Raw genomic sequence first — 72,089 nt, 5'->3', positions numbered from 1 at the left:
GGGGATCCCCCATTGAGGGCTCTACCCAGCCTGGTGAGTAGACAGTGGATGGGGTGGGGAGCAGGTAGGAGGTTGGGGGGAGAGCTGGGGAGATAGGGGAGGGAGAGGGAGGAGAGATTGATATGTGAAGCAAGCTTGTTCCTAATTAGAACTAATAAAAAAAATTACAAAAAAGATGAAAGAACAAAAACAAGCAAAGAAAAATTACAACATTAATGGCAAAATATATATCTAAACACAATAAAAACCAAAATATATTTTGAGTGATTTATCTCAGCAGTTACAAAGCAGATATTTTTCAATTTGAATATTTAAAATATTAATTATATAGCTTCCAAAAATATTTTTAATTCTTTGGGAATTCCATAGAATGTATCTTTAGCATATTCACCCCTTACCCTAATTCTTCCCACTCAAAAATCTTTATTTTTATACATTAATCTATCATCCTTCTATATGTTATCCATAGATACACAGATACATATGCCAATATTATATATACTACATGCAGTATACATATCTTACATATGTATATGATATATAAATACAACTAAAGAATAGAAAGAGAAGGCAAAAATCCATTCTTTGTAATATCTCATACGGTTCTTCATTTAAATAGGAACACATGATAGTTTCAAACTTGTAAGACTTTAACAATGCAGTCTCAAACAATGTAAAGCAAAATTGAAGAGAATGATAATAAAATAAACAAATGTATTATAATAAGGTTTAAACTATTTTTTCAATAAGTCATAACTCATCAAAAGAGAGTGAACTGCAGCACATATGAACAACACACAAAGTTGAACCTATAAAGAAGCTAACATTGCTTACACATATAGAATGCTACGAGAATGAAAATACACTAGAAATCAAATGTCAAGTAATATTATAGTTATTGTGATTCTCAAGAAAAGTTAATTGGGTTAGAAATCAGTAACAAAGGTAACTTAGAAGGAAAACCTGGAAGATTATGTTTAAAAACTTCCTAAAATAATTAACTGAATGCATACAGATTAGAAAATACTTTTACAGAAACATAGCAAAAAAATAAGCATTAAAAATTATGGGTAGAAAGTGTTACCTCCTTAGGGGTGATACAGAGCCTTAAATGTATGCCTAGTTTTTATTAAAAGACGGAGGAAACACAAATTGTAAAAGAAATGATCTCAGAATCTATAACAACATGAGTACAATGCTAAAGAATAGTTAAAGAAAAACAAAGAATAGGTGCTAATACAATAAATAAATAAATAAATTTAAAATTGAAGCATTCTAGTCAGATTGTTTGAAGAGAATAATATAAAAAATAAAATTTAGGTGAAAATAATCAAGAAAGGAATAGAGCAGAGTTCTTTCTTAGCAAGTACATTACTTGAATATAGAAATGTTACTTTTTTGTATGTTGATTTTGTAACCTGATATTTTGATGAAAGTATTTCTCAGATCTAATACTTTTCTGGTAAACTATGAGGTCTTATGCATAGGATTATACCATGGGCAAATGGGGCAATTTAACTTCTTTTTCTATTTTAACTCCTCTTATTTTTTTTTCTCTTCTCATACTGCTGTAAGAACAGCAATTGGAAAGAACAGAGAGTTGAAAACCCTTCTCTTGTGACTGACTTGAGAGAAAACACTTTTTATTTTCCCACATTTACTATGATGTCAGCTGTAAGCTTGTCTTACACGGCGTGTATTATGTCAAGGTTGGCTCCTTCTATACCTAGTTTCTTTGGGACTTTTATATGAAGTAAGGCTGAACTTTGTCAAAGGCCTTTTTGGCCTTATTTAAGATCATCAAAAGACATCTATCCTCAAGTCTATTTGCATGTAGTAACACATTTATAGCTTCTATACTGACCTATCCTTGAAACTCTGTGATGAAAACAGCAAGCCATAGTATGAGATCTCTTTGATGTGTCCTTGAATTTAGCTTGAAGATATTTTGTTTGTAAAATGATGTTCATCGGGCGATTAGGTACCTTTCCCCTTTGGTCCAGGTAAATACTTCCCTGACTCTGAGGAAGTTACTGTTGAGCATCCAGCACCCCTCTGGCACTCTGGGAAACAGAGGTACCCCACAGCCATAGTCTTTAAGGCTATGGCTGGCCCTCTTTGCCTGGCCCTATTCCTCAAACCTTAGAGCTTCAATCCTTCAGTTTCTTTAGGCTCAACCAGGCTATTTTGCCCTTTCCTGCCCTCTTCTCCCATCTTCCCCAGAGATGCCCATATTCCCACAGCTCATCTAGGCCCTCATGGGTTTTTGTGACCCTGTTCCCAACCCTTTCCAGTGGATGAGACCTTCCTAAAGCTTGGTTTTCGTCCTTGCCTTCTGACCTCCATGAAAGGCCTAGTACCAGGCCCCAAGACTCTCCTCATGCTTAGCCAGGCTAAGTCCCTCATCCCATGCACACTGAGTGCAGTGACAACACACTCAACAACTTGTGTCTTCCTCTAGTCCTCCCTGAGTCCTGGAGATGCCCTCAACTATAGGCTGCAGTAGCATTTTTCCTGCCTAGCCCCCTCTCTCATCCAGGGGAAGTGTCTTCCATGCCTTCTCATTCCCTTTTGGGATGCCTTTTACAAAACTTCCAGTCCCTCCACGTGGCACCTAATCTCAAGGGCCCTAAATTTTTTCACGTTTGCTATCAAATCTGCCCTCAATATCTCTTAGATAACATATCAAAATGGCCATCTAATAGCATCCTAGATCCCAATATTATTCAGGACCTTAACAAATATTGGGAGTGATCAGGGAAGAGATTCCCCATTCCCTGTGTTCAAACTTTCCTTTTTCTATGCTTGAAACCCTGTTTGTTTTTGTCTGTACTCGCCTCCACACTGTGTAAACTGTCTTTTAAGTTACTGTTAATGGATATGTAATTTGTTGCCAAGTGGGAGCTTGAAGCCAGTCCTATCAGGAGAGGGAGAAAGCACAGGAGTACGCCAGCTGCAGTGTGCATACACCCCTCACTGGCGGGTGCATCTTTTTGCTCCTTCCTGCAGCATGCTTTGTCTACATCCAGGGCTGAGAAATTTTCTGTCTTAAAGCCATCTTTGCTCTCAGGTTATTGGATTCAGTTTTACTGGGATCCAGGTGTCTTTTTGGTATCTTTCAGATATGAATAGCATTAATTTGTTGTTTTATGCTGTTCCACTTTAATAAAAGAGCTGCCTCCGGGATTGGGGTATGGCTTCCCCTCCTCTAGACCAAAGCATACTTGGTGGGAGGTTTCCTTCAAAATCTCTGTCCCATGTCAAAAAAGTCACCTAACTATATGACAGAAAGGAAAATAAAAGAAAGGGTCAGACTCAATAGGGACTATTGTTATTCATCTCATCCTTTTTTAGTTTGGGTTTGACTCTAAAACTTTTGCTAAGGTATAAATATTACCTCAAAATTTGTAAGACTATATGCTAATATCCAGTTAGAATAGCTCCATTTGTTGAAGATGCTTTCTTTTTTCCATTGTGTATTTCTGGCTTCTTCATCAAAATCAGGTATCCATAGGTGTATGGATTTACATATGGATCTTTGATTCAATTTCATTGATCAACCTTTCTATTTTTATGTCAATACTATGCAGTTTTTATTACTGTAGCTCTATAATGCAGCTTAAACTCAGGGGTGGTGATATTTCTGGAAATTCTATTAGCTATCCTGAGTTTTTTGTTTTTCCATATAAAATTGAGTATTGTCCTTTCAAGGTCTGTAAAGAATCGTGTTGGGATTTTGATGGCAATTGCACCAATCTGTAGATTGCTTTCGGTAAGACAGTCATTTTTACTGTGTTCATCTTACTGATACATGAGCAAGGTAGGTCTTTCCATCTTCTGATATTGTCTTCAATTTCTTTCTTTAAAGACAAAGTTTTTGCCATACAAGTTTTTCACTTGCTTTGTTAGTTATCCCAAGATAGTTCATATTATTTGTGGATATTGTGAAAGATGTTGTTTCCCTGAATTCTTTCTCAGCCCATTTGTCATTTGTATATAGGAGGGCTATTGGTGTGGTTTTATTTTTTTGAGTTAATCTTTTATCCAGCCACTTCACTAAAGGTATTTATTAGCTGTAAGAGTTACTGGTAGAATTTTGGGGGTTGCTTATATATACTATCATATAATCTGCAAATAATTATACTTTGACTTCTTATTTTCTAAGTTGTATCTATTTGTTCACCTCCTTCAGTTGTCTTATTGCTCTAGCTATAACTTCAAGTACTATGTTTAATAGATGTGCAGAAAATGGACAGCCTTGTCTTGCTCATGATTTTAGTGAGATTGCTTTAAGTTTCTCTCCATTTAATTTGATATTTTCTGTCAGCTTGCTGTAAATTGCCTTTATTATGTTTAGATATTATCTTTTTTATCCTTAATCTCCCCAAGGGTTTTATTATTATGGGGTTCTAGATTTTGTTAAAGGTTTTTTTGACATCTAATGAAATGATACTGTGTTTTTCTTTCAATTTGTTTATATGGTGAATTACATTGACTGATTTTTGTATGTTGAATCATCCCTACATCTCTGGAATGAAGCCTACTTTATCATGGTGGATGATCTTTTTGATGTATTCTTGGATTCAGTTTGTGTGTATTTTATTTCATATTTTTGAATCTATGTTCATGAGGGATGTTCGTTTGTAATTCTCTTTCTCTGTTGAATCTTTGTATGGTTTGGGTATCAGGGTAACTGTGGCCTCATAAAATGAATTTGGCAATGCTCCCTCTGTTCTATTATTTTGGAATAATTTGAGATGTATTAGCATTGGCTCTTCCATGAAAGTCTGGTAAAATTCTGTACTAAAACCATCTGGCCCTGAGCTTTTTTTTTTTTTTTTTTTTGGTTGGGAGAGTTTTAATGACTACTTCTATTTCCTTAGGGCTTAGAGGTCTATGTAAATTGTTTATCTGACCTTTGACCTTGATTTAACTTTGGCTAGTACTATCTGTCATGAAAATTCTCCATTTCTTTTAGATTTTCCAATTTTGTGGACTACAGGCTTTTAAAGCATGACCTAAAGATTCCTTGAATTTCCTCTGGTATGTGTTGTTATGTATGTCCTTTTGTTACTGTTTTGTTAATTTGGATATTCTAACTCTGTCTTTTAGTTAGTATGGATAAGGGTTTGCCTATCTTGTTGATTTTCTCCAAGAACAAAGCCTTGGTTTCACTGATTCTTTCTATTGTTCTCTTCCTTTCTATTTTATTGACTTTAGTCCTCAGTTTGATTATTTCCTTCTGTCTACACCTCTTGGGTGAGCTTGCCTCTTTTTGTTCTAGAGCTTTTAGATGTGCTATTAAGTTACTAGTATGAGATCTCTCCTATTTATGTGAGCATTTAGTGGTGTGAATTTTCATCTTAGCACCGTTTTAATTGTGACTCATAAGTTTTGGTGTGTTGTGCATTCATTTTCATTGAATTCTAGGAAGTCTTTAATTTCTTTCTTTATTTTTGCCTTGATCCAGTAGTCATTCAGTACAGAGTCATTCAGTTTTCAAGAGTTTGCAGGCTTCGTGTTGTTTCTGTTGTTGGAATCCAGCTTTAATCAGTGGTGGTCTAATAGGATGCAGGGGTTTATTTCAATTTTGTTGTATTTGTTGAGACTTGCTTTGTGACCAAGTATGTGGCCCATTTTGGAGAATGTTCTGTAAGATGCTGAGATGTATTCTTTAGTGTGAATACAGTATTCTGTATTTAGTGAATGAAGTATTCTGTAAATATCTTTGAGGCTCATTTGGTTCATAACACCTGCACAAAAATCAAGTCCAGGTGGATCAAAGACATCAACAAAACCAGACACACTGAACCTAATAGATGAGAAAATGGGGAATAGCCTTGAACCCATTGGTACAGGATACAACTTTCTGAACAGAGCAGTAACAGCACAGACACCAAGATCAGCAATCAATAAACAGGACCTCATGAAAATGAAAAGTTTCCATAAGGGAAAGGATGCCACCACTAGGACAAAAGGACAGCTTACAGAAAGAAAAAAGATTTTCACCAACTCCACCAGAGGGATAATGTCCAAAATATATAAAGAACTCAAGAAACTGGACATCACCAAACCAAACAATTCCATTAAAAAAGCGGGGTAAAGATCTAAACAGAGAATTCTCTATAGACAAAATTCAAATAGCTGAGAAACATTTAAAGAAATGTTCAACATCCTTAGCCATAAGGGAACTACAAATCAAACCTTCTTTGAGATTCTGTCTTATATCTGTCATAATGGCTAAGTTCAATAAGACAAGTAACAGCTCATGGCAGTGGGGATGTGGAGCAATGGTGTTGGGGAAGCTTTAGCCACACCTACTTAGGGGCTGGCTACAGGTGTGCCTGACCATGCTTGCGAGGGCATGGTCATGGTGACTGTAGAGTGGCTGCGTTTTCTCTTTCGGTTTCACTTTGGTACTTGCTGGACAGACTGCTGCCATGCCGGCTGGCTAGGTCGCTCTGTAAGTAAGGCTTTTCCCTATTAAATACCCTTGTATTTCTATCTGACTCCATATTGGTAATTTCCCACTATACAAGGGCAATGAATTCTCATCCATTTCTGGTGGGAATGCAAGCGTGTATCACCACTATGGGAACCAATATGGTGGTTTCTCAGAAAATAGGGAATTAATCTACCTCAAGACCTAGCTATACAACTTCTGAGCATGAACCCAAAGGATGCTCCATCCTACTACAAGGACACTTGCTCAACTATGCTCATAGCAACTTTATTCACAGTAGTCAGAAGCTGGAAACAATCTAGATGTTCCTCAGTTGAAGAATGGATAAAGAAAATGTGGTATATTTGCACAATGAAATATTACTTGGATGTTAAAAAGGTTGACATAATGAATTTTGCAGGTAAATGGGTGGAACGAGAAAAAGAAATCATCCTGAGTGAAGTAACCCAGACCCAAAAAGACAAACATGGCATGTATTCACTTATAAGTGGACATTAGCTCTTATATATAGAATAACCATGTTATAATCCACAGACCCATAGAGGCTAAGTAACAAGATGGGCTCAAAGAAGGACACATTGATCTCCTTGGGAAGGTGAAATAGAATAGATTTTGCACGTGGACTGGGGGTAGGTATAGATGGGAACAGGAAGGATAATGTTTGTGGGGGGCGGCGGTTAGAGAATAATTCAAGAGATGACTTTAATTGGGGCACTTTTGGGGAATGATAGGGAAACCTAGTGCAGTGGAAGCTCCCTGGAATCTACAAGAGTGACCTGAGCGAATATTCCTAGTAATGGGAATCTCTTATAACCAGACAAAGCTTCCAGCAGGGAGACTGGGACACCAACCCAGTCATAAAACCTTCAACCTACAATATATCCTACATGCAAGATGTGTGTTCTCTATTTTTTCTAAAGTATTCATTCAAAAGATGAAAATATACATAAACATTAGTGAAAAATCTCTAAAGTTGTTATTAACTCTTTGTTAAATAAAAAAACTTAACTGTGGAACCTAGAAGCAAGCCCAGTGATACCATTTAGTATCCCATGTACTGCCTCTGAAAAAAAACCAAAACTTTTGTTTTTGCACAGTGCTCAAGAACTACTTTAATCAGAACTTTAGAGATGTAAGAGGTGCTGATGTTTGGATACCAGATTGTGCTTCATCTTATAAAAGGGCTAAGACAAACAGACTGGTTATATTTTATCCATGTGTATGTATCATCAGAAATGTTTGATTAAATATATTTTTGCATGTGTAAAATATCTTATGAGATATCTGGTGGCACTGGAATATATTATTTCATCTAAGCATAAGTACTTGCTACCATAAACAGTGTCTGCCTATCAAACAAAATCTTCACACCTTTGGCTATAGAATATTATTAACATAAAATGAATAAGCTACTAATGTACTGCACCAATCTATAGGGAAAAGTCTTGGCTCAGCAACCCATTCAGTGATCCCTGGGAATATGAAGAAGGCATTTAACTCCAACGTGTGTCTATAGAGTTTAATTGGTTTTTTATTTTTATTATTATTCAGATTTACAATAGAGTGTTTTTAAATGATGGGACTCATCTACAATTACTCATTCCACAAACAAACAAACACAAAGCCTTGGTTTTGTAATACCAAAACACTAATGTTTAGAAATTAGGCTGTCAATCAATTCTATCTCCTCCTTTCAAATAAAGGATGAAAGACTCAGATATGAGATCTGTGTATAATGAAGTTATTCTGGCTTCTTTTCTATGAACAAATAGGCACAGAGAACTCATCAAATTAAGTATTGTCCTATGACGGTTTCAACCCTTACTGTAGAATATTGGAATTTAATAGAACATAGCAATTATGTGCTTTTCTTCTGTACCTTAAATTCTATGTGTGCAGATACTGAAACATATAAATAGATTCCCCTTGTGCGTTTAGAAGCAGAAGCTTCATTATACAATATTATGAAGTCTTTTGTTTCTTTATCTCATGAGTTTTTAAAAGAGGTGTTAAGGAGTTGCCAAGTGGGCAAGGCTACTAGGTGGTACAGGAACCTCGATTTCATGCATGGACCAGAAAAGACCTAAAGGGAAGCATCTTAGCTACAGTTCTGTAGCTGTGAAGAGACACCAAGATCAAGGAAACTTTAAAATAATGCTTTTAATTGGGGGTGTCTTGCTTACAGGTTTGAAGGGTTGGTTCACAATTATCATGCTGTGGGAGCATGGCAGCAAGCAGGTAGGCCTGTGCTGGACCAGTAGCTGAGATCCTACATCCTGATCTGCAGTCAGATAGCAGACAGAGGCTGGGGCTGGCATAGGCTTTTGAAACCTCAAATCCCACCCCAAGTAACACACCTCCTTCAACAAGGCTACACTTCCTAACCCTTTTTAATACTTATTTTTATTTTATTTTATGTGCACAGGTGTTTTGCCTAAGTGTGTATATGTATGAAAATGTTGGAACTCCTGGAGCTTGAGTTCCAGACAGTGGTGAGCTGCCTTATGGGTGCAGGGAATTGAACCCTGGTCCTCTGGAAGCACAGCCAATGCTCTTAACCACTAAGCCATCTCTCTAGCTCACTTCCTAATGGTTTTTAAAGAGTGTATCAGCCGGGAATCAAACATTCAAAGATATGAACCTATGGGGGTCATTCTCATTCAAACCACTACAGGAAGAGAAGGGAAAGAAGCCAGATTGATATGACAAACACACAGCATGTGGCATTGTGATGGGTGACTTAGAAAAACATGCTTACATGCTTAGCTTTAGGATGTCCTTATCCTGTTGCTTCAAGTGAAATGGCTTTCTTTTCTTCCCACCTCAACTATAAAAGTAGAGGATCCTTGCCCAGTTTCTGTTCACAAGTCAGCACCCAGCATGACAACACTCATCACTTGCCCTGCTCACTTCTTCACCCAGAATATGACTCTTGTAGACTTCTTTATGAGGAAAATAGGTCCTGTTTCCCTCTTTTTGTTGTATTTTCTTGTCTCATTTTGTCTAGGAAATTGTATTAATTTTGGTAAAAAGTTGGTTTTCTCCTGTGGTTATTCTATGGATTAAATAACATTATTTACAAAGGTATAGCACTATTAAGCTATAATGGATTGCATAAAAGCTAGTTAGCACTGGAGGGTACTCCCAGATGACGTCAGTCATTTCTTGTGCTGGGATAAAAATCTGAAACCTATTTCTTAAGTGGAAAAGGACTATTTCCTTTGGCTCCAGACTAGTGCCATTTGAACCTCATATGGAGTCTTTGTGTCATTGTGTATCTTCACATTGTGTCCATCTCTTCACAGCTCACATTCACCAGCTCCCAACTTTAACTGCATGCTCGTGGATTTTAGTACAGGTTGTTTGCTGAGGTGGATTCACACACAATGCATTCTGACTCCTGCCTTGTTAGTGCTTCACTGTGGCCTCTCAAAAAAAAAAACACAAGGAAAGGCCATTTTGGTTAGTTTATTAAATGGGACACTCTTTAAACAAATTTACTATAATTAGGTTGGGAAGATCACTGGCCTAAAATGAAAGCAACCTGAGATCCTTCATTTGCTTCTGACCCTGAACCAGAAAGGAACTGAAAAATTGACTGGTTAAACTCCCTGAAACAAATGACGCTTGAGTGGTTTCATGCATAATAACGGCCTTTGATGTAAATGGGGCCATCCGTCAGCAGCCACACATGTTGTGATCTGCCCTCTATTTCTACAAGGCCTTTCACATGGGACAAAGCCCCCAGAAACTTGCAGTCTTCACATAGCTCAGGCCTCAGGATGCAAGGCAGAGGACTGAGCCTTCAAAGACAACTCTGGAGAAGACGAAAAGGAATCACTAGTAGGCAAGTACTGGGACGTGTCCCTTCCTAACAATATCATCAGAGAATTTAGACTCTTTTCATGCGAAAGTAAGGCACTGCTTTCATAGGGGTCATAAGACAGGTGATAACTTTCAACAGGCTTCCTCCTAGTAGAATTCTTCAACCTCACGTCTTCTTGTGCATGCAGTCTGTCACTAACACTACATGTGCCTCAACATATTTCTCTGTCTCCTATTTGGGGCCTCTTATTCTGGACTGCACAGAGCCCCACATTCAGTAGCCCTGGCTGGTAAAAAAGAGTGGCATTACTGGAGAGCAACACAAACCACTGTACTGTTTACACACATTATCCAGGTGCTACGTGCTATTGTGTTTTATTTCTTTTAAGACAAATATATGCTTATATGCTTGCAGTTTGCATGATGAACTTAGGATGAAAATAAAAGGAGATGGATAAGAGTCATTTTCAGAAGAAAATTTACTACAGAGAAGCCTTCAAAGAAGCAATTCATTTCATCACCTGCAGCCTGACAGACCATTGACATTAAAGCAAAGACATGTCCTAATCGTCATGCATGTAACCACTTTTTTTTTCCTTTTTTTCACATTTGTATGCTAATCACAAGAAGCAAAAATAGACTTAGATTGGAAATCAAAGATTGGTTGTATACAGGTAATAGAGTGCGTGAATGCTTTATTTAAAGATAGAAGGCTCTTGAACCGGGCTTTATTATTTAACTAAGACTATCTATCCTTTTTGACACTTTTTAAATTAAGTTCTTCCTCTAATTTATGTTTTTGTCAGCTTTCTTCCCTTACTTGGTTTTAAACTGGCATCTCCCCTCTCTCTAAGTAATAAACTACTCCACAGAGAAGAAAAAAATTTTAATGACCCTCGAAATTCAGATTAACAAAATGGATCATTTGTATACAGCCATGGAATTATGAATCCTTCTGAGATATCTGTGCAGAAATTTTACCTGATGCAAAATTTCATTTTCCCTCTCTCTGACATATCTCTAACTTTTCCCTTTAAAAATGGAATAGTTATGGTCCCTCTATGGAAAGGTCAAACCCTGAAAATCAAAGGGGATATAGGGTATAATTTTAAGGTTTAAAAAGCAGGATCATCCCCCATTTTAAATTAAGGGAGATGAGTTCAAGTGTACTAACATTTCTCACAGAAAACAGTTTGTGTAAGCTGGACTTGGACCATACAGGCTGCCTGCCCTTCACTGAGGCGCAGTCTGCCTCCCTGTTCCTGTGAAGGCAGCCTGCCTCCCAGTACATCCTGCCTCCCATCTGACTTCCGCAGAGTTTGAGGAGCTTAGGACAAACAGAATAGGAGAGCAGCTGCACACTGGCGAGTGGTGGCAACACGTCATCTATGATGACGTCATGCTAGAGCATGAGTTCCCCACTCACCACCATGTCTACCTGGAAAAATGCAACCAAAACTTACAAGACAAATTTTTCTGCTTCTTGGCCTTATCTTTGTTTTAACAGCATGGCTAAAATGGGGGCCAGGGAAAGTGAGATAACACAAAGCTAGAGGAAGAAAATTAGGTTCAATAAAGAGTCAGAGATCAAAGTTGTTTTGAAATAATGGCATACTGGTATCATTTCTTTCCTAAAAAAATTGCATTTCTCAGCACATCTCATCCACTGGTCTCCTGTTGATTTGCACAAAGTATGTGTTTCTGCTTTTCCCTCATTATAGAGTGGGGTTTTTTTTGGTTTGTTTTTGTTTTTGTTTTTTTGCTTCCCTATATTTTACCAGTCCTTCCAGACCTAGTAAAGTGCTATGTCTTCTCCAGAAATACACACCTCCCAATGCCTCATCTCCAACAAGCAGAGGGGCACAACACTACAGGGAATATAGAACATGCCAGCCATCCCAGACTCAAAGGTGGTGTTTCTCTTCATGACATAGCTTCCCTGCTTGCAGAATAGGTAAATAAAAATTCTCACATTACTAGATCCTTGTATGTTTCAAATAAAGTCTGGCACATAAAAAGACACTGTGATAATGCATACTAAATGAGTCTAGTTCCATAAATATAAATAAATATAAAGCAATGGAAGAATAATTAAATCAGATAATTATTTACTGGAAACTGTGAAGTCAAAGTTGAGATGAATATCTCATATCTTTAAAATGTTTGAATTCCAGAGCAAGCCTTAAGTATACAAATGAATATTAAATAAAACAGGAATACTGTTAGAATGAATTACAATTTACAAGAGCAAATCAATAGAATATCATCAAAATTTGAAGAAATGTGATGTAGCAATTAATTGAGGAAATGTTAAAGGACTAATAAAGACTGTCCTTTAATATGAATTATTTGGGAATTATGATAGTAATTATTATTCTTACTATATAAGCCAGAGAGTTTAAAGTGACAGATACAATATCCTAGGTATACAACACATTTCACTAAAGCTTTGTATACAACAGCACATGACTGCACACACCTTTAAGTTCTCAGCATTCTGAAAGCAGAGCCAGGCCAATCTCAGTAGGTTCAAGGCCAGCCTGGTCAGCATAATGAAAGTCAGGGCCAGACAAAGCTACAAAGTGAGATTCTGTCTCAAAAAAAAAAAAAAAACTAAAAATAATGTGTGTATTAAAACATCCCCTTGACTTGTAATTGTCAGCCTTGCACATTCGTGATGGGGTTCAGTAGTATGTAGAGACCAGACAACAAGTTAAAAATGTGGATGCAGTGACCTAGGCTTGCATCTCTGTTCTCCTACTCCCTGGTTGTGTCTACCTTGACGAAATTTTGGAAAACTTGTTAGCATACATTCAACAGTATTACTTCACTAGACTGCTGTAAGAGTTAAATCAAGTAGTGTATGCAAGAAGCATGCAATACGGGGGCGTTGGTGGCACACGCCTTTAATCCCAGCACTTGGGAGGCAGAGGCAGGTGGATCTCTGTGAGTTCAAGGCCACCCTGGTCTACAGAGAGAATGCCAGGATAGGCTCCAAAGCTACACAGAGAAACCCTGTCTTGAAAAACCAAGAAGAAGAAGAAGAAGAAGAAGAAGAAGAAGAAGAAGAAGAAGAAGAAGAAGAAGAAGAAGAAGAAGAAGAAGAAGAATGCAATAAATGATATGGATTTAGTCCATTTATAGTTTTGAAATGTGAAATGTTCATGTCTTTTCAAAATATTTATTTATGCATTGTGTGTGTATATATGTATTTGGCATATATAGAGAGAGGTCAGTGTAGGTTCCTTCCTTTCACTATATGGGCCTAAGAATCAAAGTCAGGCTGTCAGGCCGAGCCTTTACCTACTAAGTCGTCTAACTTGAACTTCAATGTTAATATCTATTCCTAAATATGGGACAATGAAGTCTATACTGTGAAGGTAGTGTTCATTGTCAACTCAACTGGAACTAGAATCACGCAGGAGACAGAAGTTTCTATCCTGCCCAGTCCCACAGCCATTCGGTCCCAAATGAACACACAAAGGCTTATATAAATTATAAACTGGCTGATGGCTCTGGCTTCTTATTGGCTAGTTCTCTTAATTATTAGCCCACTTCTACTAATCTGCATATCTCCACATGATTTTGGCTTACCAGTGATGTCCAGGCCTCTAATTTCCTCAGCAGGTACATGGCATCTCTCTCAAGACTCACTCTCCATTCTTCTTCCCAGAATTCTCCTAGTCTGGTAGCCCCACCTATACTTCCTGCCTAGCTACATCCTCCCTGTTCTTTGGCCAAAACAGTTTTATTCATCAACCAATAAGAGAAACATATATTCACAGCATACAGAAGGACATCCCCCATCAGGAGACATACATCTGGCTGTGTTTCTGAGGGCATTTCCAAAGAGGATTAATGTCATTTACTCCAGATTGAATTAAGTGAGAAAAAGAAAACTCTAGCTGACTGCCAGTTCTCTTTATTCTGCTTCCTGATTGACCTAGATGTGAGAAAGCAACCTCATCTTCATGTCACCATAGCCATGACACAGACGCTGGGAAAGACTGCTGTAAATCTTTGACTTCTAAATTGGACAGGGTCATTTCATTCATGAAAACACAAGATCAAGCCAGTCAACCTCTCAGGTAAATGGGGGCTGAGGAAATACTGGCAGTTGATAGTGCTGGAGAAGGGAAAGTCATTTTTCTTCATGGGTGTGGCCCCTGGTAGTTCACTCATGCTCTGCTAGGTGACTCCATATCCATGAACTTGTATGAAACAATAATTAAACTTCATTGGTTTAAAAAAAAATTAGGTCAGGAGGAAGAAGTGATTGGAAATGTCCAGATGGAAATGGAATGGTGGAATAAGGATTGATACAATCAAAATATATTGTCTTCATGCATAATAATAATAATAATAATAATAATAATAATAATTAATAAAGAGAGAGTTTTTTTTAATTCTCATGAAAAGGGGAAGACATTGTGGCAGATGTTCTAGTGGAGGCTTCACCCCAGGCCCTGGCATCCATATACCCAAAGAGTCTGGATGTTCTGGTGAAAGTTCCACCCCAAAGCCCCTCCTCCATCTCTCTCCAAACCCTGTCTCATCTCAGAAAGTCTGCCAAATGATGACCCTTCCCCCCAGAGATATTCAAGACCACTCCCACAGGGTATTTAAACTGCCTCCCAGAAAAAAGACTCTTGGTTTTCGTTCGCTCTTTCCCATGTGCTCTCTGGGGGCTTGAAGGCCATCCAGGAGCATTGTATCCATTAAATGTGGGGTTTTTCTAATTCAGCTTGATTTGGCTTGATTTGGATTGCTGTGTAGGCAAAGACGCTTATAGGGGTGCAAAACTTTTTCACCAGCTACCAATGAAATTCAGACAATTATTAGAAGAGTTCCTTTTACATTCATTTTATTTATCCCTCTCTCTGTGTGTGTGTGTGTGTGTGTGTGTGTGTGTGTGTGTGTGTGTGTGTGTGTGTGTGTGTGTGTGTGTGTGTGTGTGTATGTGTGTGTGTGTGTGTGTGTGTGTGTGTGTGTGTGTGTGTGTGTGTGTGTGTGTGTAAGTCAGAAAGGTGTTCATGTATCATGGTGGAAAACAGAAGTCAGAAGACAACTTGTAGGAGTCATTCTCTCCTTCCAACTGGTTCCTGGAGATCAAACTCATGTCATGAAGGTCATGAAGCTTATGGTCATGCACCTTGACCCATTGAATCCTCTCACCAGCCTAAAGGACATACTTGTAAAACAATTTTGAAACCAGGTCTCAATTTGTAGTTCTTGATGATCTGAAACTCAGTATATAGACCAGGAAATCTTCCTACCTCTGCCTCCCAAGTGCTGAGGTTGGCCTTTCAAAACTTTCTAAACTTGTATTCCACTAAATTGGAAAATCTACTTTTAATATTTACAGAGTTTGTTATATAGTATGTTTGGTCATATTCTCTCTCCCTGCCCAAATTTTTTTTCAAGATACCCCAGGCTATAAAAAGCAAATAAATCAAAATAACAATAAAAATTTCTCTGAATTATAATAAAAGTCCAGATCAAGATGGAATAACTGTAGAATTCTACCAGCTTTCTAGAAACAAATTCAGCTCCACTAGAAGAATGGGTTTTGCATACTGCCCATATTGACTGTAACATACAAGATACTGGAATCTGGGCAGAAGAAGCTGTCCCAAGAGGCTTCAATAAACAACAGGAGATTAGAAGAGATAACAACAGAAGGACTTGGGAAGGAAGAGCACCTTACAGGGGCTCACACAGGTACCGTGAGGCCAGTGCTCATCGCCACCTTGACCCAGAGCCTCGCATAGGAAGAGCACGCTCTGGAAGTCCATGGAGGCGTCAGGAGAATAGATGTTTCAGCTGTAGTAAGATAGGACATACAAAGAAAAATTGTAGACAGAGAAATTCACGCGACAGGTCGTTGCCCTCTGGATTATGTAGGAGATGTGGTAAGGGCAAACACTGGACTAATGAATGCAGATCAACTAGGGATTTTCAGGGAAAATTATTGGCGCCGGGAAACTCGGAAAGGGGCCTCGAGCAGGCCCCGAGAACAGTTCGATCATTCCCAGTAACAGTGGAAGACAATCTGTCACAAGACAAATAGATAATTCCTTGCCTATGGTGGAAAATGATATTGCTCTAGAGGGTAGTTTAAATAGTGATGAAGAATCACATGTGACTAATGAAAATGACAAACGCGTATTTTGGCAAGCTTCTATTAATGATAAAAGGCCTCAGTTACAAATTAAAATTCAAAATAAAGTTATGTCTGGTCTGGTGGACACTGGAGCTGATGTGACTATTATCACTCAGAAATGTTGGCCTAAGAATTGGCCACTTAAAGAGGCCAATGTACAATTTTTAGGAATTGGAACTCTATCTAGGGTCCGGCGGAATGTTAACTCGATGGTTTGTATTGGACCGGAAGGACAAAAAGAAATATTGAAACCTTACGTAGCAGATATTGCTATAAATTTATGGGGTCGTGATTTATTACAACAATGAAATACTCAAATTAACATCCCTCCAGTGTCGGGTACGAATTCTAAACAACCGCGGGATAGTAGAAAAGATCGGGTAAGATGCCATGGAAAATGGTTACCAACTATCCGGGCTATACAGACATTAAATACAAATGACAGGCCTTTAGAGGAACCAAAGGCCCTGCCATTAAAATGGCTTACAGACAAACCGGTCTGGATAGGGCAATGGCCTTTGACCTCTAAAAAGCTAGAGGCTCTAGAAAAGTTAGTACAGGAACAGCTAGAGGCTGGTCACATAGAACAATCTACCAGCCCTTAGAATTCTCCTGTATTTGTCATCAAGAAGAAGTCAGGTAACTGGAGAATGCTGACAGACCTGAGAGCCATAAATAAGGTAATTCAGCCTATGGGCGCTCTACAGCCTGGAATGCCATTGCCTTCCTTAATACCTAAAGGATGGCCGATCATAGTAATTGACCTTAAAGACTGCTTTTTCACTATACCATTACAAGAAAGTGATAGAGAAAAGTTTGCATTTACGGTGCCAACTCTTAATAACTCACAACCAGTTCGGAGATACCAATGGAAAGTTTTACCTCAGGGGATGCTAAACAGCCCTACCTTGTGTCAACAATTTGTACAACAACCTTTGGAAATAATTCGTAAACAATTTCCACAATCTCTTGTTTATCATTATATGGATGATATTCTTTTAGCAGATTCTAATGAGGAAACTTTAGAACGTATGTTTACTATGGTGAAGGAGGTTCTGCCTAGATGGGGTTTACAAATTGCCCCAGAAAAGATACAAAGAGGAGATTCTATTAACTATTTAGGATATAAGATAGACTTACAAAGAATCAGACCTCAAAAGGTACAAATTAGAAGGGACCGTTATCAAACTCTTAACAGTCTTCAGAAGCTACTAGGAGAAATATCTCAATTACAGACGATCATTGGTGTGGAGGGACATGACTTAAAGCATTTAAAAATGGCACTAAAAGGTGATAAGGACTTAAACAGTCCACGAATATTATCGGCTAAAGCAGAAAAAGAGCTACAATGGGTAGAAAACAAAATATTGGATGCGCATGTAGATCGGATAAACCTTGATCTAGATTACATTCTGGTCATCTTGCCATCCAGAGAATACCCTTCTGGGATTCTGATGCAGAGGGAAGACACTATATTGGAATGGATATTCTTGCCACATAAGCAGAACAAAAAGTTAAAGACGTATATAGAAAAGATTTCTGATTTGATTTTAAAGGGCAAATTAAGACTTCGTCAGTTGACTGGGAAAGACCCAGCAGAGATTATAGTACCCTTAACTAATGATGAGATTTCCTCCCTATGGAAGGATAATGAATATTGGCAAATAGCTCTCACTGACTTTTTGGGAACAATTAGTAACAACTATCCCAAAACCGACAGAATTAAATTCATAAAAAAGACGGTTTGGATTCTTCCACACATTGTAAGACAAACTCCCATTTCTGGAGTTCTTACCTTCTACACTGATGCTAACAAAACAGGTAAGGCTGGTTATAAAGCAGGTGAGGTAAGTAAAGTAGTTCAAAGTCCATATACATCTGTACAGAAAGCAGAATTATATGCAATTCTTATGGTGCTCATGGATTTTACAGAACCTCTTAATATAGTTACTGATTCCCAATATGCAGAAAGAGTCGTCTTGCACATAGAGACTGCAGAATTTGTCCCTGATAACACTGAACTAACCTCGTTGTTCTTGCAGTTACAGGAAACAATCAGAAACAGAAGTAACCCACTGTACATTACGCATATCAGATCCCATACAGGTCTGCCAGGCCCACTGGCACAAGGCAATGATGAGATCGATCGTTTATTGATTGGCACTGTGCTAGAAGCCTCGGAATTTCATAAAAAGCATCATGTAAATAGCAGGGGTTTAAAGAAGGACTTCTCCATCACTTGGCAACAAGCCAAGGAGATAGTGAGAAACTGTCCTACTTGTTCCTTTTATAACCAAACTCCACTGCCAGCGGGATGTAATCCTAAAGGCCTTCGGAGGAATGAGATCTGGCAAATGGATGTTTTTCACTTTACAGAATTTGGAAATTTGAAATATGTGCATCATACCATTGACACATTCTCAGGTTTCCAATGGGCTACTGCTCTCAACTCTGAAAAGGCTGATTCCGTTATTACACACCTACTGGAGGTGATGGCAGTTATGGGCATACCGGCGCAGATAAAAACTGACAATGCTCCAGCATATGTCTCCACAAAAATGGAACAGTTTTTCAAATATTATAACATTAAGCATGTCACAGGTATACCACACAACCCTACAGGACAAGCAGTCGTCGAAAGGTCTAACAGGACACTTAAGGAGATGCTCCATAGGCAAGCTGGTAAGTCAAAACCCCCCAAACATAGGTTACATAATGCCTTATTAACGCTAAACTTTCTTAATGCCAATGACAGTGGGCAGACAGCTGCGGAAAGACACTGGACTACGGAAAAAACAGCTGAACTGAACCAACCAGTGTATTACAAAGATGTGCTGACCTCGGTATGGAAACCTGGACATGTATTACGTTGGGGTAGGGGTTTTGCATTTGTCTCCACAGGAGAAGAAAATCTTTGGATACCATCAAAATTGATCAAGATTCGAGTTGAAGGAGACAACCCCCTCGACAAGGATGACTGACAGGTATTTTCTGAGGAACTGCCCTCTATAAGTCAAAGGACATTACATGTATGGATACTCAAGGAAAGAACGTAGCTATAACCATCGAACAAAAGGAACGTGATATACGGTAAAAATTTACAGCTGTCTCTCGAATAACTCTATGTCTATTTATTTCCTGGTCCCTATTCAACTAAATCGAGACTGGATTTAGAGTTGGGTTTGGCTTTCCTACTCTAAAATCCAAGTATGTTATTTAACAACATTTAAAAGTTTCTGTGTTATATCAAGAAGCCAATTGCTATAATACAGAATATATAAAGAATAAGAGGACTATCTTTGTTTTTCTTGGCTTTTCTTTTACACCCTCTCAGAATCGTTGTTAGTCAAGGTTCATCAAGGTACCTTTTCCAGTACACATACATAAACAAGCGAACATTTCTCTGATGACACTTATGTTTGAGTCCCATACAGCCATCAAGACCCATCCTGACAGCAATCCCTACATGCTCCGGAAAAGGAATTGGACTACACCTTCCTGACTACACTGGATTCAACTCACTCCGTTTCGACTGACACTCCAACCAGAACCTCGAGTGACGACTTCAATCAAGTTGAGGATTTCAACGTAGATCTTCAATCAAACAAATCATCTAACATGGACTAGATATAACTCACTAGAGACTTTCCCTGTACTGGCATTTTTTTTTCCACAGGGCCCCCACATGACCATCTTCGTCCCGTTTCAGCAGGAAGTAACCTAGAAGATGCTACGCCCCCGTTCCCCATTATTGTGTATTAGGGTAGTGTAAGCCTAGTTAAGAATGACTTTCTTATTGTTTAGAGTTGGGATTGGAAGAAGGTGTTCAAGTTAGACACTTTTTCCACATGACGTTAAGACTTAGCTAGAATAGACATAGGATGTATCATAGCAGATTATTGTATATTCTTGTATTCCACCCTTATGATTGTTAGTTTTGGATATTTTACACTATTAAGTTTTAATCCTCTCTTAGACTAAAAGGGGAATTGTAGGGAGTAACCCTAGCCCCGCCCAATAGTCCTGAGGCAGGTACCAGGTGGACCTGGGGACTCGCCCATAAGGGCGGGGTGAAGGAAAGCCGGGATGACGTAAAGGGGACTTCTTAAGAGCGGCACGGGAACCGCGCGCTCTCTTTGTTCTGGCTGCGCTGGCTGGGTTCTTAACCTAGCTCTGGCCTGTGTTTCACCCGGCTGTGCTTGGAATAAAGAGACTTTAATCCAATACCAATGTTTCTTTTCAAACTATTCCATAAAATAGAAAATGACAGAATATTAACAAACTCTTTTATATGAAGCCAGTATCACGTTGGTGGATTTTAAAAATCAGGTTAAAGACAGACACACAGAAAATTATCTCTCCAATCACTTTGACAGACACATGTGTAAAATTTCTCAACAAAATACTTGCAAAAAATTTAAGAACAGATAAAAATATTGTCTATCATGACCAAGGAGTTTTTACTCCAGAGATGTAGGGATGATTCAACTTCATAAACTGATAAATGTAAGTATCATGTAACTGAACAGAAATCATATGATCATTTGAAAGAATACATAAAGGGCTTTAATAAAATTCAGCATTTCTTAATGGTAAAAGCCTGGAAGAAACAGGAATAGAAAGAAAACATTTCAATATACTAAATATATGATACACCTGTAGCCAATATCTTACCAAATTGGAAAAACATCAAAAAGCACTTCCATTAAAGTCAAGAAAAAGACAATGGGGTCTACTTTCTTACTCTTATTCAATATAATGTTAGAAATCCTAGCCATAACAATAAGACAAGTGAAGCAAATAAAAGTTATACAAATAGGAAAAAAAAAGTCAAAGTGTCTACTTACAGGTGATATGATTCTACACAAGAAACACTGAACATATGCAGCAAAGTTCCAGGATGTAGAATTAACACACACACACACACACACACACACACACACACACACACACACACAAACAAAACCAAAACCTTCCCTGTGTACCAATAACAAATATGCTGAAGAAGAAACCAGGGGGAAAATTGCAATTCCAATTGCCTCAAAAATATAATCCTAGAATAAACCTAACCAAAGAACTAAGAGACTCCTACAAAGAAAAGTTGAAAACATGTAGATTCTCTCCAGCCTCCTGCACCACACCATCCCTTCATCTCAGTTTCCAACTTCCACAGCCACTACCTACCTGGGAACCCTCAAGCAACACTGGCCAGAGAACCAGGTGGGTGAACTTCAGACCTTCATTCCCTTCCTTTCCATCAGATCCAGTCCTCTAGTCTCACCGGTAGACCTGTAGCAGACAACCTGCTGCAGCCTATGCTTCCTTTTCTGCCCCCATCTCCAGAGGCTCCTGCATATCTTACGCACAGCCTTCCTCACCATTCCACCTCTTTGTCTCAGGCCCCAACTGGACCAGGCATTCCCTAGGAACCCACTAACTAGCCTTACCAGATATAGAAACAGATAGGCCAGGGAAGCAGCCAGGTGAACTTCAGATTTTCACTCTACCTCCTTATCACCAATCCTCCAATCTCATCCCCAGTTCTGTAGCAGACTTCTGACTGTGGTCTCTCCTCCCTCTCTGGACCCATTCCCAGGAGACTAAACAGATCCTAGTGGAATACCCTGCTTTACTCCATGGATTCCCTCAACTCCCCACCCTTTCTAGCCCATCTCTGTCTCCAAGGGTTGGCTCCCAATTAAAAAAAATTCTAACTTGAACCCCCAGAGGCCACACCTAGCAGGATCTCAGAAGCATTTCCTATCAGGCAAGCCCTAGCCAACACATTGTCCTAAGAATCAGAGAGTGCAACAGAAGCCAACACATAGAGCACAGTATGGAAGATAACAATTAATAAATGGGAAGCAGGGAGTAGCCTTGAACTCATTGGAACAAGGAAAGACTTTCTGAATGGAACACCATTAGCATAGGCACTAGGATCAACAATTAGTAAATGGAACCTCATGAAACTGAAAAGTTTCTGCGCGGCAAACGACACTGTCATTCCAACTAAGTAACAGACTACAGAATGGCAAAGATTTTTACCACATACACATCTGACAGACGGTTAATATCTAAAGTATATAAATAACTCCAAAAACTAGATGTCAAGAAAAAAAAAAAGTAACCCAATTAAAAATGGGGTACAGATCTAAACAGAGAACTCTCAAAACAGGAAACTCAAATGGATGAGAAACACTTTTTTAAATGTTCAGTATCTCTGGCATCGTAGCAGTTGTCACACACCAAAGGCAAACCTATCAGAATCACACCTGACTTTTCCTTGGAAACTATGAAAGCCAGAAGGTCCTGGATCGATATTCTACCTACACTAAGAGACCATGGATGCCAGCCCAGACTACTATACCTAGCAAAGCTTTCAATTATTATAGATTGAGAAAACAAGATATTCCATGATAAAACCAGATTCAAACAATACATATCCACCAATCCAGCCCTACAGAAAGTACTGGAATGTAAACTGCAACCCAGGGAAGTTAACTACAACCAGAAAAACATAGGCAATAGTTAATCCCAATTTACCAACAGTCAAAAGAAAAAGGGGATAGAACCCCACACATAATCTTGCCACCATCACCAAATCAAAAACAAACAAGAATGAACAATAATCAATGGTCATTAATATCCATCAACATTAATGGTCTTAATTCCCCTATAAAAAGACACAGATTAGCAGAATGGATAAGAAGACAGAATCCTTCCTTCTACTGCATACAAGAAACACACCTCAACCTCAAAGACCTTAACCTAAGAATTAAAGGTTGGGGAAAGATCTTCCAATCAAATGGACCAAAGAAACAAGCAGGGGTAGCAATCCTAATATCCAACAAATTGGACTTTAAACTAAAATCAGTCAAAAGAGATGAAGAAGGTCATTTCCTACTCATCACAGGAGAAATCCATCAGGATGAAGTCTCAATTCTGAACATTTATGCCCCCCACACAAAGGCATCCACGTTTGTAAAAGAAACTTTACTAAAACTCAAATCACACATAAAACCGCACATGCTTATAGTGGGAGATTTCAACACCCCACTCTCACCACTGGACAGGAACACCAGACAGAAACTTAACAAAGAAACAAAAGAACTAATAGAAGTCATGGTGCAATTGAACTTAACAGATATCTATAGAACATTCCATCCAAATACAAAGCAATTTACCTTCTTCTCAGCGCCACATGGAACCTTCTCTGAAATCGACCACATACTTGGCAACATAGCAAACCTCAACAAGTACAAAAAATTGAAATAACCCCCTGTGTTTTATCAGACCACCATGCTTTAAAGTTAAAATTCAACAACAACAACTACAGAAACCCTACAAACTCATGGAAATTAAGTAACACCCAATTGCACAATTCATGGGTCCAGGAAGAAAGAAAAAAAGAAATTAAAGATGTCCTAGAATTCAATGAGAATGCAGACACAACATATCCAAACGTATGGGATACTCTGAAAGCAGTGCTAAGAGGAAAGTTCATAGCGCTAAATGCCCACGTGAAGAAAGAGGAGAATAATCACACTAGAGAATTAACAACACAACTGAAAGCTTTAGAAAACAAAGAAGCCAATACACCCCGGAGGAGCAGATGCCAGGAAATAATCAAATTGAGGGCTGAAATCAAGAAAATAGAAACTAGGAGAACAATACAAAGAATGATATATATTGATATCAAATATATATGTTGATATATCAATATATATATTGATACCAAAAAGTTGGTTCTTCGAGAAAATCAACAAGATAGACAAACCTTTATCCAAACTTACCAAACAACAAAGAGTGAACATGCAAATTAATAAAATCAGGAATGAAAAGGGGGTCATAACAACAGACACAGAGGAAATCCAGAGAATCATCAGGTCATACTTTGAAAACCTATATTCCTCAAAATTTGAAAATCTAAAGGAAATGGACAATTTTCTGGACAGATTTCACTTACAAAATTAAATCAAGAACAGATAAGCAACTTAAATAGATCTATAACCTCTAATGAAATTGAAGCAGTCATTAGAAGTCTCCCAACCAAAAAAAGCCCAGGGCCAGATGGCTTCAGTGCAGAATTCTACCAGAAATTCAAAGTACAGCTAATACCAATTCTCCTCAAAGTATTCTACACAATAGAAGCAGAAGGGTCATTACCAAACTCTTTTTATGAGGCCACAATAACCTTGATACCCAAGCCACACAAAGACACAACTAAGAAAGAGAACTACAGACCAATATCCCTCATGAACATTGATGCAAAAATTCTCAATAAAATATTGGCAAATCGAATCCAAGAACACATCAGAGAAATCATCCATCCTGATCAAGTAGGCTTCATCCCAGGGATGCAAGGATGGTTCAACATATGAAAATCCATCAATGTAATCCACCATATAAACAGACTGAGGAAAAAAATCACATGATCATCTCACTAGATGCTGAAAAAGCCTTTGACAAAATCCAACACCCCTTCATGATAAAGGTCCTGGAGAAATCAGGGATAACAGAACATACCTCAACATAATAAAAGCAATATACAGCAAGCCAACAGCCAACATCAAATTAAATGGAGAGAAACTCAATGCAATTCCTCTAAAATCAGGTATGAGACAAAGCTGTCCACTCTCTCCATACCTCTTCAATATTGTCCTTGAAGTTCTAGCTAGAGCAATAAGACAACAAAAGGAGATCAAGGGAATACAAATCAGAAAGGAAGAAGTCAAACTCTCACTATTTGTAGATGATATGATAGTCTACATAAGTGACCTGTAAAACTCAACCAGGGAACTCCTACAGCTGATAAACACCTTCAGCAAAGTGGTAGGATACAAGATTAACACACAAAAAAAATATGTAGCCCTACTATATATGGATGACACATTGGTGGAGAAAGAATCAGAGAAGCATTACCCTTTACAATTGCCACAAACAACATAAAATACCCAGAAGTAACACTAACCAAAAAAGTGAAAGAACTGTACCGTAAGAATTTTGAGTCTCTAAAGAAAGAAATTAAAGATACCAGAAAATGGAAAGATCTCCCATGCTCTTGGATAGGCAGGATCAACAGAGTAAAAATGGCAATCTTGCCAAAAGCAATCTACAGATTCAATGCAATCCCCATATAAATCCCAACACATTTCTTCACTGACCTTTAAAGAACAATTCTCAACTTTATATGGAGAAACAAAAGACCCAGGATAGCCCAAACAACCCTGAACAATAGGAGGCATCACCATCTCTAACATCCCTAAACATCCTTAGTTATCAGGGAAATGCAAATCAAAACAACTCTGAGATACCATCTTACTCCTGTCAGAATAGCTAAAATCAAAAATACCAATGACAGTTTATGCTGCAGAGGATGCAGAGAAAGAGGAACACTCCTCCACTGCTGGTGGGAGTGAGAACTTGTACAGCCACTTTGGAAATCAGTATGGCGACTCCTCAAGAAAATGGGAATGAGTCTACCACAAGATCCAGCAATTCCACTCCTAGGCATATACCCAAAAGAAGCACATTCATATAACAAGGACATCTGTTCAACCATGTTCATAGCAGCATTATTTGTAATAGCCAGAAACTGGAAGCAGCGTAGATGCCTCTCAACTGAAGAATGGATGCAGAAAATGTGGTACATTTACACAATGGAGTACTACTCAGCAGAAAAAAACAATGGAATCTTGAAATTTGCAGGAAAATGGATGGAACTAGAAGAAACCATTCTGAGCCAGGTAACCCAATCACAAAAAGACAAACATGATATGTGGACCTGCTTTATGATACATATTAGTGACCGTGCTTTATCAGAGCTGTTTTTAATGATGTTTCCCAGAATGGTTTCCTTCCAGATGATGATTGAGAAGCTAATTTAAAAAAAATGGTGCCAGGTACCACAAGGGTAACAGAACTGTGCTGTTTTTCTGGGATTTTGGTTTTTACTTATTTTTTTTTTTTTAATGGAGAGTGCTGGATGTCTCTACAATTTTGTTTAAATGACTGCAGAACCTGGAAAAGCTGTTGCTGCTATTGATGCATAACATACTGCCATTATTGGTCTATATATATATATATATATATATATATATATATATATTTGAATTTTTGGAAACTTTAGCTGTGCTGTCAACTTTGAAAAAAGTATCCCAGTTTACTGCATTCAGTTGGCATTGTACAAAAATTAACAGCCATATTGTTCTAGAAATGTTGAACTTAATTTTTTTCCATTTGTACAGGGGTAACACACTGTATTAAATATGTAAGGTCTTTTAAAAAAAGAAGGGATTTTGAGAGCCCATCCCATATAAAGGGATGCTCTCTTGGCCTGGACACATGGGGAAGGGCCTAGGCCTGGCCCAGGATGATGTGGTAGACTTTGGGGAGCCCCTTTTAAGGGCCTTACCCTGCCTGGGGAGTAGAGGGGGGATGGCTAGGGGCAGGTGGGATGTTGGGGGGGAGGGGAGGGGTGGGAGAAGGGATTGACATCTGAAGCAAGCTTGTTCCTAATTTGAACTAATAAAATAAAAATTTTAAAAAAATGTTCAGTATCACTAGTCCTCAGGGAAATGAAAATCAAAACTATTTTGAGATTCCATCTTACACCCATCAATATGGCCAAGATCAATAACACAAGTGACATGCTTTTGAGGATTTGGAGTAAGGAGAACACTTACCCACTGCTGGTGGAAGTACAAACTGGTACAGCCACTATGGAAATTAGTGTGGCTGTTTCTCAGGTATATGAGAATGAATCTAGCTCAAGACCTTGCTGTATTACTCTTGGGCATACACTCAAAGGACTCTTTATCCTATCACACTGACAATTGCTCAACAATATTGTTCTACTACTCATAATAGCCAGAAATTGGAAACAATTTAGATGTCCCTCAACAGATGAATGTATAAAGAAAATGTGGTACATTTACACGATAGAATATTATTTAGCCATTTAAAAATGAAATCATGAAATTCTCAGGTAAATTAATTTAACTATGAAAAAATAATCCTGAGTGAGGTAACACAGACCCAGAAAGACGAATATGCTATGTATTCATTTATATGTAGATATTAGTTGTTAAATCAATGATAACCAAGCTACAACCTCAAGAACCACAGAGATTAGGTACAGAGTAAGGGACCAGGGGGCAGGGATGAATTTCCACAGGAAGAGGAATTAGAAAAGATGGCTATGAATGGATGATGTAGAGGAATTGGAATGGGAAGATCAAAGAGGGAAGATCAAAAGAGAACAAGGAGAGAATGTGGGGGGGAGAGCTAACACTAAGGAACATTTGAGGTGTTGCATGGGAGCTTAATACCATAGAAGACTCCTAAAATATATACATATGAAGAAGATCTAAATTAAATTGTCAAATAAAAAGCCTGACCTAAACATCTTTTGTCACCAAATGGAGTTCCCAGTACCAGGAATGGGAACATCTAATCCAGTTTTTCACCAAAACCCCAAACAACCCAGGCTACTTCAAAGGCTCTCGGTAGATCTTTACAAACTGAAGATAAGGCGCTATTTCTAGAGATCCCTATACAAGTCATGGAACATGAAGAAGTCAAGCTGGTGCTAGAGCATTCAGCACTGTAGACTAGAATTCATAGTATTGGAAGGTACTCTGTAGTTGCAAGTTTTCTGTCCCTCGCCTCCGTTTATGAAATAACAATCTGAAGCTTAATATCAATTACAATTGTTTGGCCAACTACTTAAACATATTACTGGCTAGATCTCTCTTATAAATTAACCCATTTCTATTAATTTATGTATTGCCACGAGAATGTAGCTACTGGTAATGGTCCAGCATGTTACTCCTTTGGTGGCTACATGGTGTCTCCTTGACTCTGCCTTCCTTCTCTCTGTATCTTTGTTTCGAATTCCCGCCTAGGTATACTCTGCCTGGCCATTGGCCAAAACAGCTTTATTCATCAACCAATAAAAGCAATGCATATTTTCAGCATAAAGACATTCCATATCATCTCCCCTTTTCTGTCTAATTAAAAAGGTTTTAACTTTAACATAGTAAAATTATATATAACAAAACAGTTATCAAACAAGAATTATAATTAACAATATTTAGTCTATTTGTATTTGGCAAAATTAAAGAAAATACTCTATCTCTAGCTTATCTTTGTGAGTCTAAAGTTTTAAGTGTAGTTTATCTTTTATCATAAGTAAGGAAAACTATAATTATAACTATTTAGTCCTCAACTCCATCAAAGACCCCAGAAAGATATAATATTATCTAAGTAAACAGGAAGTACATTGCAAGCAACTTTAAAAATTCTGCAAATGACAGAGACATCTGGCTGCCTGGACAGTCACCCAAAGTTCCTCTGCAATGTTGGGACATCCATCTTCAGCCTATAGGCCTAGGGTGTCTGGCAGACTTCTCAGTGAAGCAGGAAATTTGAAGATTTGTTCTGCTTTGTACTGGCAAAGTTCATCAGCTGCTTTCTTTTGTGTCTGCAGAATATCTGGTAGTTTCCTCTGTGAAGAAGGAACCCTGAAGGACAATCCCATCTTATCTTGACAAGTTTAGCAGTCACTCTCCTGTGGGTCCTGTATGTCCATTTTATACAGCATATAGTCAAGCATTCTGGGCAAGAAAAGTTTCTTGCTGGGCGGTGGTGGCGCATGCCTTTAGTCCCAGCACTTGGGAGGCAGAGGCAGGCGGATCTCTGTGAGTTCAAGACCAGCTGGTCTACAAGAGCTAGTTCCAAGACAGCCTCCAAAGCCACAGAGAAACCCTGTCTCGAAAAAGCAAAAAAAAAAAAAAAAAAAGAAAGAAAGAAAGAAAGAAAGAAAGAAAGAAAGAAAAGAAAAAGAAAAGTTTCGTGTCCAAATGGCTTGCCTTGCACACTGAAGGCAAACTCCATAATGAGTTTTGTTGATGTCCCTCATTCTCTCTGAAGAAACTGGTGCTGCCAGGAGCAGATGTGTCTCACTGTCAAGAAAAGTCTAAGTTCTTAAAACACTTTAAATGCCATATTCTGTAGGTCTTTGAAGTATTGGAAGATTACCTATCCATCTAAAATATATCTCTCAATATCTAGAAAACCTAATATGACTATAAGTTTGACTATTATAGGTGACTATCTCTTAATCTGTATTTCTTTTGTTTGTTTGTTTGTTTGTTTTTGTTTTTCGAGACAGGGTTTCTCTGTGTAGCTTTGGAGCCTATCCTGGCACTCACTCTGTAGACTAGGTATACTCTGCCTGGCCATTGGCCAAAACAGCTCTATTCATCAACCAATAAAAGCAACACATATTCACAGCATATAGAAGGACATCCAAACACTAACCTGTCTACAAACTGTTTGATCTAAAGGAGTGCAATATATGCCGGTGCAATAGTGGCACAAAGTTTGAGGGGGTAACCAACCAATATCTGATATGAGTTAAGGCCCACTCCATGAGATGGTACCCATAGTCCTTGGACCTAGGGGAAAATCCAATGCTACTGCTCTGCTAACCTGTGTGTGGTTTCATGACCCCTTTGGCGATTACGTATCAGATATCCTGCATGTAAGATATCTACAGTATGATTCATACCAGTAGAAACATTACAGTTATGAAATAGCAATGAAATAACTTTGTGGTTTGGGGTCACCACAACATGAGGAACAGTGTTAAAGGGTAGTAGCATTAGAAAGAGTGAAAACCACTGTGCTAAGGAAATGTAGCAATAAAATGACTCTTCACAAAATCCTGCTAAATTCACAGATCCATGCCTTGCTCAGATATCATCAGAGAAGTTTTCTCCTGCAGCAGATGGGAACAAATGTAGAGAGACCCACAGCCAGAAAATATGCAGAGAGTGACAGTCCTTGAAACACTCAGCCCTGAATGGGATGTCTGCATAAAATCTCTCCCCTTATGGCTGATGGAACTCTTTAGAAAAGGAGGCAGAAAGTGTAAAAGTCAGAGGGTATGGAGAACACAAAGGCACCAGGGCTGGCACACAGATGAATTCATTGAGACTATGGCAGCATGCAGAGCTCCCAAATGAGTCTGTACCAGATAGGATCCTAGAGTTGAAAGGAGAATGGCCCCATATCCCCCATTCCTAAACTAGAAGCCATCTTGAATTGAAATCCATTTGCAAATGAAAAATTAGTTTACTTCACAGGTGTCTTTCCAGGAAAAGAAACCACTCTTTTTTTTTTTTTTTGGCTTTTTGAGACAGGGTTTCTCTGTATTGCTTTGGAAGCTGTCCTGGAACTCGCTCTTGTAGACCAGGCTGGTCTCTACCTCATAGAGATCTGCCTGCCTCTGCCTCCTGAGTGCTGGGATTAAAGGTGTGGGCCACCAATGCCCGGCCAAAAACAAACCACTTGTAAGGGTAGGCCCCAAGCCCAGCAGTAGATGATCCACACAAAACAAACTCAATGTCATTTTGGAGAAAATTAACCTTATAATGTTAAGTCATGGTTTTCTTTTTAACCTTACAGGACCTTGTGGATATATTACGGCTTCCGAGTTGCACTTTTAGAGGAGTCCTGTGTGTATGAATGTGTGTGTCTCTTTGTCTACATGTGTTTCTTATGATTTCTCTTTGACTCTTTTTCTTGTTTGGTTATTATGTCATATTCTGATTTGTTTTTCTTTATCTTATTTTATCATTATTCCCTAGATTCCTGTTTTAATCTAATGAGATATAGAAGGCATGGATCAGGATGGGAGGGGAATTGGGAGTAACTAGGAAGAGTAGGGGAAAGGGAAATCATAATCAGAATTTTGTATATGAAAAAACAACTCTATTTTCAATATGAGAAAAACTTTAAAGCACTGAAGGAAAAAATAGATGCACTAAATGAAAAGATATCCTATGCTCCCAGAATGGAAGGCTCAATATCATAAAAATGGCTATCTTACAGCACCCTTCTACAGACTGAATATGAGCCTCATCAAAATTCCAATGTCATTCTTCATAAAGATAGAATAAACAATATCAAAATTAATTTGAGAATACAGACGGCATCAGTAACAAAAACAATCATGAATGAAAAAGATAGTGCTGAACATATCATCACATCTGAATCAAGTTATACTACAGAGACATTTTGATGAACAAAACACAGCTTGGCACTGGCACAAACACAGATATATAGTTCCACAGAAGATCCAGATACAAGTCAATACAGCTTCAGGCACCAGGATTTTGACAGATACCAAAATCTACACATTATGTAGCAGCCTCCTTAATGAATGGTGCTAGGAAGCCAGATGTCCACATACAAAAAAAAAAAAAGAAAAGAAAACATTATGTCAGGCAGTGGTGGTGCATGCCTTTAATCCGAGCACTTGGGAAGCAGAAGCAGGTAGATCACTGGATTCTTGGATTTTGACCTAAGTATCTTTCAACAATTCTGTAAACCTCAGTCACTGTATTAGAATATTGCTTCATTTTCACATGGCAGTCTTCTCCTTCTGAGTCCCTAGTCTCTGTATCTATGTCTGTCTATGTATCTGTGTAGGCATCCAAATATAAACGCCTATCTCCATAAGCTTCTCAGGCATTTTTTTCTCATAACTTCTAAAGACTTTAACATCTGAACTCACATGTTATTGTCAACATTTTTTCAGGCCTTCTTGAGTTAGCATTGCTGGAGGGTATGTGTGTGTTTATTTGCTTTTTTTGTTTTTTGCCATCACCTGAAACTATTATCAACTCTGAACCACTTTAAATTTTCAATTTCAGTCTTTCAACCAGAGAGCATATGAACTCTGATTACAAGTGTGAAATATGACTCTGGGTTACAAGTCCTCACAACAGTTCATTTCCCTGACAGAGCCCACTTCCAGTTCTGTTGCTTTAACTTTGTTCATCTTTCCTGTGGCAACAGTACCCTAGCTCTGTTCAGAGCCCTCCATTGTCTCATTCTACCCTGAGACACTTAAAGCATCAAACAACAGTAATGGACCACAGGAGGTGGCATGTAGCCCTCACAGAACAAAATCTGCTTTGAGACTTCTACTTGTTTGGGAACTGCTTTTTTTTTTTTTATGATGTCATATATTCATGTAAGGAATTTTGATCAAATGCACCGCCCTTTCAGTCCCCTCTAATTCTTCCTGTATCCTTACCACCACTTTCCTCTTCCAATTTAATATGCTCTGTACTTTGAAAAGAACAAAAACAAAACCCTGCTGAGCCAGTATGTATAGGACCACCTACTTGAGTATGGGTAGCCTTCCAGGAATAGCATCCCTAAAGAAAAATCTGCTCCATCCCTCTCCCTCTCCCTCTCCCTCTCCCTCTCCCTCTCCCTCTCCCTCTCCCTCTTCTCTCTCCTTCTCCTCCCTCTCCCCTCCCCCTCCCTCTCCCCAGCTAACAATTGCTAATAGCTCCTCAGCTAGGGGTAGGACTTCATCATCCCCTCCCCAGTCCATGCTGGGATCCAAAAGGCTGGTTTGATCTTGTGCAATAACAACTGCTGTGAGTTCACCACGTTCCCAGTGGTTCTGTCATGTCCAGCAAATACTGTTTCACCGCAGATGTCCACTACCTCTGGTACTTTCAATCCTTCTGCTTTATCTCTGTGATGGCCTCAACCTTAGAGGCAAAGCAGAGCTGGGAGGAGGGTGTGCAGCTGCCTCGTTCAGCCATGAGCACTCTGACATCTTGATAAATCCTTTGAGGTCCCTGGTTTTTAAAAGGTTTCCATGCTTCTGTTGATCCTTTCTGTTTATCTAGTTCTCTGGTACTTTTCAGCACACTCTGGCTTTTCTGGTTTGTCATGTTTTCCACTGAGATGGCAAGTTATTCTGCCTAACTTGTTGACGCAGGAGAAGCCTTTCATTCTGTTTGCAGTCTCCCATTTCTTATATCACATGACTGCTTGCTTTATTACTGCACAGGCAGGTGTATATTTAAGTATACATTAAAAATAATGGCAGAGAAACCAAACACTGACCTCAAGAAGACAGAAAAACACCAATATTAATAATAAATGTAGAAAAGGGGATGACTAAATTTTTAAAACATTATGCACTTTAGAGTTCATGATGCTAGGTACATATGTGATAAAGTTAAGAGTGTTCATTTGTTTGACTTTCTCCTCTATATTTGTGGCCAAAGGCAGAAGCTTCAGGCCAAATCTTGTTTTTTTCTTTGTTGTTGTTGTTTTTTTTAAACAGTGTGTGTGTGTGTGTGTGTGTGTGTGTGTTAACATTCAAGTTATTTATTTATTTACTTAATTACAGTTTGAAACATTAGAGTGAAGAGCTAGAGATTGCTTCATAGCACATGCAAAACACATGAAATTCAAATGTCACTATTTGTACTAAGGCTCCACTAGAACCACACAGCTCCTTTATGCCCAGGCCTGACAGCTCTCATGCTGCAAAGCAGATTCAACAGTTCTGATAGAAATTATAGGGTCCACAAAGCCCATATATCAGTTCCTGGACCTTCACAGAAAACCATGCAAACTCCAGGAATAAACAAACCTCTGCCGCAACTGCTAGGAGGAACACCTAAGAGACAAGGAAGAAGGTAAGTAAATACACAGCATGTGTATTTTAAAAGGGGACTATAATCATTAACGCCAGAGACTTTCAATATCACCACACTCTTCAAAAGTAAACTTGGAAATAACATCCCAGATGATTTTCTAGGAAAATCCACATGACTAAACCTCTACTGGGAAGAGGTAGAATGAACAGACTGCCTACAATGGAAGGGGTGTTTAAAGTTGCCATGGAGATGGGCTTCCTTCCCATCAAAATGACCATGTGAGCTGATGCTTTCATTAACAGGCATCCTCACATCAAATAATTTCCATTCCATTTAATTCTTCTAGGCATAAATTAGAAAGGAAATCTTTTCAGTTATTTTCCAAAATTAGTATAACCCTGGAACCAAAATATGAAAAACATAAGATAAATAATAATTCCTAAAAATAATCAAGTTCTATTTATCCATGTAAGTAAGATTGGTATGATTTACACAATACCATTTTCTAGTGATTTTTATATTAATGCATGTGTTAATATCTGTTTGTGTTACTAAATCAGGACATGAAAAATACACTTGATAAAATTTAACACTCATTTTTGATAAAAACTTTGTGTTCCTAATATGATAAATTATGTCTCTAACCATCTCCTTTACATCCTTATTTCCTCCCTTCCCAATTTGTCTTTCCTGCCTTCCTTTAATCTTAACATTAGTCATTAGAAATACAGGGAGTTAAAGAAAGTATCAAAGTGAAGACACCCTGTTAGGACTTCTGGAGTGTTGAGGACATGGTAGATAAACAAAAATGTAGACACTGAAAATAATCAAATAACACATGAAAATAAATGCAATGTTTTACCATGTACAGATTCATTCCCCAAACATTAAATTATTTTCATTGTTATTTCACAACTGTAATTTTGCTACTGTTATGAATTATAAACACCTATGTTTCTTTTCTTTTTCTTATTTCTTTTTTTGGTGTTTCGAGACAGGGTTTCTCTGTGGCTTTGGAGGCTGTCCTGGAACTAGCTCTTCTAGACCAGGATGGTCTCAAACTCTCAGAGATCTGTCTGCCTCTACCTCCCGAGTGCTGGGATTAAAGGCGTGCATCACCACCACCCAGCCAATACCTATGTTTTCTGATGGTCTTAGGCAACTCCTATGAATGAGTCATTCAACCCTCAAAGAGGTCATGGCAACTGAGCTAAAGTCATCTAAGAGGAAGTATCCCCAACTGAGAAAATGCCTCTATAAGACTGGACTGTCGGCAAGTCTGTGGGGAATTTTCTTAATTAGTGATTCACAAGGAAGGGCCCAGTCAGTCATAGGTGGTGATACTCCTGGGCTAATGGTCCTGAGTGCTATCAGACAGCAGGCTGGGTGAGCCAAGAAGAGAGAGCAAGCCAATAAGCAGGACTCCTCTATACCTTCTGCATCAGCTCTTACCTCCAAGTTCCTTCTCTGACTGCCCACCAAGACGAACTGTGATATGAAAGAGTAAGCAACATAAACCTTTTCCTCCCTAAGTTGCTTTTGGTAATAGTGTTTCATCACAGTCGTAGTTACCCCTAAATAAGATAAATGGCATGAAAATCAAATAAGTTACTTTTCTGATTTTGATGACAAGCCACTAAATGACTGTCTCCTTGCTTGTAAGAATTACCAAAGTATCCACCTGAGAAGATGGCCAAATGGATAAAGTACTTTTTGGGCAAGCCTGAGTACTTGATCCCCACCCAACTGACATCCATGTAAAAGCCCAGCATGGCAGCATGCATCTGTAACTCCAGTACTGGTTAAATGGAGACAGCTAGATCCTTGGCCCTTGATGGCCAGTCAGTGTTGCTGAAGTGGCCAGTTCTACATTTAGTGAGAGATGCTTCTCAACATGTAAGGTAGAGAGACTGTTGTGATTTTGTAAAAGCTTAAAAATTAGAAAAATGAAGCCTCGAGATGGGGCCAGCGCTGGCATGATGGAATATGAACTGTGGAGAGCACATTAAACATAAAGTTGATTACAGGTGGGAGGAGAGAAGAAAGGGGGGAAAGAAGGAGGGGGAATGGTGCAGGCTTAAAAGGGGGAGCTCTCAAATGTGCAGTCCTCAGGAAGGTCCACACTGTGTAACCAGTGACATAGCACATCACTGTGAGTGCCCCACCCTTTGTCAGGGGGCTGGGCCAGCCTGGTGTTTTAGTTCTGACAGAGACAACTGAGGAAGATACCCTAAAGTCAACCTCTAGCCTAAACACACATCCACATGGGTGAGTACTCCCCCCAACACACACACACACACACACATACATGCACACAGACACAAGCACAATACTTGGGGTGCTAAGGCATCTCCTTGGTAAGTTATCTTCAATAGTTCTAGATTAAAACGTCCGTCTTTCATGCATTTTTATGTGAGTCTGAAACTATTTCAACTGACAAATCCCATCAACATAATCATGAAAAGAGGCTAAAAATAGCTGAGAATGTGGAGTGATGGCTCAGTGGATAAAAACATTGTTGCATAAATGTGAGGACCTGAGTTTGGATCCTCAGAACCCATGTCTTTTTTCTTTTCCTATGGCAACTGTTATACAGTAGTAATACTGCAATTACTCAGTGAAATAATATAAAACCAAGCCTTGCCCACCTATGCACCATGGTGAATATGAGAATACTTGCAACATGCAATTTAAGCCTTAGCTATGATATGATCAGATTACCAAGCCACCCTAACTCCTCTGAACCTACACAGGCATCAATATAGACAGGACATGTGTTATTGCATGTCAGTAATCCAAGCACTATTATGAAAAATGAGAACAGAAAAAGGGGAATCCCCAGAAGCTTGAAGACCAGCTAGCCTGGTCTATGATGTGGTAAACACTAAGAGGCTCTGTTCAAACAAAATGGAAATCAAAGACTAACATCAGAAGCTGCTCTCTGACCTCCACATGCACTCCATTGCACACTCTCATATGAACATGTACACACAAAAATAAATAAAATAAGAACATATAATAATCTTATTTCAATTTGAAAGTTACTATGTCTGTGTATGATAGTACACATCCGTCGTGGGCCACATGGCCACCATTGCAGCCTGACAAAGTTCCAGCATTTAGACTTTGCAGATGACAATTCTCCCTTTACTTTCACTTTTAATAATTCTTACTATGTGTTATGGGAATTACCGTATGCCTTTCCCTTTGGAAAATTTTGTGTGGGCTTTGGTGAAGGATGAAAATGTATAGGATGATAGTCTCTCTAAACAAAATAATTCTTTGGAAAAATTCTCTGCCACCATGAAACCATATAGGTGATAACTTTGCCTACTCCCATATAAATTAATAACAAGTTGCTAGAAAATTTAGATAAGTAACATATGCTTGATGAATAATATATATTTGATAATGAAGATCTATAGATTCCTAAGATCAGGTGCACAGAACCTCACCCAGCCCCTCCCCCCACATTACAATCTTAATTAGCCCCAACTAATGCAATTTTCCTTGTTGTCAACTAGGTTGATTTTATTTTAGCTCAACAAAGGTCACAGAACTCTCATGTCTAACCACTTCTAAAGTGAGAGCTAACTCTAAGGAGCTGACTCTAAACCAAAACCAACATCAGACACAGAAACCAGTGCCAGAAAAGGCACAGCTGGCATGGCCAGGATAGGTACCTGACAAAGTCAGGTGCTAGACTGGGTTCCCACAGGGATGCACTGAACAGTTTTCTTGTAGTACCTAGTGTATTCCAATCCTACTTTGAAGGAAGATTTGGTTGAGGCTCATCTATTTAAAAACAAACACTCCCCTTATGTATGAAAACCATCTCCTAGCCAGCAGAGAATGAACACAGATAACCTAATAGGAAATGGAGGGGTTGGGAATGGAACTGAAGATGCATATTAGACCCTGAGTTTCTTCACAGAACTGAAAAGCAAAGAAGAAAAGAAAAAGTAAACTTGATGAGGGAATAGTGAAGATTTTCTTTATTAAGTTAGCGGACAGACACAAAGCTTTATGTCAGGTCCAAGGGAAACTTGAGACAAATGGCTAACTGCGGTGCCTATTAGCATACCAAAGCAGGAGCTGGCCTCCAGGCACCACAAGTACCTGACAGAGTCCATCTGGAAACCTGGCTCCTCTCAGCTCTTTTCACCCTAGCCCACTGCCCTAACCTTCTGCTCACAGGATTCCCTTCCCCCAGCTTCTATTCCTATATCACCATGCCATTTTTGCCATAGGATCTCTTGGCTCTTGGTCGTACCCCCCCCCCCCACCCCACCAGCCCGCCCTGCCCCATTCTGCTGGCCAAGTTCATTCTACTACTTTCCCTGCTCTGGACTCTATCAGATGTTTCTGGTTGTACTCTCCTCATGTCTACAATAAATACCTTCACCTCAACCACACCCTGGAGTGGCCATGTTCTCACTCTATACATCTGGTGCTGAAATCCCCACTTTACACACTTTATCAGTGCCGAATCCAGAAGCTTCAAATGGGGAAATACAGTGGCTCCAACTAGTTTGGGTTTTCCTTCTCTCACCTTTAGCTCACTAGAAGGTGACAGGTATGAGTAACATGTCCCTTTAAAACCATTCTTCCTTCCCTCCCTCCTGCAATACCACCTCCTCAGAAATGAGCATTTCCAAATCCCAAAAGATGAGAGAAGCATATTTAAAATACTATAACATGTGTTTGTCCATTAATTTATTATTTTCTTATTTTATTTCCTTATTATTATTTGAGACAGGGTCTCAGTCTATAGGCCAGGCTGATCTTGAATAAGAATCCTCTTGCAAGCTGGGCAGTGGTGTCAGGTGCCTTTAGTCCCAGCACTTGTTAGGTGAGGCAGGCAGATCTCTGTGAGTTCCAGACCAACCTGGTCTACAAGAGCTAGTTCCAGGACAGACTCCAAAGCTACATAGAGAAACCCTGTTTTGGAAAAAAAAAAAAAAAAGAATCCTCTCTCTTTAGGCTACCTATAGCTTATATCAATTAAAGTTTCCCCCAAACAAAAGCTGTAACTATGTGAAAGATTCTACAAGGCCAACTGATGGAACCTTGTGATTCTAAGTAGAGAGGTAAATTACAGACCAGAGCCAAATTATCTCAGTCTGTGTTTAGCCCACCCCTTTGTCTAACTAACATCTTTATGACTATCAGAAAGTTTAAAATGGATTCTTGGCAGACCACTAGTTTCCACCTTTATGTCCCAAAGGCTAGTCACTAGCTAGCCTTTGGGACATAAAGGTTTTGCTTTGCAGTGATCTGTCTATGCAGTCCCCACCAATGCCTGTGGTGTCAGGTCCCATACAAACTGAGGACAAATAGCTGTGCCTATTAGCATGCCAAAGCATGAGTTGGCCACAAGGCTCTCTCAGTACTGCAGTCTCTTCCAGCTCTTCCCACCTCTCCCCTCCCTTCCCCTAAACCTCTCCAGCCCAGGGTCTTTGCTTCCCTTCCCCCAGTTTCTGATTCCTATGTACACCACAGATTTGGCCATGTGTTCTCTTGTTTCCTCTCTCTCGTTTCCCTTTCCCTTCTTGGTCCACCATTAATGGCTCTTGATCCCTTCTCTTGGCCCTCTCTCCTCTCACCTCTTTCGTCTCTCACTCCACATCCCCCATCCTGCCATGACCTGGTAGAGTCTGGACTCTTCCACACGCCTCTGGTTGTAGTCTCTCTCAAATCTACAACAAAGTCTTCCTCCTCAACTACAACTTGGAGCACTGACATCCTCATTCATTCAGTAAATGCCTATATGTACCACTTTGTCCATGCTCGTTTCCACAACAGAGTATGCCCCCTGTGGACCATGGCAACTCATGTTTGACTCATAAATCGCCTCTTTTCCTTTAAGTGAGAGCTGTGTTTTATGTTGATATGGAGTATAGGCAGTCCTTATTTTATGGAGCCTGTCTCGTTTCCTTTGGGAAAAAAAGTCTTATTTTGCAGCCTTGAGTGTTAGGGATTTTGTGAGTGGGGGACCTTGATGGAATCCATGGCAGGTGAGGAACAAACATGCCAGGCAGACAGAGCTTAAGTAAGAAGTTTTATCAGAAAGGGAAGGGAGAAAGGGGAGAGAAGAGTAAGATGGGGAAAGAAATGGAGAGAGAGAAAGAGAGAGAGAGAGAGAGATAGAGAGAGAGAGGAAAAGTCCTGTCTTCCCCTTCAGAGGAACAGAGAGAAAGAGAGCAGAAGTGGGCGGGGTTTTTCTTTTTAAAGAGTCCTTTACAAGCCAGGCGGTGGTGGCGCATGCCTTTAATCCCAGCACTCGGGAGGCAGAGGCAGGCAGATCTCTGTGAGTTCAAGACCAGCCTGGTCTATAAGAGCTAGTTCCAGGACAGCCTCCAAAGCCACAGAGAAACCCTGTCTCAAAAAACCAAAAAAAAAAAAAAAGAGTCCTTTACACCTGCATAGCAGCCATGGCACCCTGGGCTGACTAGGGTACTGCCTGAGTGCATTCTGCCAGGTGACAGGGGCAGGCCAGAATAATGCCTGAATCCTTACACTGAGTACCTTGAAAGTTGCTATGTAGATCAACTTGACTTTGAACCACCAGAGCTTCCTCTGCCTCTGCCGCCCAAGTGCTGAGATTAAAGGTATTTACCACTTCATCTGACCATGCATGCACCCTGTCTTTATTTCCAAGCTTCATAGAAGCCTTCTGGGAACCCCTGTCTGTAGCTCTCTGTATACCACCATGGACATCCAATTAGTGGGCAGCACTGTGCATGGCAGCCTTTATGGGCAGAGGACATTATAACTTCAGAAATAGCTGGTATCTAAGCCTTGGGGGAGAAGCTTTGTGTAGCTTGACACACCCCTGATGGACCACCCGGTGGATGTGGGGGGATGGCCTGGCAGCAAATGCTGCTGGCTTGTGCTGGGGAGTCCTCTCTGATAAGGGTTCTTTTAAAGTGAGCTGGACCTGCATCTCCTGGGGCGTCTTTCCTCTGTGGCAAGTCAAGAAGAAGGCACTGTTCCAGAAGATCCTTGAGAATGAGGGCCAAAGGCAGGTGTGTATCAACTTAGTAGCATACAGGTTACAGGAGCCAGAATCATACTGCCAGTCTCAGAGTCCCTTTGCTGTTGAGGATCCTCAAAAAGGCTTTAGGTGCTGTGTCTTGGGATAGCAAGGCAGTGTGATCTTGGGTCACCTCCAAAGTTCAAGGGTTTTGTTTGTTGGTTTGTTTTTTAATTGTTGTGGTGGGTGTTAGCTTTGCTAACTTTGCTCTATCTATACACACAACTAATGGTTGATTTATTATCATATTGGAGTCACTTGGGTTAGTTCAGATAGGAGCTGCCTCAAGGCTGGCTCCTTACCTTGCAGGCATTACATTACATTATTCTAAGTCACACAAAATGGTTTTCTATCTATCCTTTCTTCATTCCATCACTGCCTCTAGTCAGGTTCCCAGAAAGACCCCAAAGGGAGAGGCTCCTTTACGCTCTCTGCCCCCCCTGGTTTCCCTATCTTTTTCTGTTGCCTCAGGGACATAATTAGCTGATTAGCTGCCATAGATATATATATGTATATATTGCAAAAAATTGGATCCATCATTCTCATACTATGACTCTATCAAAATGAAATAAAAAATACAGTCAACAATTTTCAAAAATATACAATAACTTAAAATTGACGTCAGGGGCCTCCCCACCCACCACCACCATAAGCCTCATAACCTGTGGGGGATGATCAGCCAGAGGTATAGAATTAGCCATGATACAGTGCAATCTTTGTGTGCAATGGTTGTAGCCTTCCAGACACTGACTGGCCGAAATTTTGATCCTCTGCCTCGAAAGTCCTGGGATAACAGGGCTATGTCACCATGTCTTTCAAGACATCATGTTTGAGGCTTCATTACAGCACTTAGCATAATACCTGGAAATTAACATAGCTGTTGTCAAGCAGATTCCAGGATGAATTACTTTTCAATCTCATGTCCCCAAAACTTTACTTGCTTTTTAATTCATTTTATAAATATAGATCGCTAAGTATACCCTCTTCAATCTAGATAACGTTGCTTGTATGTATCTGATTTAAAGTCAATGCTCCATGCTTTTTTATCTTGCCTCAAAAAAAAAAAAAAACTATCTTCCTAGTACTTAAATTCCCACCATGATGCTGAGTTTGTAAGAGAACAGTTTTCCTTACCCCTACATGGGTGCCAGTTGTCCATATAGAGGTAAAATAAACTTAAACTAAAGAAACAAAACAGTATTAGATTTAATTGTTCAATTTCTAATTTTATGCAGAAATTAAATACAACCCAGACTCTATTCATTAAAGAAATTTTAAAAGACTCGCTATATTTCCATGGTGATCTTCTATTATGATGTATCAAATAGGTGATTTATTAAAAGCCTTCACTGTAAAGATGATTCACTTCAAACTGGGCACACAGAGAAGCTGAGGAAGACAATGAGCATCAACTTCTGCCCTCTATATGCACATACACACACACACACACACACACACACACACACACAGTACACCTGTGGCATGTACACCTGCACTCACACGTGAATACACACATCACATACACATTTACAAAAAGGATTATAGTTGATACAAAAGCTTGACATCATTTGGAAAGACAAACTATTGTAAAATGTCTGGTAGGTTGACGTCAGAAATTTTCTATGCTCATTTATATAAACATAGCTAAACCTATTAAACATGTGGTAGTTTTAATTGGATAGTATCTTGTTATGTGTGTTTCAAAACTTAATTGTTCAACTGAAATTAACTATATTGTTAGATGAATGAGCCATCTTTGTTTTTAAATTATTTTTCTCTATTATTTGTTATGTTGGAGATTTTATACAAACTAGGCAAATGTCTACCCTGAGCTGTACCCTTTGCCCAGGTCAACTTTATATTGTTAATTAAAACTTCTTAGCTGGGCAGTGATGGTCCATGCCTTTAATCCCAGCACTCAGGAGGCAGAGGCAGGCTGGTGGATCTCCATGAATTCAAGGCCAGACTGGTCTACAGAGCAAGTTCCAGGACAGCCAGGGCTACACAGGCAGACCCTGTCTTGAAAAACCAACAAACAAAAGATTTCAGAGTGTCAACAGACAAACACTCATTCAAAAATTCAACAGACAAGTCATTCTCTTGATGATGGATCAAGAGACCAAGAATGTCTGACAGTATTAAGGAAACTTCATTTTGTTCATAAAACTAACAGTTACTGAGAGTAAATAGCAGAATTCCAGGCAACCAAATACGCATATTTTGAAATTGATAATAACTGCCTGTGCTAGAACTCCCTTGAGCAGACCATGAGAACACTGTGCCCAGACCCTCAAATCCCAATATTAAAAAATTGTTGAAACTTTTCAAAAACTGTACAAAGCTTTATAATATGGGATCATTTCCATGAATGTGATATTTTTTTAAGTGTTATTTTGTGGGCACCATTAATGTTTTATAGGATTCTCCATAAAGACCATACCCATTTTGTTTAGTTATTCATATGTCTATTTTAGTGACAGTTACTATTTGGAATTCAGTTCATACTTTAGACAAAGTGGATCACACAGATCTTCCCCTCCTAATATACACCAAACATACATAGAATCTCATTCTCTCTCTCTCTCTCTCTCTCTCTCTCTCTCTCTCTCTCTCTCTCTCTCTCTCTCTCTCTCATTGCTTTGTCCTAGTCTCCAACTCGAGTAAGCACTCCCTGGACTCCACAGGCCACTCTGAACAAGAGGGCAAGAAGACTGAGTAAACACAGATGCCAACCCCAACAAAACTTTCTATCATAACAGATGGAGAAAATAAGACATTCTATGATTAAAAATCAAATGTAAGCAACATCTCTCTACAAATACTGCACTACAGAAATCCGTAGAAGGAAAACTCCAACTTAAAGGGGTTATCTACAGGCAAGAAAACACAGAGAATAATCACAGCCCAGCAAATCAGAAGAGAGGGACACACACACACACACACACACACACACACACACACACACACACACACACACACACACACCAAAACAGCAACAAAATAACAGGAATCAACAAATACTGCTCACCAATTGTGTCAATTCCTCAATAAAAAGACTTTTTACAAAACATTTCATCAAGCACAAAAGAATATACTTTTTTTTCTCAGCACCTCATGCAATGTTTTCCAAAACTGACCATATACTCAGATACAACAACAGTCTCAACAGATACAAGAAAATGGAAATAACACACTGAACTCTATCTGACTACCACATTTAAAGTTGGATATCAACAACACAGACAACAAAAAACTTACAAAATCATGGAAACTGAACAACTCATTACTGAATGGAAAAATGAGTCAAGACAGAAATTAAAGAATTTATAAATGAATGAAATGAATATACAACATATACAAACTCATGGAGCACAATGAAGGAGGTCCTAAAGGGCAAGTTCATGGCACTATACACCTGCATAAAAAAATGGAGAGATCTCATACTAGCAACTTAAGAGGACAACTGAAATATCTGTAGCAAAAAGAACAAATCACACCCAGAAGAAGTAAATAGCAAGAAATAATCAAATTCGGGGCTGAAATCAATAAAATAGAAACAAACAATACAAATAATCAATGAAACAATGAGTTGGTTCTTTGAGAAAAATCAGTAAGAATAATAAACACCTTATTAAAATTGACAAAAATGTGGATAAAAATTATCTGCAATTATAGCATTAGAAATGAACAGAGGGACATAACAACAGACACTGAGGAAATCCAGAAAATTATACAACAATCTTTAAAAATCTGTACTACACCAAATTGGAAAAATCTAAAAGAAATGGATAATTTCCTTGTAGTGCACCCTTTACCAAAGTTAAATCAACATTAGATAAGCAATTTAAACAAACCCATAACCCCTGGTAAAATAGAAGCAGACATTAATCTGCCAGCCAATCTGTCAACAAAAACAAACAAACAAACAACACTAACAAAAAAGCCAAGGGCCAGATGGTGTTAGTACAGAATTCTATCAGATATTCAAAGAATAATGACAATACTCCTCAAATTATCCCACAAAATAGAAACAGAGAAATCATTGCCCACTCATTTTCTGAGGCCACAGTTACTGTACCCTATACCCAAACCACACAAAGACCCAACAAAGAATAGAAACTATGGACTAATTTCCCTTATGAACACAGATGCAGTAATCCTCAATTAAATACTTGTAAATTGAGTCAATAAACACATCAAAAAGATCATCCATCACAATCAAGTAGTCTTCATTCCAGAGATGCTGGGTTCAACAAATGTAAACCAACTAATACAATCACTATATAAACAGACTGGAAAATGAAAAATACATGATCATCTCATTATATACAGAAAAGTCCTTTCACAAAAATCCAGCATTCCTTCATGGTAAAAGTTCTGGGGAGATTAGGGATATAAGAGACATACCTCAATATAATAAAGGTAGTTTAAAGCAAGCCCATAGCCAACATTAACCTAAATGGAGAAAAATTCAAAGCAATTCCATTAAAATCAGGAAAAGACAAGGTTTCCTCTCTCTCCATATCTATTCAATGTAGTACTTGAAGTCTTGGCTCGAGCAGTGAGATGACTGAAGGGGATCAAGGGGATATGAATTGGAAAGGAAGAAGTCAAAGTTTCATTATTTACAGATGACATGATAGTATACATAAGTGACACTAAAAATTATACTGAGAAACTCCTACAGCTACTAAACATGTTCAGCAAAGTAGCTGGATACAGAATTACACAAAAATCAAGAGCCCTCCTACATCAAATGACAAACAGATCAAGAAAGACATCCTGAAAGCAACACCTTTCACAATAGCCTCAAATAATATAAAATATCATAACTCTAACCAAGCATGAGAAAGACGTATTATAAAAACTTCAAGTGATGGAAGATAGAAATTGAAGAATGTATCAGAGAATAGAAAGGTCTTCCCTGTTCATGGATTGGTAAGCTTAACAAGAAATAACAAAAGATTGGTGATGGAGGTATCACCATCTCTGATTTGAAGTTGTACTACAAAGCTATAAAAATAAAAACAAAAAGAGACATGTTGACCAAAGGAATCCAAATGAAGACCCAGACATAAATCCACACACATCTGGATACCAGATGTTTGTTGAAGGAGCCAGAAATACACACTGAAAAAAAAAGACACCATCTTCAACAAATGGTATTTATCAAACTGGACAACTGCACATAGAAGAATGCAAATAGATCTTACTTATCACACTGTACAGAACTCAACTCCAAAGGGATCAAAGACCACAGAATAACCAGATAGAACCTGACAGAAGAGAGAATGGAGAATACCCTTGAATGCACTGGCACAGGAAGATTTTCTAAATAGAACTCCATTAGCATAGGCACTAAGATCAAGGATTAATAAACAGGACGTCATGAAACCGAAAAGTTTCTGTGCAACAATGAACACTGTCATTCTGACAGTCAGTCTAGAGTATGGAAAATGATTTTTGCCAACTACACATCTGATAGGGGACTAATACCCAAATATATAAACAAATAAAAAGCTAGACATCAAGAAAGCAAATAACCCAGTTAAAAATGTGGTACAGCTCTAAATACAGAATTCTCAACAGAGGAAACTCCAATGGCCGAGAAACAAAGAAAAATGCATATCAAAACTACTTTGATATTACATCTTATACTTGTCAGAATGGCTAAGATCAATAACTCAAGTGATAGTTCATGCTGGTAAGGATATGAAGCAAGGGAACACTCATCCTTTGTTGTTGGGATGCAAATTTGCACAGCCACTACAGAAATCAATATGGCAATTCTTCAGGAAGATAGGAATCAATATATCTCAAGATCCAGCTATATCACTTTTGGGCATACACCCAAAGGATGCTTCATCCTACCTTAGGGACACCTGTTCAACTATGTTTACTGTTGCTCTATTAGTAATAGTCAGAAATTGGAAACAACCTAAATATCCTTCAACAGAAGAATAGATAAAACATGATACACTTATACAATGGAGTATTTCTCAGCTGTTAAAAAATGAAATAATCAAATTCACAGGTAAATGGTTGGAACTAGAAAAATAAATCATCCTGAGTGAGGTATCCTAGACCTAGAAATCAAATGGGAGAGAGGGACACAGGAAGGAATATGGGAAAACAAAACTAAAATTAAGGGCCATTTGATCAGTAGTATGGAAACCTAATAATACAGTATAAGCTTTATGAAATATTTACTCATATAAGTAAAGGCAATCTAAATTAAATCACCAAGTATTGGGGGAGAATATTGAATCCCAACTGGTTATCTATTGTTGCCAACCAAAGATTTCACTACTGGGTGTTCGGGTTACATCTAATTGAATTGTTAGCCAAAGGCATCTCATGGGACTTTCCAAACAACCCAGGCTATTATATTCTCCACAAACTGGCAGCAAGGCGCCACTGGTGAAGATGTCACCTATACAACTGAATAAACATGGAGAAGTCAAGTTGGTTTTACATAGAACCTTCATCCCTGTGTTCTAGAGTCTTTGGTACAAAAAATGTAATCTGCACATTATCAAAAGAGAAACATAAACACCAAGCCAGCCACAAAATCTTTCATCTACAATTGTGCCTCACTTGCAAGATATGCTAGGACAATGGCAGCACAACGCTTGTGGAATAATCAAGCAATATCTAATTTGAGTTAAGGCTCGCTCTACAAGACGGAATCCATAATCAGATACTGTTTGGGTGACCAAGAACCAGGACTAGATACACAGAGAATTAAAGTAAAGCCCAATATTACTTTTCTTTAAGGAAAAAAATAGCAATAAAATGACTCCTGATGACATTCTGCTATATTCATAGATCACTGCCTTGCTCAACCATCATCAGCAAAGCTACAGTAAATGAGAACAAATACTGAACCCCACAGTCAGACATTATGTAGAGAGGGAGAGACCTTGGTACAGTCAGTTCTAAATGTGATGTCTCTATCAAATCCTTTTTTTCAGAATTCATGGAAGAGAAGGCAGAAAGAGTCTAAGAACCAGAGATGATGGAAGACACCAAGAAAATCAGGCTTTTATGTCATCAAAGCTCATATGAACTCACAGAGATTGAGGAGGTATGCACAGGATCTACATAGACATGGGTCTATACTAAGTCCTTTTTGTACATATTATGGCCCTTAGTTTAGTGTTTTTATGGGATTCCTGAGTATACTGACAAGTGAGTCTCTGATTCTTGTGCCTTCTCTTGGGTTCTTTTCCTTCTGTTTGTCTTGTCAAACTCCAATGTACTCATTTTGTTTTATCTTGTTATATTTTATTTTGCTATATTCTATTATTATCCCTTAGAAGTCTGTTTGTTTTCTAATGAGAGACAGAAAGCGAGTGCATCCAGATGGGAGAGGAGGTATGGAGGAACTGGGGGGAGTAGGAGAGAAAACCATAATGAGGATACATTGTGTGAGAAAAAAAAACTTTTCTATTTCTGTTTTATTTTCAAGACAGGGTTTCTCTGGCTTGTCTTAGAACTTAAGTCCTGGCTGTCTTAGAACTCACTCTGTAGACCAGACTGGTCTTGAACTCACTGGGTGCTACCTGCCTCTACTGGAATTAAAGGCATGCACCGTCACTGCACAGAAAAAAATCTATTTTTAACATTTTTTTAATTGATTCTTTGGGAATTTCACATCATGCATCCCAATCCTGCTCATTTCTCAGCCCATCATCCCTGTAGCATCCTCCATAAAAGAAAATTTTAAAAAATATTAATTAAAAAAGAAAACAAAAATCCACTTCATTCCTTCATCTTTCCTACCTCTCCAATACTTCTTCATTTATCTTAGTGGCAATGGGAGCTATGGTGTATCACACAGTATATCCTTTTGTCCACCTAACTTTACTGTAAATGTTTAATATTACAATGAGTTGTTGGTGTGGTTCAAGGTCTCTGGCTTCTAGTATGCCATCAATACTGGACCCTCACTAAAACTCCTCTTGGATATCCTGCTCTTACCCTGAGTCATGTGGAACCTATGGCTCAACAGGACCAGTCTCTTCATGCATTCCAGCAGGTTCAGAATGGTGATGGGTGGGATCATCTCTCCAGAATGTGAGGCAAGCTCTCTTGCTTCAGTGTCCAGAGAGGGGCAGGGCCAGGTCTTCCCAGGCCAGCAAAGGGCAGTTCTGGCTCAGCACAGCCCTTGGATCATAACATGCATGGTTCCTATTGCTCTGGTAGCAGTGCAGGCCACTCAGACCAGTTTGACCCCAGTGGCTGACTATACCCCACGTATCAACACAACCCTCAGTGGTAACAGGAGCCATGGACAACAACTCAGATCCTGGCTGGTAGAGGGCCACAGACCCAAGTATGGCTCTTGGCAGCAGCTCTGGCCCTGATGTCACCGTGGTCCTGAGTAGCAGTGTTGGCCATTCAGATCAGCATGGACCTAGTGGTGGCACAGCCCTGAGCACTACAGGTGGAGGCCCAGACCTCAGGACCTGTAGCTTTTGGTGGCAATATGAGCCATAGACATCTACACAAAAGACCCCAGTTGTGGTAGGATCACAGACTTAGACATGGCTCTCAGCAGCAGCTGAGGCCTGGCCAACATCATGGTCCCAGGTGGCAGCTCAGGCCACCTCAGCATGGCCCCAGGTTGTGGGCCAGACTCTGGTCATCCACAAAACCTTTGATGGTAACAGGAGCCACAGATATCAACACAGACCCTGGCTGCAGTAGGGTCACAGACCCATACATGTCCTTCAGCTGCAGCTTGGGCCCAGATATCACCATAGCCCTAGGTGACCATGTAGGCCACTCAAATTTAAAAAATATTAATAAAAGCAAAAAGAAATAAATAAAAGTTCTCTAGTAATCACAAACACTCAATAAAAGAAAGTACAAGATAGTATATTCTCTGTAACCATTAGGCATCATGAATGCTTAAATTAAACAAAGCTCTGTGTATTATTATAGCTATCACACCTTACTTATCTATCAACACAAACGTAATTTTCTAAAAAAGAAAAGAGGGTGGAGAATAATTACCTTGTATTTTAAGCTTATAGTTACTTCTGTTTTTAGAATTCTAACATTTAAATATAACATTTTCTGTTATTTAATTCCCCTATTATCAACTCATCATGGTATTGCACATCCACAATTTCAACTGTTCAGGATACTGAAGCAGGAAGGTCACAAGTTTGAGACTAGTGTTGGCTATATTTCAAACTCAAGGCCACCCTGCTCAATTTATTGAGCCCATGAATCAAAATTTCAAAACAAGAAAACAGGGCCAAGGATAATATAACGCCTAACTTCTACCAGTTATTTGGGCAAGAATCCAAGCTACTATTTTTTTATATTTTTCCCATTCTTACTTCAGAAAAAAATGAAAAAAAAAAAAACAGACAATGTCATAAAGACAAAGACTATCGAGAGCTCTCAGCAAAGCAGTTGGATGTAGGTAGGAGAAAACTGGCCCCAAGCTTTTTCTGGAATCCTAAAATATTTACATTTTTCCACAAAGTTCATCATTAGGAAAGCAACACTGAACTGCTTCTGGGGTAGCTTTAAAGAATGTCAGGAACCCAGACCCCAAAAGATAATATGGTATGTATTCACTTATATGAGAACATTTGACATTATGTAAATGATAAGCAAGCTACAATATGTAGACACAGAGAGATGAGGTATAGATGAAGAGTCTAGGGGGACACATAGATCTCCCTGGAAGGTGGAAATAGAATAGATTTTATGCATGGACTGGGGGTGGGTGGGGATCAGAACAGGAGAATCAGATGGGGAGCAGGAGAGATACATAGAGGAAGAGAACATGGGGAGAGATAGCTGGAATTGAGGGACATCTAGGGGATGATATGGAAACCCTGGTGCAGTACAAAACATATGAAGGTGATCCTAATGAGGTCTAATAATGGAGGAACAAAGTCTCAACTGGTCATCTCTTGTCCCCAAAAGAGGCTTCCATTAGTGGGACTGGGTTGCATTCAGTTGAGTTTTCGGCCAAGGGGATCACATGGAAATCCCCAAACAACCTAGGCTGTTGCTAAGACAATGGGGTTGCACTCTGAAAACTGACAGCAGGGCCCCACTGCTGACACCCACACTACAGATTGAATATGGAGAAATAGAGCTGGTGCCTATATGAAGCCCTTACCCCTATGTTCTAGTATCTTTGGTGAGAGAAGTACTCAGGAAGCTACAAAAAAAAAAAAAAAAAAAGACACATAAATATCAATCCAGCTACAAAACCTTTGAACTCTAATCTGTCCTGCCTGCAAAACACGCTAGGGCAACAGTGGCACAGGACTTGTGGGAGTAGCTAACCAATGTTTAATTTGACTTAAGGCTTACTCTGTGAGATGGAACCCATACCAACAATGTTTGGGTAACCAAGAATCAGAGACTAGACAGCTCAGAGACACGGGGTAAAATGAAACATTACTGATCTAAAAAAAGTCACAATAAAATGATTCCTAGCCATACTCTGCTATACTCATAGATCAGTGCCTTATTCAGTCATCATCAGAGAAGCTTCGTCCAGCAGCAGATGGGAACAAATACAGAAACTCCACTCCCTGCCCCAGTTGGACATTACTCAGAAAAAAAGTCTAACTTGGAGTTCTCCATCAAATTCCTCTCCTTAGAGTTCAGGGAACCCTGTAGAAGGGGAAACAGAAAGAGTAAGAATCAGAGATGGTGAGGGACACCAGGAGAACACTGTGCTCTGAATCAGTAACTGAGCACAGATCAAATGAGCTCACAGAGACTGGAGCAGCATGCACAAGGCCTGCACAGGTCTGCACTAGGTCCTCTGCATATACACTTTAGCTTAGTATTTTTGTGTGACTCCTGACTGAGAGAATGAGAGGGTGTTTGATTCTTGTGTCTGCTCTTGGGACTCTTTTCCTTCTGTTGGGTTGCCTTGTTTCAGCCTTAATGTGATGAGTTTTGTTTTTATTTTATTTTATTTTGCCATGCTTGGATGTTATCTCCTAGAATCCTGCTCTTTTCTAATGTGAGACAGAAAAGGAGCGGATCCAGAGGGCAGGGGAGGAGCTGGGAGTAGTAGAGGGAGAGGAAACCATGATTAGAATATATTGAATGAGAAAAGAATCTATTTTTATCCAAAGGGGGTTAAAAGAATGACAGGAACACAGGGGTTCCTGGTACCAGGAAACCTTACACTGAGCCTTATTCTACCTTCAGATGCTCATCCTCATGTGCCTGGCATCATGCCATATACATTAGATTGCAAAGCACAGCCAAAAACTCAGAAACCCCATGCTTCTCCACATAGAAGATACACAATTTCAATCATTTACATTTCTGACTGAAAACATGAAGTCCCCAAATGAGGCTAAATTTTAATGGGCAAGCTTGATCTTGCTATCTAATCCCATTTCCACAACAATGATATCTGGATTCAGAGACAGAAAGAGAGAACGAGGCACTTTACAAAAACTGGATATGAGAAAATTTACCACAGACAGGCAAAGAGCGCTAAAAATCAAGATTCTCCTGGCAGCTTTAGGTGCTGCCGTGTAGGAATCAGTTATTGGTATGACCTTTGGTTTAGTGTGTGGAGGCTTGTGTGATTGAGAGAACCACAGGACACAGTTGACAGAAATGAAAAATGCATAGGAATTAAGTTCATTCCGTGTTTAAATGACCATTACTTACTATATATTTAACAGGTGGGGCTAAAGACTTACTACGAATCAATAACAAAAGGCAAAGTCAACAATACAATACCTCCCTCATTCCCATAGCATTTCATAAAGGTGTATATTTTAGAGATAGGAAGTGATAGTCATGGGAAATTTATGACAGTGATCTGTAAAAGGCCCAGAAGCTATGGGGAGTGCACTGCTTCATAAATACTGAAAAAGAATTATTGCAAAACCCCTACTGAGTCCATTATATGTGTCAGAACTCTGGAAATTTGAGGAAAGTGATTTAACATTTGAGATTGTGACTGCCAAGAATGAACATGTCACAATTTTTCACAGGAGGAAAAACCATCACAAGAGCTGGTAGCAGCCAATTGACACCCTGCAAGGGAGTGCACTGGCCCAGACCCATCCAACTGGTTTTCTGGGTAAGCCATAGAGGGAGTGCACAGGAGAAAATGCCTACCTTAAAAACCGTGTTTTCTGGGGATGGAGCCATTTGTGGTTGGTTTTATGGTTTCTTGGTGTGTGTATTACATAGACACCTGGAAACTTCTATGACCATATAACACACAAGCAATAGAGCACATAGGCAAAGTAATAACTCTATTATGGACAAATATCAGAAAAATACCTATTGGTCAAGTCTAGTGAGTATTTATTCATGAGCGCTGCCCATCTGTGGCATTCTGCATTCCTAGATCCATGGGGCACCTCACTTAGGTACTTAAGTGTAAGTGAAATTAGAGCAGAATTTTGTATCATCCCTACTCTTCCCTTCCAACATCTTTACTAAAAGAGACTATGTAGAAGCCATGGTGCCATGCTCTCCCTATGAAGGGTGACATGATTACAGATACACCACAGACACTTCTTTTTGAAAACTGGTCAGGAGTCACAACTCAATTTTTCAATAGCTCTCATTTTACTCTGACACTCCCACCAACTCCCTCTTTCCATGGTGGAGCACCAGTGTTTCATATTTTCCAGGCAGCATTTTTCTCCATATTGTTTTAGACACGGTGCCATTATAATCACTTGCAATTGACCAGTAATTGTTGCAGAAATCAGGCCTCCCTCTGCCAGTGCCACCCAGTTTCTGGACTACACCCAGCTGAGTGCAGTAAGTTCCAGAATCCAATCAAACTAAGCCCCATTGGTATCCAGGTTTCTCATCATGAAGTTGAGCCAACTCTTGATTCCATGCACTACCTCCCTCCTGCAGGGTACACACAAAGGCACTCCATTTTAGCTGTGATTCAGGCCCCTGTAATACTTCTGTAAGAAAAAAAAACATAAGGCTGAGCTGTGGTCATTAATTTGTGTTTGCAGATCTTGTTTTTGTAATTGGCTTTATAATTAAGTTAGATGTGGATACCCATAACCCACCTGGGAAATGAGAGTAGCAGCATCTTCTTTTGGGGCATGTAAGAACAACCTTATCTCATCCTATAGACCTTCCAAAATAAGAGATAGCCCAAGAATAACCATCTCTGAATATTTAACTTACTCTTGATTAGAGTAACAAGAAGTACAGATACAAGGCTATGCTCTATCTAAGCTTGAGTAATTTTCTTATCTTCTAAGCTATTCAACAATGAAAAACTAGAATACTAAGAAGAAAATGAGCTCTTATTAATAGGGTGACCTAGGCAAAATTATAGGACCTGCAGCATGTAAAATGGAGCTGACAGAACAAAGATCCTCATCATTGGTTACAAGACTGTCCATTAACAATGGTGGTGATTATAATTTTCACTAATTGACACTGAGAATAACATGCACGAGTATTATTCTCAGTCACAATTTAGCAGATGATATCCAGCCTTCCAAAATTTACAAAACCTTACCACTGAGCTACCACCAAATCCTTCAAGATTTTTATAGGATTTTAAAATTATTACATAAGCTGCCTCTGCATAGGCCAGGTTAAGCCTGTGCTCACTGCTAGGAAAGTTCCTCACATTCTTCACACAATGTTGTGCATTCATCCTAAGCATTTGAGAAGGAACTCAAAAGTTCAGTTTCTTCAATAAAAAAAAATAAAAATAAAAAGCTAGCATTTTCAAGAAAGTGGACTGAGTGTGGATGAGTGCCAGGCTGCTGAAAAACAAGGGAAGTTGCAGTCTGGTGGGTATGGATGTGTCATGCATATCTTCTGGCATAGGCTCTCGGAAGCTCTCTAGTCATTCACACAGAAACAGGGATAGGACTGCTCAAGAAGGGAATGTACTACAGTTCTTGCTTCTCAAACAACACTCTTTGTGCCACAAGAGTTCACTTATTTGTTTATTTTTTTAACATTTATTTTATTTTTAATGGGGGAGGGTATGGAAGAGTACAGGTGGCCATGGAAGCCGAGAGTCGATGTTGGATGCCCTGGAGCTGGAATTATTACAGGCAGCTGGAAGCCCTCTGATGTGGGTGCTGGGGACTGAGCTCAAGTCCCCTAGAAAGAGCTCTTAGAAAGAGCCATCTCTCCAGGCCTCTGTTTATGCTTTAATTCCCTATTAGTCTTGCTTCCTTTGGTGACTAAAATCACAGGATAATCATTTTAAGAGGTTCTGCTGTGTGTTTACATTTCTACAGCTATTTCTGTGGATGTATTTCTATATACCAATTTGAGAGTTAATATCTCTGCAGGTATCTCTGTGTGTACTGAGTCAGGTGTTTTTGTGTGTACCTGGGTATACTTCTTTGTATACGTTTCTCTTTATTTATTTCTGTCACTGCGCTCCTTCCTATGCATGTCTGTATGTCTTACTCTGCACAAAAGTGTTTCTATGTATTTATAAGCAGACCAAGGGTATGTGAATGGACACTGCAGGAGACACAGAACATCCCCCAGGAAATCTAATTGAACGTATTTATGAGAGAAATGGGTCTTTTCTGAACAGTTCCATTTGTGAAATCCTGAATGCTCTGGGAAACCAAAGAGGGTTGAGAATAAACTCTATTTTTTTAAAATGTTTCTCCAAGATGGTTAAATATTTTACAGTCGTACAATATCCCTTCTTATATTTATCTGTATCATGAAGATGAACCAATTTTTCCTATCTAATAGTGGGTTTGCTATGATTATTTATACTTTGCTATAGAGAATAAGAATCTGATAGAATGCTCTTTTTTTGCATGTTTAACTATTTTGTAAATGGCAATATAAAACACAGCCTTGGACATCTCAAAACTATCAGCAACAAATATATTTCGATGATCTTGGAAGTTTCATTTGCCTCGGGATCCAGAAGACATTTTACACCATTTTCTTTATGCATCTAGTAGATTAATATTTCCTTTGTGTTAATAGGCTAGTTTATTATCCTTGTTATCCTTGTTAATACCCTAAGAAACCAGGTGAGACAATTTTGTGAATTTAATGATCACTGGCATAAAGTATACATAAGGGTCACTTAGGACATGCCATCCCTTTCAAGGAACTTTGCCAAAAAAAGCCTGGTGTTATTAATTAATAGTGGAAAATTCCATGCCAATCCAAGGCTTTAAAGACAAAATAATAATAATAATAATAATAATAATAATAATAATAATCAACAACTCTGTAGGCTATAGGTCAACAAACGTCTTCTATAAAAATTAAATGTCTGACTAGAACTCTGATATCAAATGTCATTTTCAAAGAATAGCTAATGCAGAATTTATTATATAGTATAAACATAGATGGCTGGCTCAGAACTTCCTTTTGTATCATTGTGTATTATAAATCACGTTATTGTGGTAGCTGTGTTATAGTTTATGTTGATATAATACAGCTGCTATGGATTATAATGTCACATTCAATACATTCAGGAAGCCTCTCTAAACATGCCCTGAGTCCCTGTGAGTAGTAATAGGGTAAGCAGGAAGTGTGCCCTCTGCAGGAACATTTTTAGGGCTAGGGAAGAGAACTGGAGAGGCTAAGATGGGTAAAGGAAGCTCTCCTGCCTGTGAAGGCCTCTGTGGAGGTAAATCTTAGGATGCATGTACAGAGAAAGAAGGAAAAAGAGGAAATAAGTAGGAGGCAGAAAGAGAAGGAAGAGAGCTCTAGAAAGGGAGAAGTATACAGACAGGGGGTAGAAAGAACAGGAGATGGGGACAGGAGATACAAACACTTCCTGTTAACTCTTCTTCTGTCTGACTGGATGCTTCTAAAGAACGGTCTCCCTAGTTGCAGTTGCTGTGCAACTGCTTCCTGTAACTGACTAACTTTATTTACTTTATCTGTTTCTCCCTCTCTGTTTACCTCTTGCTACTCAGCTACCTGGGAGAGGCAAGTTTGGCTGGACAAGGTAAATTTGTGCTAATGTTCTATACAAGCTTGGCTGGACAACATAAATTTGTGCTAATGTTCTATACATCTTGTCAATCTATGTCCACTAGAAGCTCTGAAGTGTAAATAAACAAGGTGTTTTTATCTTCTGAATATTGATTTACATATTTATATAACATATGTGTATGTTTACTTGCCTTTATGAATAATATCTATATTGTAAGGTATATACGTGTAAATATGTAGACACATTTATATATTAATAATTTCAAGATCCATGTTGATAAAAAAACATAGCTCTTTATTTTTCAAAGTGTTGTCTAGCTACCACTTTGATATATCACCTGGATATTCTGCTACCCATCTTTTGAGAAAACACCTCATCACTCCCTTGCATTAATGAATGAACATTTCCTTGAAGACTCAATTGATGTTCACATTCATGTTGATCTTTACAGAACGCACTATATCTTCTCCAATATTTTTTATTATTTCACCTATACACCGAACTCATTTTCTCACCGTGGTCCTTAAATACCTTTCTTTGCAGGATGATAGTTATTGTGTCCAGGCTATGTAATCTGTCAGAACACCTCTTCATGTTTGTTGTGTTCTTATACTTATTAAAGACTTCCTTCTCTGAGTTCCCCCACCTTTTTCTAAGTCTCTCAGGTCACTCTTGATTTATGATACCTAGATCTTGTGTATATTCACATATATCCTATTACTTAATGCATCATTTGCCAACTGTACAACTATCCACAGCCTCCTCGTCACTTGTAAAACTAGTGGCACAATAGAACACCTCCCAAACAATCTTAGTAAATCTTAAAACTGGATTATGTGATTTAAAAAAAAACATAGCTCTTTCAAGTAGTTATTTTCAGACCAGACAACTGTCCTGCCCCTACCCTATGGCCAGCAATCATACATTCCCAAATCAAGCCTCTGAAATGGAGAGAAGGCAGAAGGATGACCATTTTCAGAAGCATATTTATACCTTTCTGCATAACAAAACCTAGCAAAGAGCTGAAAAATTGCAGCTACATAATAAACAGTGAGTAAATGAGTACAAGTTAGCATATCCTTACAATTACTGCGGTTTTTGACTAAATGAATTAACTAGTTCTTCCTAGGAGATAAGTGACATTCTCAAAGTGCAATGGGCGAGCCTTTAGATAGTATCCTTATTTGGAACAGTCACCAAGGCCAAGTAAGCTCCTACATAGTAAGCACTCTGGAAACTTCAGAAGGTGGAGGGAAGATTCTTCTTTTCATAGGGGAGGAAGAGAAAACTTTCAAGGGTGTGGCCATGGTAGGTCAACCAGTAGATGGGTCTCCACTGAGAGTAAACAAACGATCAGCACAAAATGTTCCTTACTGGTTAGTTTAAAAAAAATAAAGGACACAAGATCTTGCAGTGGACCCAGATTTGTTCTGAGCATCCACAAAAAGCAGCTCACAGCTATCTGTGACACTAGTTCCAGGGCATTTAGTGCTCTCTTCTGGCCTCTCAGGGAACCAGTCATGCATGCAATGCACGGACATACACAGAAAATATAAATATGTAAATTTTAAAAAATATAATACTCCCAACAGCAGCAAAGACATTAAAAAGTATATAATATATGAGTATAGTGTGTGTATATATAATAAATACATATGATATATCTAACTAGATGAATTTGTTTTCCACTATAAAGTACAGCTATGTGCTATTACATTATACAGAAAACATCTTAAGCAACCTGAACAGTAGTCAATACTGATAGACTATTAAAAAAAATAATGTTTCTAACAGGACAGAAGCTTGTTTTTAACCCTGTGGCCATTGTTAGGGACTGACCCAGGGCTCTGCTCACACCACACACACACTGAAGCCCCCAACAGGAGATTTGATCAGTTTATTAACAGATCTTAATTTTGAGTATCATCTTATTTGGATAGAATTGCCATATCTCTTGTTGTTTTCCAATTTCTAAGATCCCAAAACTTTCTCCATTAAACTTCTTTTAAAATTTGCTTGATATTTCCTTCTGCAATTAAGATAAAAGAGTTTTCTCAGTCTGGTGTGATGGCAAGTACCATTAGTCATGGCTACTTAGGAAGCTTAAATCAAAAGGACATTTCTTAAAAGACTAGCCAGGGCAACAGAGGGAGGCCCCTCCTCTATGGAAGAAAGAAAGAAGCAGAAAATGAAAAAGGGAGAAAGGGAAGGAAGGGGAGAAAGGGAGCACTCCCAAATCATGAATTCTTATCATTAGACGGTTGTGAAGGTAAGTTCTGTAGCCTGGGCCTGTGTGCCAGGCCCATACACTAATCCATCAACAACCTAGAGGACATTATTGCTCTGCAAATGAAGAAACAGTTTTGATATGGGTGGGGTGACTTCTGCTACACATGGAACAACCTCTAAAAAACAAAGGCAAAACATAGACCCTGGTCTGTTTGACTTTGGACCCCAAGGTCTAATACATAAAGCAAATTCCCACCGACTCCATTATAGAAAGGAATCAATTGTTCCTTGAGCCATGATGCACTCTATGAAGTATGTTTCTGAAGTATTCAAGAGGAAATTCCTCATAGTAGTTTATCTTAAATGCCCCTCAAGGGTACATTTTCATTGTTTTCTTGTGTGAGTTATCATCCTAGCAGAATAAGACTCGTAGGGAATTTGTTATTAAGAAAAAGGAAAAAAGGGAAAAAGAAAAGACAAGTAAGTGGCTGAAAGACACCACTGAGAGTTCTTTAAAGGAAGCTACCAGCTTGGCAGGAGTGCTTAAACAGACAAGTAGCCAACCACATTCTTTAGCTGGGATGCCACTGGGTTCAATGACCAGGTTGTGGTTTCAGTTGAAAGAAGGCAAGAAGTGAAAGGAAGGAAAGAAAAGGACTCAGGGAACTTCAAAATTCTTTAAAAGACAGACCTGCAGAAAAGAGGGTGCCAAAGGAAAGTCACAGAAGAAAGTCATGAGAGGGGAGGGGAGAACACTAGCAATCCAGAAAGAGAAAGAGCAGCAGACCCCGTGACTCTGACACTCCACTCATCCCCAAAGCAAAGCCATTACATGCAACATGGAAATCCGAGTCCCAGCAAAGACAGGCCTCTTAGTGACACTGCACCACAACATGCAAAACAGCTTTTTTCTGTTGATTGATTACTACTAGACAGTGCTTATCAGAACAAGGAGGTACTTTTCAAGACTTTACTTCCATGAAGGGAAATGAGTCCCCTATCTGGTGAGATGCCTCAAAGAGATCCAACACTCAGGTGTGGGCTCCTGTGGGAGGCTTAAAACAATTCTGCATTTAAGTTAGAATCTTTGTTTAAGCCAGGTGATGAAGCAGGAAAATTGCTTTGTGTTCAAGGCTAGCCCGGACTACGTAATGAATTCCAGCACAGCCTGGGCGGTATAGCAAGACTATCTGAAACAAACAAGCAAACAAAAAAACAAAATGAAATATAATTCTGCATAGTCTCTGCAGGACATTTGATGCTACAACAAATACGATTTAGTTGAGATAAGCAGAATCCTTCCACATCTGAGTTATAACATTTAGCTCATTTAAATATGTTTCACTATAAATCTAGGATTTTTGCTTTACTTATTTATGAATATACCTTTGTAGGGACATATTACTATGCTTTACTACCCTCCTTCCACTACCCTCCCCATCCTTCCTCCCTCCTCTTGCTGGTCTCCTTTATTCCCCAAATAACCAATCCTCTTTTGCTCTCTTGTTTTCATACATACAAACACACACATATAGACAGACACATGCATACATACAGACTCATATATAGATACACACATATATACTTACATACATACACAATATATACAGATAGCCACACCTATACATATATATACACACATAGATGCATACATACATACCACATACCGTAAGGCCCATACACATATAGGCAGACACACATACATACATACAGACATATACATAAATACAGATACACACCTATACAGATAGAGATGCACATATAGACAAAGAGATATTAACACACATATATACAGGCATATATATATATATATATATATATATATATATATAGTGAGAGAGAGAGAGAGAGATACATAAAGACATACATATACGTAGTAGTCACACACTAATTCAGACAGACACACACACATACATACAAATACACACATATATACAGACATACATACATGCATATATACACATTATAGACACACATGCATACAGACATATAGACATACATACAGATACACACACATACATATACACATAGGCATTCAGACACACAGACAGACACATACATAATTTAAATGTGGGAAACAATATACAAGCAGATACTGAGTTTAGATTTTCTTTCATTGTTCCTGGTGTATAGGACATTTTTCTGGTAAAACATATTGCCTCATTTTAAGTATTTGGTAAAAAAACAAATCCAAAAATTGAGGCTTAGTAAAGACGAAGTGGCTTTTCATATTTCTTCCATCAAAAATCAGTGCTTTCTAACGTGGCCTATAAAGAAACAGAAACAAGCCCCCACATCTGTAATTTCCCTAAGCTACACTACATTTTTCTCATTCCTTGAGGCTCTAATATCCAAATCAAAGCAGCTCACTTGCTCTGCATCCCTTACTCCCCCCTCCCCAGTACTTCAGCCACCTTCCCTTCCCTTAATATAACCCATAGTATATTTCTGCACTCACTCAACCCATAGACACCATCCCTACTATTTTGCTCTCAGAAGTTACAACAGAAATAAAAATGCTACCATTAGGTGTTGGGAAAATCAACAGAACTACTCTACTTAGAAGACTTATCTTGAGAAATGAATTGGTGATCTCTAATTTCTGATTTTTTCTTGATGCTTTATAATTTTATTTGTGGCTTTTTACCTTATTTTCTTATTTTTTCCACAAAATGATAAATACACCAGCTACCTGGTATCCCTGGATGTCTCTTGTTCATCTAAAATGAACCCTAACTTAATATACCTGAAATAGAATGCAACCCTTCTTTCTGGAACAGAGAAAGGGGGAACAACAAGTAAGAAAAAAGTTATTTCCCAAGGTTCTAGGCTGCACAGAACAGCCCAGCCAGGGAAAGTCAGAAAGCCGTGCCAGCACTTCTCTGTGGTCTGCTTCAGCCATGCCTCTCAGAACTGGCTGACTAAATTCCTAACAGATGCCAGAGCCTCACTTCTCTACTCTGCCACCCCTTGGGAACATCCTTCCGATTGTCCTCTACATTCTTTCTTCCTTATCCACTCTTGATGCTACAGTTACCCATGTGTTTCCAAGCAGAAACCCTATTCTTTGACCCCAGGCACATACCCTTCCCAGGCCTCTCACTGTTAAACAGAATAAGGTCATAGTGTTCAAGTGATTCCTAAGGCCTTGCATTAGTTCACTTACTCACCCATTCCCTGAAGCCCATCCTGTTTGTTCTTCTACAGCCTCATCTCGTTTGGCCTTGCTGTCACCAGTAAACAGACATGCAGCCCATGGGCTCTGTCACTGTTAACTTTACATTTCAAGTTGTTTGGGTAACATCGGCAGAGCCATTTCAAGAGCCAGGTCTGAATTTCCTGTTCCCTTACCATCAAGAAGGAAAGAAAAACTGGCAGATGCAACTGGGTAAATAGGAGGGCATCAGCAGTGACTTTGGGGTAGTAGGGATGGGATTGTGAGAGGCTCTTGTTACCTACCGGTGAAGAGAGCGGGAAGCAGACACAGTGAGGTCTTGTTTCCTGGTCTATCAAGGACAAATGTAAATTTGTCATATGTGTGTGTGTGTGTGTGTGTGTGTGTGTGTGTGTGTGTGTGTGTTATGTATATATACACATATAACTACTAAGATGAGGGCTAAAAACAGAATTTTAACTTGTCAATTAAAAAAAGCTAATAAAACTTTCTGACATTTGAGGATGGCTGGTATATGTGAGCCCTGATTTATAGTTTACTACCATGCCATTTGTGACACTGTCACAGTCCTCAGAATACCTAAATACATTCTTTGCTTCTAACATAATAGACATGCCACCCACCTTCATTTTATGTGAATTTGGTATCAAAGCACATAGCTTGCAATTCAGCCAGCCTTTCTAGAACAGCAAAGGAGTCCTCACAGGCTTGTGCCACTGGAATACAGAACGATAATTTTCAGAAATTTCTTTCTTCCAAATCCTCTGTGAACCAAAGGAAGATGTTTGTTTTTTCAAAGGTTGCCTAATGATCATTCTTTCTGACATTACATGAACGAAGTCAACAATGTGACATTTGCCATAAGCAAAACAGAATGACAGAGCCGAGATGAACAATAAGGCCGCCCTCTCAGCAGCCAGCAAGTCTGCCATGATTTTTTTTTTTTTTTTGGTGCAATTTGTTTCTTTGAGTCTGGCAAAGGTTTTGGCTTCTGTTTCATGTTCTTTGATTATTATTATGCCTGTCTACTAGTGGAAACTGAAAGTACTCATCTTTCCAGCCTGAAATAAAGAAATCATGAAACAAGCCAAAATCTGTTAGAAGCAGGGGTTTAAAAGAAAGCGATTGGATTATTCACTCAAGATCCACAAGACCGCCTGGCAGTGTTGGTGCTCACCTTTAATCCCAGCACTCAGGAGGCAAAGGGAGGCGGATCTCTGTGAGTTTGAGGCCAGCCTGGTTGGTCTACAAGAGCTAGTTCCAGGACAACCTTCAAAGCCACAGAGAAACCCTGTCTCAAAAAACAAAAAACAAAACAAAACAAAAAAACCAGAAGGACAATTATCCTGTCCAGCCACATGTACTAGATACTGAAATGCTGTACCGTCTCCCACAAAGATAGCACAAAGCCCAGTAGGCAGAGTAAGGGGTGGAGAGCTAAAAACACAAAAACAAGCAATTCTTGAGGAACTGATTCATTTAAGTCATCAGCCACCTTTACTGATGACAAAGGCCAGAAATCCCCAGTGCACAGTAAGTCCTTACAAAACTGTACCTCAGTCTCAGGGGCGCTTAAAATGATGTACCATAGGCACCTCCACCTCAGAGACAAGAGACATAAAATTTGGAATCACTAGAAATGGTCTTCAAGTAATTGTTAGGCAAGGGAATGCAAACAGCTACAATCCACCAGGTTTCCTTCATTGCTGAAGTTCCGAGTCAAACTTGCCTTAACACCGTATTTATGTTTTTTTATAACACCTACAAAGGCAAGAATGACAGGATGAATTGGGTAGGTTCAAATGAAATGCTATTCTAAGGATGAACTTTTTAAAATGAAGGAGAGACAGTCACATCTATTTCAAGGAATTTAATTTTCTTTTAACATTTTTAAGTTAGTTGTTTTGGAGTAGTAGTGTTTTAACCATACAGGCTTCTCTCCAACCATCTTATTTTTTAATGACATATCTTCTGATGATTACTAATACATATATCTTTTAAGAAAGTCACGAAGAAAAAAACATACCATTAAATTCCATTCGTGAAAAATATTGCTCTATAAAATGAGCTCAGTAAGTATTTCTGCTGCTGTATAATATGCTACTACAGTTGTAGCCGCTCACAACGCACACTGGCTGGCTGTGCTTCTTTAAGATGGAAGTCTATGTGCTGAGTGGCTCAGGTCTTCACATAGGTCTCTCAAGTCAGAAAGTCAGGTGTTGGCAGAATCCAAACTCATCTGGAGCTGGGGACATTTATTAAGCTCTTTCACGTTGTGACAAGATTCACCACCTGGTGACTACAGGATTGGTCCTTGTTTCCTTGCTGGCTGTCAACCAAGCAATTCTAATCTTTGGGAGGCCATTTTTCATAGTTTCTACATGGTCTCTTTATCCCTACAGCTAACAATAGAAACTCTCATTCATATTAACCCCTTGAAGACTCGAAGCCCTGATGTCCTCTCCCCTGGATCTATATGCCTACATATGAGTGTTACATAGGACAAGGACAGATCACTAAGGATAAAACCCTCCTTAACATTAGATGAGCAGTATGACCAAACCTTCACGAAGGTGGCACCCTGTGACTCAAAGTCTCAGGGATCACGAAGGTGTACAGCATAGGGCACAGATCTTAGTGGTCACATCAGACTCCAGGCTCCACACACAGTTTTGAGTTTTATTAAAGAATTGGAGTTCCATCTGTCTATTGGCTGATTGCCCTGAGGTGTATGACTGGAGGACAGCGAAATTTAGTCATGGGTGAAGTCCGTGGTCTCTAGTTGGGCTTTATCAGCTCACTCCTTTATCAGCACTCAGTCAGGTTATGTTCAGCCAGCTGAAGGCTATTTGCTTAGCCACATAGTTCTTGGGAGGCTACTTCTCCGAGCTGTCATCTTCCTTCCCTCCTCAACTCTTCCCTAGTTCTATTTTAGTTGATTGAATGTTACTCATTTTGTGGATCTTCTGACACCTTTAATTGCTCTTCTCTTCCCACGCCTATTAAGTTTTCTCACCCTTTGATATTGGCATTAGAAGAACTTAAATAATTTGCCAAATAATGTTTTACCACTGCTGTTTGCTGTCAGTTGCATTGCACTGCCTTTAACCCTGCGTTGATGCTGCTGTAAAGTGTTAAGTAGCATGGAGTAAGGTTATTTTACACAGAAGGTTGTAGGGCTTCTCAGAGCTAAAGTCTTTTTCCACAGGCCTATTAATTCATGGTGGAGGCAAGTGAATATTGAAAACTTGCTCTGAAGCTCAAAACTGATTTGTAAAACCAAGTTCATCTTTTTGGCATCTAGCCAGGGTGTGTGTGCCCAGTCACCTAGAGCACTAGCTCTAAGAGGGACTTACAACAATTTTCCGATATTAAAATTCTTTTAAACTCTCCAAAATGTTAAGGTTAGGACTATTAGTAGTATAGTTTTATTTTCTCTAGACAAGGTTTATCTGTGTATCCCTGGCTGTCCTGGAACTCAATCTGTGCCTCTGCCTCTCAAGTGCTGGGATTAAAGGTGTGTGCCACCACTGCCTGGCAGATAGGGCTAATTACTAATATCAGAAGTCAGTTTCCACATCCTGCCTTGACTCCAGCTATGCTTTGGAGATACTCAGATGCTCAGGGTTACCCCTGGCACACAGGAACACAAGGAGACCTTCAGTATTCCCTTTGGTCATCATCCTGAGAGCTCATGGCCCCATCCTGCATATGCACTGGCACTGACAATCATTGCTCTGTGACACTCATGCAGATCTCCTCATGGTAGTGTCGTGTGTCTGTGGCCTGACATGACTTTAGAGCATAAAGGATCTCCACTAACTCTGTGCTCATAAAGGCTACAATGGGCTACATCCCGCATCACTCTGATCCGACCTCTTCCCAGACTTCTGATGTACTCTAAGTTCCTTCCACCCAGAAGAAGAGAAATGTTATGTTTACTGCAATCCATTCCTCCAAACACGTGGAGTTTTCTTTTTCTATAGTGGAGATCTAAGGATCAAATACTTAGAAAATAATGACTCAAGCCTTCCATCTGGAAATCATTAACATGATATGGTTGCCTGAATTGAAAAGGATGCAATTAATAAGATTTGACTTTTTAAGAAACTGAAGGAAAGGATATTAAGAGTCTAAAAATTTGCTGATACATTGAGAACTTTTCTTTGCACCTATTTGTGGTAGGCAGAATAATAATACCCAAAGGATGTCCACCAGCCTAATCTCAGAAATGTATGAGTATGTTACTTAACTTGGCAAAATGGAAATGAGCGCACATATGAGTGACCTCTGGAAGCTGGGAAGGCATGGAAGCCAACCCTCCGGGGGTGTAGGAAAGAACAAAGCACTGCCATCACCTTGGTTTTAGCCTGGTGACACATGTGATGGCTTCCCATATGCAGAACTTAGGGAAATGAATTTGTGTATGATATGGTGGCACACACCTAGAATATCAGCACTCAAATCAGTTAAAGCAGAAGGATCAGGAGGTCACAGTAGACTACATAGTAAGCTGGAGGTCAGACTGGGCTATATGAAGACCATGTCTCATAGAAGGGAGGACAAAAGGAAAGGAAGGAAGAGGAAAGGGAAAAAAGGGAATGAAGGAATGAATTTTCTTTGTTTATGTCATGAAGTTTGTTATGTGCCATTAGCAAGCAACACAGCATGATTATTAACCAATTCATGAAAAGAAAATTTAAATATATTCATCTGGATTATTACTGGGAATCTGTCCTTTCCTTATGAACTAAGTGGCTTATGATACTATATCAGATTAGCAGAAGAATCAAGCCACTGACTGCATAAATGACATAAAAAAGGATGCATATCATAATGGTACTACATCCCAGGGACTTTTTCACACTCATAGTTTGTGATCCGCCCTTAGCTGAAGTTCTCCAGGGATCCTGGAAACAGTAAAGCCACTTGTTATATATGCAAAGCCTTTTGGAAATGAGTTTCAGAAAAGGCTCTCAAACACATGTTTCATGTTCTGTCCTTGAGAATTCTTTACAGAAGAGAAAATGTATTTTCTACCGTCCAAATTGCAAGAACAAAATGCAATCAAGTCAATTTGATTGTACTTCAGTTCATATAATCAACCTTAGAATGGTGCAACACTTACACATTTATACAGTTTTAAAAACTAGTCCTAAGCCTCTGGGTACAATTTTAATACAAATTAGTGTTGGTTGTGCTCTCTCAGATTAATTTCGATATGTCTTAGTTATGGTTTCTATTGCTATGGTGAAACACTATGACCAAAAGCAACATTGGGAGGAAAGGGCTTATTTTGTTTATACTTCCACATCATAGATCATCATCAAAGGAGGTCAGGACAGGCCTCAAGCAAGGCAAAAACCCAAAAGTAGGAACTATAGCAGAGACCATGAAGGAGCATTGCTGACTGTCTTATTCTCCATGGCTTGCTCAGCCTTATAGGACCCAGAACCAGGGATGGCACTGCCCACAAATCTGGGCCTTGCCATATCAATCAGCAGCCAGGAAAATGTGCCACAGGCTTATCCAAAGGCCAGTCTGGTGGGGGCATTTACTCAGCTGAGGTTTCTTCTTCATTTGACTCTAGCTTGTGTTGAGCTGACATAAAACTTGCCAGCACAAGTACTGGGATTTCTCTGCCTCTTTCTTCCCATTGCCAAAGTTCTGAAACCAGAAGCAAGTTCATAGCTACTGCTCCAGAACAGGCCCAGAGCTGGGATGCTGGATCCTGCCTCATGACTTCTCAGCCCTATTGCAACCTACCCTAGGGCCTCTTGGCAGGCAGCAAAGGGGTACCCAACCACCACTGGAAAGAAATGTGTTCAAAGAGCATGTTCCTTAGACATATGTTTATTTAAGATGTAGGGAGTTGGGAGAATATATATATATATATATATATATATATATATATAGTAATGTACTAGAACTTTTGATTTTTAGAATTTTTTTGTTTGAGTTGCTGACTTGAGTTTCATTTTTTAAAAGTGGTTATATGAATTCTAGTTTATGTCTAGAACAGAATTTCCAAAAATTTCTGAAATGGCCCTAAACATACCTTTGCCATTGTGTACTATGTATTTAGGCAAAGCGGGGTTCTTATAAATGACGATTATAAAGTATAAACATCAGGGGAAAGGGGAATATAGCTCAGTGGTAGAGATAAAGTGGAGGCCATAGCTTTGATCCTTATCATCAAAAGAAGAAACTAAATATAAAATAACACACTACTGAAGTCTGTAAAACATCGAATGCATCTTACAATAGGGGTTCCTCAACTAAGATGACATTCTCGTGTGAAGATAAACAAGCTCAGCTATCTCAGTGTGCAAATTTTACCTCCATCTTCAGTAGATGGCAAAATCAGTGCTAGACCAAATACCAGTATTTTTAAAGTTATGATTTAGTATTAGTGTTTGGTTTGGAACCCTATTAGGTGCCTGAGATTGTCTGGAGTGAAGACCGGGAATGGGAAATGTCTCAGTGGCTCTAAGGAGACCAGCATCTATGCTCGGTGAACTCGTCAGGACTTGGCTTATTCTTTTCCAGGCACAATGGCTGTTTCTACTGTTCCAGACATGGAGAGAACACACATTTTACTATACTTTGTACTCTCTGAGCCGAAACGACAATTCTGTCAACCACCTCCGTGAGTCAGCCCACCAGGACAAGATCTGGAGCTTGGGCATCGGCCTGTTCTGGGGCCCCACTGTGGGGAAGACCACTATGTATGTCTGGAGGGAACCTAGATCTTTTGTCTCCCATAGGCTCTGAAATGCCAAAGCTCCTGCTCCCAGAACAGCACTGGGAGGAACCAAGAGTTCTCTGCTCTCCTAACAGTGTTTGTCTCCTTCAGACAATCGTCTTTTTCCTGTCTCTCCTGCTTAATTAATTAAAAATTAAAGAACAATGTATATTTTCACATTTTGGGGAAGAGACCTAGGGATAGGGTTTCAATCTGGAAATTTGTTGCCCAGATTCATCAAAATAGAACTCAAAAAGCCATAGCCCTACGCTCTTGACCTGAGAGACAAGCAGGTGCTACATTAATCAGCAGGGTGTGGGAACAGGTGGGAGGACTCCCGAACAGCTTCAGGAAAATCAAGCACTGTAGCCAGGTCAGAGGCAGGGGTACCATGGAAGAGAAAGCCCTGTGTACAGAAATGAACCCAGCTCCAAGTCCCTGCCAGACAGTAAAGCTTCGGGAGAGTTGGGTTTTACTGCTGTGTTTCAGAGCGCCTACCTGGAAGTGCTCCCAAATGTGCAGTTCAGGTTCACACTCCTCATCTCCACCTCACTTTATACGAGGCGATTATATCTTTTACTCACAGAGCTGGGAACAGTGTCCTTGAATGTACCAGCCGTAGGCAGACCTGTCATTAAACTCGATTGTAAAATCTCCCCTAAGAACAAAGGCAAGGACCACACTGGCTTTTTAGAAGTTCTGAGTCCGAGGAGCAAGTCTCAGTGGTCAAAGCCCAAATCCCTCCTGAGCAGTGAAAGAACCATGGTCCAGAAAGGACAGAGCAGAGATGACCTACCACACAGTCATTTGTAAGTGAATTAAAAGTGTCACAAAGGATTAAACTGGTCACTGAATCCATGGTTCTGATACAGGCAAGACTGCCGATGGCACAGTAAGAAGTTAAATAGAATAATGGGATTACTTCATTTAATTACATATTTGCAAAACGTTTCTTTTTAAATCTTCATTACATATCTTTGAACTACTTTAGGATGTATTTAAGTAGCCAATTATCTTTCAATTGAAAGTACTAATATTTTCAAATATATTACAGGTAATACTATATTCTACTGGGCAGGCATTGTAAACTAACATAAACACACAGTATGGATATGCTAATAAGTATTTTCAAGCCACAAAAAATTGCCATTTTATGCAGATGATAATGTAATGTTTAACCAGTAAAATAATTCCCTCATTTATTATCACAGCTCTAATTATAATAGCTGTATCATCACTAATAGCTGTGTAATAGCTTCATAGCTATTAATATTATGGTCTAAAATGAATTTACATTTAGTCAGAACTTTTGTTATTATCAAAAAGTTATTAAGACTCCTTTGATGTATAGTTTTAATGTACCCCAAAGTGATCTAAATAGCTCAGCAATTAACAAAAAGCAAGATAGCACAAAAGAAATCTTATTTTTCTCCCAAACTAGAAGAATTTGTTTGTATTACAAATATTGGACTCAACATTTTTGAGATGTAGAAAATATAGAGAATTGTTAAAATGATTTAATTTAAATAGTATCTTTAGAAATTATCTTTCTGTCTTGACATATAAGCTTCAGACATATACTATGATGACTCTAGACAATAATAATGAATTTTGTGCTTGAAAATTAAAAACATAAAAAAATCAGTACCATTTTTCCTGGTTTAATTTGCTTAGGAATTAGAGATCATATTGTAAGTATATACCTGGAACATATAACTACAGAAATCCCAGACAATAACAAACACCTTTTTTTTTTTTTTGAGACAAGGTCTCACAATGTAACTCAGGCCAGCCTCTAAATCATGATCCTTCTGCCTCAGCTCTCTGAGTCTTGGGATTATAGGCATAAACCACTACACAGGATAATAAACACCATTTCTAATGAAAGAGGGCTTCAACCAGTAACATCACAATTGATGCATTATTTGAAAGTATCGAAATTTTCAAGCTAATATTTACTTAGCTTTAACAGTAAAACTAATTTAATAAATAATAATGAAGCTAATATTTATGCAAGGTTTATCATATGCCAGGAACTATGTTTAGCACTTTATATTCATTCCATCATTTGAATACAAGGTATATATTATTACTGTTAATATTACCCCTTTTTCACAAAGAAGAAACCCAACAAACTAAAATGTGGCAGTCATAGAATTAATACTTGGGTCACTGGCCACACTGACTAGTGTTTACATGTATATCAAATGTGCTGTTCATCCCCAATACAAATAATTATGATTTTAAGGAGCAAGTCATGGGGCATGAAAACTGCAATGCCAGATTAACTCTTGTAGTACCTGGGGGTGCTGCCACATATGAAGAAAAGAAATTAGGGGACTGTCTTAGTTGCTTTTCTACTGCTATGACAAAACACTATAACCAAGGCAGCTTACAAAATAAAGTATTTATTGGACACACAGATTCAGATGGTTAGAGTCATGATAGTGAAGCAAGGGTATGCTGGCAGGGGCAGCTGAGAGCTCACAACTTGGTCCAAGAGCAGGAGGCAGAAAGAGCAACGGGAATGGCACAGAGATTTTTTAAACCTCCAAGTCCAAGCCCCGAGATATACTTTCTCCAAGAAGGTCCCATCATCCAAACCTTCCCAAACCATTCCACCAACTGGGAACCAAGTATTCAAACATTTAAACCTTTGAGGGACATTCTCAGACAAACCAATACATTCCATTTCCTGGCCCCCATATGCTCCAGGCCATATATTAATACAAAAATGCATTTAGTCCAACTTCAAAAATAGCCATAATCTTTCAGCCTCAATATGGTTAATCCCAGCACTCAGGAGGCAGAGGTAGGTGGATCTCTATGAGCTCAAAGCCAGTCTGGTCTACATAGTGATTTCCAGGACAGCTAGAGACTCTGTCTCAATAAAACAAAATAAACAAATAAAAAGCCCAAAGTCCAAACTATTTTCTGAGAGTCAAGGCAATCTTATAATTGTACTCTCATGTAAAATAAAAAACAAATTACAGATTTCCAACATAAAGTGACACAGAATATAAAATACTATTC

This window comes from Cricetulus griseus, chromosome 2 (assembly GCF_003668045.3).
Source record: "Cricetulus griseus strain 17A/GY chromosome 2, alternate assembly CriGri-PICRH-1.0, whole genome shotgun sequence".
Lineage (NCBI taxonomy): Eukaryota > Metazoa > Chordata > Mammalia > Rodentia > Cricetidae > Cricetulus > Cricetulus griseus.
The sequence above is the reverse complement of the archived record's forward strand: the minus strand, read 5'-3'. Positions refer to the sequence as shown.